The 70,860-nt window shown below is 41.7% G+C and overlaps 2 protein-coding genes across 2 annotated transcripts; one reads left to right on the forward strand and one right to left on the reverse strand.

Moving 5' to 3' along the window:
- Positions 1-2,193: 2,193 nt before the first annotated feature.
- rprma (reprimo, TP53 dependent G2 arrest mediator candidate a) lies at positions 2,194-2,730 on the reverse strand. The gene has a single exon (XM_020498842.2). It carries the CDS (start codon positions 2,610-2,612, stop codon positions 2,301-2,303), a length of 312 nt encoding a protein of 103 aa, XP_020354431.1. The 5' UTR covers positions 2,613-2,730; the 3' UTR covers positions 2,194-2,300.
- A 2,306-nt stretch (positions 2,731-5,036) lies between these two features.
- On the forward strand, positions 5,037-56,327 carry LOC109902473 (polypeptide N-acetylgalactosaminyltransferase 13-like). The gene is made up of 12 exons (XM_020498856.2): positions 5,037-5,508; positions 11,240-11,502; positions 23,965-24,133; positions 28,387-28,553; positions 28,907-29,114; positions 30,703-30,873; positions 33,524-33,641; positions 33,753-33,933; positions 37,617-37,756; positions 38,890-38,988; positions 39,795-39,929; positions 52,395-56,327. The coding sequence occupies exons 2-12, from the start codon at positions 11,361-11,363 to the stop codon at positions 52,533-52,535; spliced, it is 1,671 nt and encodes a 556-aa protein (XP_020354445.1). The 5' UTR covers positions 5,037-5,508; positions 11,240-11,360; the 3' UTR covers positions 52,536-56,327.
- The last annotated feature ends 14,533 nt before the right edge of the window (positions 56,328-70,860 follow it).

Below are 70,860 nucleotides of genomic sequence, written 5' to 3' on the forward strand. Positions count from 1 at the left end.
CACAGTTTAAGCTATATAAATACAATCATCTAGATTATTTTTCCATAGTTTAGGTAGGATCAGTTTCCACAACTCATAGGCTACCACTAACTTGTTCAGGGTAATCTAATTATCCATATCTCTATGATGGCTGACCATTTCAACTAATGGGTAACACTTCATTGGGTTAACTGAACTTCACTGAGTTCAGGTTGGTGTTGAATGTATAATCTCATTCAACCAAATTGACACTTTACGCATGAGATACTATCAAAGTTGTTATGCTTAGGATTTTATCAAGGGCAAATGGGAATATCATGAAGTACCTGTAATGGCTGCACACAAAATACTTAATGATATAGTATTAGTTTGAGAGAACATTTATCAAACAAAATGTTCTATTTGTTATGACACTCATGTCTCACTAGCATTCAAGTGTAATTATTATGTGAGATAGAGAGTGGTTTGGGACTTCGGCCGGTGACACACCCCGTAGGCTATGCTGCTGTCCATCAATCATAACACATCTTAATGGGCCTTGTCAAACGCGATTCAGTAAACTGTAAAGGGTGGGTCACCAGATTGATTTGTCCTCGACGGCAAGGCAGGCAGGAAGCGTGATTTCGGAGGAAGTGAAACGACTTTAGACGCTTTTCAGCTTTAACTCCGTTCCATTGGAGCAGGGGCACAGGTGGCTTATCAGAGTGTAGCAGTTTGTGCAGTGCAGTCCTCCTTGGTTTGATTTGACAAGACAAGTCATTTTTGAGGAGGGGCTGTTTGGTCCCCCCCCCGGGGGGCTGCATTGGGGGAAGCTGGGGGGGGGCAGGAGCAGAACAACAGATGCTTTCACTGAGGGGAGAGAAGCCACACTATGGTCTATACAGGAACAACTACATAATACAGACAGAGAAGGAGAAAATGTCACAATCTCTGACTGCAGTGCAATACATATAGTGTGTAAAATTACATGTATTTCAAACCATCTAAACCACCCCCAAAAATATGTTTATATAATGAATTGAAATCATGTGCATATGTCTAAGAGTGTTATAGAAAACAGGAGACCACCACATTAGAGAGAATGAATTGATCAAACCAAGATAAGTCCTATATAGTGGATTGTTATAACACCATGCATTTGTGAGCTAATCATGTTCAAGGTCCCCAGACAAAGAGGGGTCTAAATGTGGTGGTATACTACTACAATATCCGACACACTAAAGAATAGTTGGGTTGTTTTTTTAAACCAACCATTTAGAGTGTATATGTTTTCTGAGCATCTGATATGGTACGAACACTGTCAGGCAGGTTTCCATTAAACCCCAGACTGATCAATGGGACTAGGACGTCACACATCAATCCTGGAAAAAGCAACCTTGCTCGTCACATTGGTTTCAGTGGTTCACCATTGGGGGCTCCAAGAGTCAATCTCCAACAAGGTGCTTAATGTCACACATTTTCTCTCAATGTGCCCTGTCAATTATGACATTTCCACACTTTCAATAGAATATACTGCAAAAATAAATGTGGTGATATTAAAATAATAAACAGTACATGTTTAATATATTGATACAGTATAGAAATGTTATCATTTGAAGGGTTTTGTAATCAGAATGATCTCAAGACAACTGAAATAGTCATACTGTGGCCATGATTGTTTGAAATGAACACAGAGCAGATTGATGGAAAATCTGAATCGCTCAAACTGAAAACGTCAACATAATTACATGATGAATTTATTTCAATAAACAAAGATAAACTACTGTTGTTTTATTATATATCCACCTTTCATGCATTTAACCACTCACCATTTACAAATGTTCAATAGGAAACCCATTAGACACATTGACTAAATCATTATACTGACTTGCATATTGTATGCAAAAACACAGGTATTTTTCAAAAACATTAATTCATCCCCATTGCTTTAGCAATACGAGACAGTGTTTGAAGTAAAAAACGATTGTCACTTTGACAAATAGGCTATAACAATCTAGTGGGTCCAATTCAAATGATAGTACAATTCAATTGACATTGTTTGTTTGTCTTTAACAAAAAGTGAAAGATGATTTTGGCTATATACTTCTTGGAGATGTGTGTCCTTAAAATGTTTAGCCCTACTCCTAATTTGTCCTCTGACTGTTCAGTCACCTGCTGGATCCTACATTTTCGTCAACTAACAAGAAAAGAACAATGGAGACTGGATTTTATGTGAAAATTGAGCTCCGTCTCTGCTGTTGGTGAAAACTGGATTAATCATCTGGGCATCAGTGGTAGGACAAATCATTTTGACAAAGTCTCCAAAAGCGCTTTTTGGGCTACTAATATGCCCCAACAATGACTGTTTCTACCTCTTTGGATGGTCTTCTGTCCGTCACCAAAAAGTTGATCATTCCCTCTGACTTAATGAGAAGGTTGCAGCCCAAAAAGAATATACCGAAAACCACCGTGAGCGATAACACGCACATAACGGCAATCTGGACAACTCTCATGAGAAAGAGACTTCTCTCATCCGGAGTCGGCGCCACGAAACCATTATCAGTCACCACTGATGAAAAGTTACAACAAAAAATATCTTCAGTCTTATTGAAAAGTCCTGAGCTCTCCGTTTGATTGAAAGCGGTAGAATTCATCTCCACTTTTCAACGTTCAGTTGGCACCACAAATAACAGCCAAAAGCGCACTTTCAAGCGCAATTTCAGAAAAATTCCCCACAAGCGCAGAAAAAAATGAAGAGTGAGAACCAGGAGATTGAAATGCCACCTTTAAATCTGGTATAGGTCTTCTGGTGTGTATCAAACTGCTTTGGCATACCTTTCCAAATGTCCTCTTCCCAGCCACAGTGCATTTATGATGTTCCAGCAACCCATGGTTATTATAACCTACCTGGATGGGTGAAACCATTTCAGGACGCACAGGAGAGTGCTGTTTTCCAAGAGTGTATAGTAGTAACGCCACCATGAGCATGATCAATGAAACACGCAATGCGTAATTGGATGGCTGAAAACCCTGCACCTGCCCATTCCATCCAGTCCAATAATGGGGAAAATAAATGCAATTTGGTGATAAAGTACAATTTTGGATTCAATATCCAATATTGGTTTACATTTTTATAATGTAGCAGATTTTTGATTTTATATTGTTATTGTCAGTTAATACAGTCTCAACCTCTGTCGAATTCGCGTCATGACTTTTTAATTTCATAGGTGCGCAGAGTGTACTTGATCTAGCTCGCACGCCGGTGCCGGGTACTCAGGCTCAGAGCTTTTATTTTGGAATCATTCCATTGGTCCATATGGACGTCAAGCCTAAACTCTTTCGTCCCTGCACTCCGGGCTAGCTAAATCAAGTGTACATTATGATCAATACTGTAATGAAACAGCAGGGAGCAGGTCTCGAACCCTCGACCTTCTAGCTCGTGCGGCAGGGTCGATTTCCGCGTTTATAAACCCAGAATCGTTACAATACTTTCACTGACATCTAGTGGATGTCAAATGGTGTATCTAAAACGAATTAATTAATTTAATTGTAATTAATGTATCCTTTAGAAAATACATTCAAATATGGTTGTTTTCCAAAGTATATCCAAATGCAATCAATTCTAGTTTGCCTTTTTAATTATACTTACTATGCCCAATATTTGACCCGAACTATAGTCTTTGACCTACTGTACATGTACCCTATTGGTATAAATGCCTGACTTTTTACTGTTACGTGTTGTTGGAGCTGAAAGCTGAATGAACGTTCTATTATTGAGATAATAAAGACTTGAAAAATATGCCTACTGTAGCTCATCCCTGGTTCCAAACTAAATCATCAGCAGATGGCAGTATAGTACTTGATGTAGAAAAGTGACACCATTGTATGTAACCTCCTCTCAGAGCATTTCGTATTATTCTGTACACAAATCCGGGAATCTCCAATTAGGATGATACAGTACATTACATTTGGTATGGTTACGTTGGACACATGGTTACTTTAGGCAAAAAGAAAAGGTTTAGAGGATGGGTGGACATTTAACGTGAACGTCTACAAATCCAAAGTTTGCGAGTTCAAATCTCATCATGGACAACTTTAGCGTTTTAGCAACTTTTAAACTACTTCCTACTTTTTAGCTACTTTGCCACATCTTTAGCATGTTAGCTAACTATCCCCCTTAACCCTTTTAGATAACCCTTCGCCTAACCCGAACCTTAACCCTTTTATCTAACCCTTCCCCTAAACCTAACCATAACCCCTAGCCTAGCTAACGTTAGCCACCTAGCTAGAATTTGTAACATCATATCTTCGCAAATTGGTAACATATTGTACATTTGACTAATTCGTAACATATTGTATATTTTGCAAATGTGTAACATATAATACAAATTGTAATTCAAAAACATATCATAAGAAATGAGCGATTGGCATCCAAAAATGAATATATACAATACGAACCATACTAAATGGAGAGTCTCAGATTTACTTACAGAATAATACAAAATGCTCTGAGACCAGGTTGTGGCATGAGAACAGAGCAATGCTAACATAGTAAACCTAGGTATAGGTTACAAAACTGGAACTCAAAACATTTTCTGTTCAGTTTTGCTGTGATGATAATTAGGGCCAGATTGAGAAATGATTCATTCTTCTGGATAATATTGGTTTGTATAAGGTGCCAACTTTGCTCCTAATTTAGGTTGAATTGATTTTTGAATTGTTCATATATCAACTCAAATTTTTGAAACACCAAAAGACAATCACACAATTTGAACAAAGACTTTATAACTATCTACTGACTATTTAACGTTATAGATCCTACATATTAACTAATTATTAACTGTGTATAAACTACTTATATTTTCAGATATAGCCTACAAATAATTCATACCACGAATATATTATATTATGTATCGTAGGATATTTCAATATGTCGTGTGTAACCTATGTATTTGAGTTTTGTGCTTTAGGCTATTTCCCATATGATGCACACTGAAAGAAATACATTTACCAGACGCCCTTGATGCTCAGGATCAGCAGGACTTCCTGATCGACGTGACTTGCAACCAATTACGGATGAATAAAAAGGACTATTGCCTCTATAGTTTTCATGGTAGATTGCACCAGAACGTATCGCCTGTCCGTTACCCCGTTATACATTATTCTTTCCGAGAACAGGTGGATACAAAGACATATCATTTTGCGCTGCATAGAATGTTAGAGATTACAGGGGAACTTGTTTAGGCTACAATATATCGGTAGTCTACGCGTCGCGTCGGGGGGACTGCGGTACATCTGAAGACGGACTAGCAAAGACTGTCAAGCAAGGAAGATTGCCAACCAGCAACATCATCGGGACGTAAAATTATGCTCTTCATTCAGATACAGGTTTCCCGTCTGCGGAACATTTGGATTGATAGTTTGATTTACCATTTCAACCATTCAAAAATGATTAGTGAATTACATTAGTGCTGTTAACCCAATGCAACACGTTGCTGGCAAGCGAGACATCATTGTGCCATTAATTGATTACAATAAGGCATATTTTCTGTAAGTATTGTACAAAATGACATGTTTCTTGAATGACGTGCTTTCATCTTTCAGCATTCAGACAATGTCATAAGAGATGGCTACAGTAGAAATGTTCATTTGGAATATAGCATGTTCTAGTGTTCCGTCTATTAATTACTAGATTCTAGACTGTCAATTAGATATTGCAGGAATGTAAGGTCCTATATCAGCCTACTGCTGATATAGGACCTGTATATACAATATTTGTTGTAACAATGTCACTAAGCTTTCCAATTAGATAATCTTAGTCTTGAATGTAGGAATGAGATCGATGAGCTGTAGCCTGGATATACACCTGTCCTTCTGCAGCAGTTTGAAGTCAATACCCTACTCATCCATCTTAATGACAAGATTGTTGTGGAGGTCCGATATCAAGGATGACATTTTGCCACACGATTGTTCTAGCAATTTACCTTTAAATATAGTGCTGTGAGGCCGGGTTGGGGGTCATTCAAAAATGGGAAAATCTTTGACACAAATAGCTTCGCTTTTTTTTTTGCTTCTCTTCACTTATTGAACAGTCATTGAAAACAGATGGCCTATTGTAATTATTGAATTGGAATTTCAGTATTACTTCCTGAATTGACTGCCTTGTATTCAAATTGAACCCAACCCTGCAGTGAGACACTGGTAACAGTTGAAGTGATAGTAGCCAGTGGGTTCTCAAATAGGTCAACAAGTTAAGTCTCACTTAGCCTATTTGTTATGGACACGTTGTCTTTAGATCAGTTCAGCTGTATAAAGACAACAGATGAATCGATATGTTCCCTTTTAGACTCTATTTATCGGTCTGCTGCTGAGTGGAGGGAGTGTGCGCTTGGCTTTCCACCATATCACACCCTGTGGGTTGTCTCTCACTTCATAATGGTCTCGATGAATCGAGTGGTACGATACTTACATTACGTCCTCTTCCTGGGGATCTACCGTACTATAGGTTTTCCGGTCCAAACCTCATAAAGCATAGGCTCGTACTACCATCCTGATCTCGTGAGCTTGGGATGGATATAAGTGCACAGAATGGGCACCTGGAGGAAAATGGGAGATGGTCATGCTTTTTCAATTTCAGTCAAGGGGAGGGTTTAGTCTTTTTTTCAATGTAGTCCAGGGGAGGGTCATGTACTTTGTAAATAATGAAATGTTGATATTTGTCAGTGTTTTGGAATTTGTTGCTTATTAGGCTATATATCGATGTGTGGCCGATGCCGCCCCTTCTCCGCTGGGCGTGCGCCTATAGGCTATTTAGTGTGGTCTCAATCAAACGATCCATAGCCTTTAGGCTATTTAGTGTGGTCTCAATCAAACGATCCATAGCCTATAGGCTATTTGTGTGGTCTCAATCAAACGATCCATAGCCTATAGGCTATTTAGTGTGGTCTCAATCAAATGATCCATAGCCTATAGGCTACGAAGTGCATGCTCGGAGAAGAACAGAACAAAGTTATATTCATAAGATAGCTTCTGGGATGGTGTAAATACAACTAGGGCTGCATTACACACTGCAATGGATATTACAATCCTGAGCCCCGGCCTGCTCTGCTCTTGCTGATTCCATTTTTTGTGTGTGTGCTGCCTAACCAATGGCTGTGCTGTGTAGGTCTATGATGGCAGTTCAGGAGGAGAGTCAAAGGCTTCTTCTGAAAATAATTTATGATTAGGCCTAGTCCAAATAATGTAGTCTTGCACGCGGACTGGCCTATAGCATATGCTCTGTTCGGTTTGAGAATGAGAGTGCGAAGCTACATCCTTCTATAGCCGAGGATATTTTTTTTTTGACTTTGCTTGAAAAGTAATCCAATTCTGTCAGTATCAATTGATTAAAGATATTTACTTTCTGTACAGTAGAAGATGTTTAAACCCAGACAGCTTTTAGGGAAACACTTGTGACCCTCTCAAGTTGGGTTAAGCCATGGAAGAAGAGTAGCCAGCAGTGTCACTAGGTCTACTCTGTCTGGGTAGGTTAACTTGTGGGAGTACCATGCTCAGATTCCTAACGAAGTCTCAGATTCAATTATTTGAAAAAAAAGGGGACAGTTTCATTGCAGACAAGACACACTGATTTAGAATTGTAGAAATATGATCAGATGAACACATGGGCCTATCTCTCTGTCCATTCTTAGCCTGTAATTTCGGGAATGTGTGTGGTATTTCAAAATATTCTGCTAATATGTCAAATGATGTAGAATTGCATGAAATGTTTATAAAAGGCCATTTCTTCTTGGACCTGTAAATACGATGATCTTTCCACGTCTACTCTTGTCTACGGTGGTATGCGAACCCACAACCTTCTGGCCCACAGCCCTGTGCTCTCTCAAAGTTCATTTGTTGCCATGTTGCCTAATGCTTACAGGACAATGAACAGTTTCTAAAACTGCATATCTAAGGCTCTGGTCTGTCCAATAAGTGAAGGTAAATGGTAGACAGGTTCTCTGCTATCCATTTGATGTTTTCATTATTATTTTGGGTATAGGGGAAGGTCACTTGTTTTTTTTTCAAGCGTTCAGGGAGGGTTTAGGTCAAATATATCTTGCTGAACGGATGGCCATCCATTTTTCATTTCAGAGAGTTCGGATTTTCTCCTTGTAACTCTTATTATAACTAACGTTCACTCCCTAAGTTCACCAGATCAGGATGGTACTGTGAGGCTAACCAAAGCACACCTGTTTTTACTAATTAGCTGCTCACCCAGACCTTTAAATAGCTTAATCAGGTATGTTGGGTTACGGCTGGACTGAACCTACAGGACGGTATCTCCAGGATGAGAGTTGTGGGGCCCTGCCCAATAGATATGCCACTAAAGTATTCCCTCGTGTACTTTAGTAGCACAGCCCACTTCTTCCCTTTGTTATTGACGTCGTCACGGCACCCCATTGGATCGGAGCGACGGACGGACTTAAGAGGATCAGCCCTCTAGTCCATCCTGATAATCATTTCCTGTACCCTGAATGCCTAACGCTGGACGATTTGTGCTGATTTATCCTTTTCTGAACATTGTAAAAGATTGGGCTCAAAGTGCTCCCTGTCATAATGCTTATATCAGTGGCCCTGGAGTGTACCTAAGTGAGTTTGTATTAAGAGAAGTTCAGTCTGCTTCTTGAGTGAAGAATCATGTACTTCAGATAATTCTGCATCTGGGAATCCAGAATAAACCAGTCAGAAATGATAGAGAACATTAGCGCTGAATTGCCATTGTTTGAACTTTAGAGCAGCCTTGTTTGATGTGTAGGAGTATGGATACAGTCAAACAGTAACTGTCAGTGTCAGAGGTGCCAAAAAATGTAACACTTCTGGCCCGTGGGTTAAAGCGTCAAAGCGTCGCCACGGTCAATAAGGTTTGTGTTGTTCCGACAAGTGTTTTCAGCTGAAATGTATGCTGTAATGAGGGGAGAGACCTTGTTGTAGTGCACTGCTCAACAGACAGGAAATATTCATCCGTGCAGATGGTTGGACTAATGACCCAGCCGCTTCAGAGGGGGAACGCGAGCGTCGCCTCCAGCCTGGTTGGTGGCACCAGACCCAAACATTGCACTCGACAGTTCTAAGCAGATGGCCGCGGGAAAACACAGCAGACATGTTTCCGATTTTTTTTCTTCTTCTCTCTGCAGAAATTAGCATAGAATTCAATATGATGAAAGTAGCGTGGTTCCAGCGGTCTAGTGTTACTAGGCGTTGGTCTCTTTCATTTCAATCAGATTCATGATGTGTTTGAAATGGAGGATTTGAATACCTTATCACCGGAATCTATACATTTTTATGGTTTGCGAAAAGGCCGCAACGGATGACAACATTGCACACAAAGGAGTCTTTATTTTATTAGACTGCCATTCTTAAGGCCATTTTGGGGCTAATGTCCCACCTTAGATGTCCTGTAAATTTTGTTAAGCTTTGTAGGCCTACTTATGACAGAAAGCGGCCAATGATGAACCATTGTCAGTGTGACTGTTGTTTACAGGGCTGTGACGCTACTAATAAACATGACTGGGCGACCAGGCTTGTTTTTGGAAGCGATAACAGTTAACTCAGGACAGGCTTGTCATCTACTGTGATTGACGTATACAGGAAGCAGAGGGGGATGTTGTGAGCGCAACAACGTTCAACAACTATATCTTGTTGAACGGATGGCCATCCATTTTTCATTTCAGAGAGGTCCGATTTTCTCCATGTAGCCCTTATTACAAATAACGTTCACTCCCTAAGTTCACCAGATCAGGATGGTAGTGTGAGGCTAACCAAAGCACACCTGTTTTTACTAATTAGCTGCTCACCCAGACCTTTAAATAGCGGAATCAGGTATGTTGGGTTAGGCCTGGACTGAACCTACAGGACGGTATCTTTGTTTTTGGAAGCGATAACAGTTAACTCAGGACAGGCTTGTCATCTACTGTGATGGACGTATACAGGAAGCAGAGAGGGATGTTGTGAGCGCAAAGACTGCACTACGCTGCACCTACGCAGCAGGAGAATGATAAGGAAATGGGAGAGTCAGATTTCCTTCTGGGGATGAGTCTAGAGGGGTGTTATAAGAACCATCCATTGGCATAGGGCCTTGAGCATATTGGAGGATGATGTGGGTAAACAGAAATGCGCACACACACACACACACACACACACACACACACACACACACACACACACACACACACACACACACACACACACACACACACACACACACACACACACACACACACACACCACTTCAACATACACCAAGGGGGTTTCTGTTTTCAGTTGTATTTTTTCATGTGGTTATGTGACCGCGTTTATGGAAACTCAATGCCCCACAGAACACTCCAATACCAGAATTTGTGTGTAAGACAGAAATATTTGATAGCCTTTTATGCCATTTAATATGGTCTAATTTCCCCCCGAAACGAAAACGCAAGACTTTGGGATCATGGATAGCTCTTATTGCTTTTACAGGACATTTAAAGGGAAAGTACCACAGTGCAGACCTTTCAGTCAAAGCAACCTTCTTGTACATCATAACATTGGATCGGAGATGAACATTTGTAGGAGGAAAATAGAAAACGTGCAAAGCATGCTCTATTTCAGTTGTGATCTAATCACTATCGTAACAAAGTTGTCAGGTGGATATGAATTAATATTATGAAAAGAGTGTCCATTTTTTTAACATTGTCTATTTATTCTCTTCGGACTGCTTCTTTTAGAGCGGTCTTGTCCGGCACATCTATTGTGATTTTACACACACACACAGTTTCATACAGGGAGAATTGAATGCAGCTTGTTGCCTCTGTAAACCAGTAATTCTCCTTAGAGAAAGTCACATTACATAGCAAATTGTTTTTTTTTTTTCATGTGGAATACTAGTGAGGTATTCATTTCATTCCATTGAGATTTCTGTTCCGCACAAACATTCTCATTGGACTGAAATCTATCTGCCTGGTCTAGGCAAATCTGCCAATAAACCACAGATGATATGCAGACTCTCTGAGGAAGGAATTAGCTTTCTGCTTTTCTCTCTCAAATGGAAAAATACCAAGTCATTGTCAACAACCGTGTTCCATACGAAAATAAATGTTCAAAGGAAGTTAGCTGTTGGTGGAAGCTGTATGGTGAAATCAATGAATTCTCCTCAGTTTCATTGTCACAATGTTCACTCTTAACATTTCATCAATTAAATGTTTTCTTTTCATTTCTCAAAGTTCTCTCTCCAACCAGGTCTGTGTGTTTTTCTCTCCTCTCTCTGTAGTGGGATGACATCCCGGTGTGTCTCCCCTCCGTTACCTTGTTTAGTCTCCAGAGTTCCTGCTTTCTGTCAGGGGCCAGCCTGCTGATTCCTCTCTGCCGCCACGACACGTCACGGGGGGCCGATGCGGCGTTTCGTATACTGTAAGGTGGTGCTCACCACCTCGCTTGTCTGGGTGCTGGTGGATGTCTTCCTGCTGCTCTACTTCAGTGAATGTAACAAATGTGACGACAGGAAGGACCACTCGCTGCTGCCTGCTCTCAGAGGTGAGCCCGAAATTGAATCAACTTTATTAATCCCATGAGGTGAAATTAGGTTTCTCACCAGCAAGACACAAACAACAACACCAAAAGCATACGTCAGAGACGCATAGACAATGCACCGATGGTTGGTGAAACAAGCACAACTGATGACTTCCATATAAGTCAATGGATTTGACACTATTAGTCTTAAAACCTAATCAAACATACATTAGAGCGTTTGCTCTGTAGATGTGGGTTTGTGGCCCTGCGAAACAGTCACCATGACTCAGGCTACAGACATTTATTTGACACCGATTTGCCAGCTCGAACACGGTAGTCCAACTCAAACAAGTAATTGTCCGATGTAAACACAGGAGTCCTATACAAATGACACTATTCTCATGCTATTACTTTTGGGAAGTTTGGAGAACAAACACCAAAGTAACTTCAAAGACAAGCAATGGAGTTACTAATAAACTTGTTGAATCTCAGCCTGGGTGCACAATTAAGAGAAAAACACTTGAGAATGAGAAAAGGGTTGAGTTTCAAATGGCACCTTATTCCCTGTATACTAAACTACTTTTAGTACCAGGGAATAAGTAGTTTATAGGGCATTCATAGGGCTCTGGTTGAAGCTAGTGCACTTTATAGGGAATAGGGTACCATTTGGGATACACTATGCCTTGATCCAACTGTTGGCTTCAGTTGGATCTTCCGTATCCCTGGTTAATCAAGCTTATCCACAGGAGTGTCCTTTCCTTCTTTGGCCCAGTATTTCCCGACATGGCCTTTCCAGTAAGCAGGTTTACAAGTGGCCCGCTAAGCTGCTTTCAAGGTTGGAATTCGGGAGAAACCTCCGCCAGAATGAAGCTAAAAAGTTACGTGGCCTTCTCGATTCCAGACTCATTTCCATCACAACAAGTGCCTGAAGTTAGAGTACATACGAGTTACTTATGCTCTTAGTTGAATTGAAATGGTGTTATCCGGTTTGGCACATGCGCTCAGCATTGAGGTCATTTTCCGACTAAATATGTCAGTGTAAGCTTTTGGGGGAATTAATGGCTTAGGATTTTGGCAGTCTGTCACCCATTCTCTCTGTTGCTTTAAGAGGCTCCAATGAACATCGTAAAATGTATTTGGTTGGCCTAATGGTCTTTGATCCTTGTATTACACATGTTAATATTATTTAGTTTAGGCCTTTTTTTGACATTCTTAAAGGGATAGTTCACCAATATGTCATTATGTCATTTGGGTGAATCCCTTAAATAAAGTGCACGTACGCGGAGTATACCAAACATTAGGAACCCTCAGAACAGCCTCAATTCATCAGGGCATGGACTCTACAGGGTGTCGAAAGCGTTCCACAGGGATGCTGGCCCATGTTGACTCCATTGCTTCCCACAGCTGTGTCAAGTTGGCTGGATGTCCTTTGGATGATAGACCATTCTTGATACACACAGGAAACTGTTGAGTGATGCAGTTCTTGACACAAACCGGTGCGCCTGGCACCTACTACCATACCCTATTCAAAGGCACTTCAATCTTTTGTCTTTCCCATTCAACCTCTGAATGGCACACAAACACAAATCAAATCGTAATGGTCACATACACATGGTTAGCAGATGATAATGCGAGTGTAGCGAAATGCTTGTGCTTCTAGTTCTGACAGTGCAGTAGTAACTAACTAGCAATCTAACAATTTCCCAACAACTACCTAATACACACAAATCTAAAGGGGTAAATGAGAATATGTACATATAAATATATTGATGACCGAGCGGCATAGGCGAAGTGCAATAGATGGTATAAAATACAGTATATACACTTATGAGTAATGTAAGATATGTAAACATTATTAAAGTGGCATTATTTAAAGTGACATTGTTTAAAGTGACTAGTGATCCTTTTATTAAAGTGGCAGTGATTGGGTGTCAATGTAGGCAGCAGCCTCTGAGTTAGTGATGGCTGTTTAACAGTCTGATGGCCTTGAGATAGAAGCTGTTTTTCAGTCTCTCGGTCACAGCTTTGATGCAGCTGTACTGACCTCGCCTTCTGGATAGTAGCGGTGTGAACAGGCAGTAGCTTGGGTGGTTGTTGTCCTTGATGATATTTTTGGCCTTCCTGTGACATCGGGTGCTGTAGGTGTCATGGAGGGCAGATAGTTTGCCTTTAGTGATGCATTGTGCAGACCACACCACCCTCTGGAGAGCCTTGCGGTTGAGGGCGGTGCAGTTACCATACCAGGCTGTGATACAGCCTGATAGGATGCTCTCGATTGTGCATCTGTAAAAATTTGTCAGGGTTTTGGGTGACAAGCCAAATTTCTTCAGCCTCCTGAGGTTTAGGAGGCACTGTTGCGCCTTCTTCACCTCACTGTGTGGGTGGACCATTTCAGTTTGCCTGATGTGTACGCGGAGGAACTTAAAACGTTCCACCTTCTCCACTGCTGTCCCTTCGATGTGGATAGGGGGGTGCTCCCTCTGCTGTTTCCTGAAGTCCACGATCATTTCCTTTGTTTTGTTGACCTTAAGTGAGAGGTTATTTTCCTGACACCACACTCCGAGTGCCCCCATCCCTCAGTCTCGTCATTGTTGGCAATCAAGCACACTACTGTTGTGTCATCTGCAAACTTGATGATTGAGTTGGAGGTGTGCATGGCCACGCAATCGTGGGTGAACAGGGAGTACAGGAGGGGGCTGAGCACACACCCTTGTGGGGCCCCAGTGTTGAGGTTCAGCGAAGTGGAGATGTTGTTTCCTACCTTCACCACCTGGGGGCGGCCCGTCAGAAAGTCTAGGACCCAATTGCACAGGGCGGGGTTGAGACCCAGGACCTCCAGTTTGATGATGAGCTTGGAGGGTACTATGGTGTTGAATGCTGAGCTGTAGTCAATGAACAGCATTCTTACATACAGTTGGGCAAAAAAGTATTTAGTCAGCCACCAATTGTGCAAGTTCTCCCACTTAAAAAGATGAGAGGCCTGTAATTTTCATCATAGGTACACTTCAACTATGACAGACAAAATGAGAAAAAAAATCTAGAAAATCACATTGTAGGATTTTTTATGAATTTATTTGCAAATTATGGTGGAAAATAAGTAGAGAGGAGAATATCCCTGCCGGCGCGATGCATGGAGAAGCCCGGTGGCTGAACCGATTCCGACAACATATCCCGAGAGCTATGTTTCCGTGAAACAGAGAATGTTACAATCTCGGATGTCTCTCTGGAAGGCAACCCTTGCTCGAATTTCATCTACCTTGTTGTCAAGAGACTGGACATTGGCGAGTAGTATACTCAATCCATGTCTCAATTGTATCAAGGCTTAAAAATCCTTCTTTAACCTGTCTCCTCCCCTTAATTTACACTGATTGAAGTGACATCAATAAGGGATCACAGCATTCACCTGCATTCACCTTGTCAGTCTGTCATGGAAAAAGTGTGCTTAATGCTTTGTATACTCAGTGTATGACTACAATACATTTATATACTGCAGTTTCTGTGTAGTATTGTATAATTTGTATTTTATTGTGTAGCAAAACATGTCTTTTACACATTTTGGTTTTAGATCAGATGATTACCTATGATTTCCATTTGTGTTAATTATGCAACCAAATGTATTACATCAATTTACAAGCCTTACAATATTATACAACCATATAAGCACCACACTATGACTAAGGAATCGCAACTTATGAAGTCCTACAGTAAGCCATATGGATTGGATCACTCTCAATTGCATTATATCTCATTTGGACAAGTGGACGCCGATTCTAGCGTGTACACAATCTAGTCAATAGTGGACTTTTAAAAGAATGTTTGATTCCAGGTGAGGGTAGGTACACCTCAGCGGTGGCTCGGTCTATGTTGGGTACTGCATGAAGTTATGATTAGAGTTTTATTAGTTGTATATCCTGTCAATACGACACATGATATACACCGTCCAATGACATGCTTACTTGCAGGTTCCTTCGACATTGCAACATGAAATAAAAGATAAGAGTACCAACAGAAAGGAAACGGGTGCTGTTTGACGTTAAGCCCAACAAAAAAGTTTGACGAAAGCTGTGCAAGAGGGTAAAGCGTTTGGTCATGGGTAAGCCATTGTAGCAGACGTCAGAAGTATTCAGTAACCACTGACTTCACTAAATAGCTTATTGATTTTATTAATCAATTATGTACATGTAGTCAGCATTGTTTGTTCCCAGAAACTTGGTGTACAGTGGAACTGTACAGTAGCTCCTATAAAAGAATATCCTCTAGTTTAGACATAATTATGTTTGTCTGTTTTTGAAGCTATCAAAAATACATAAAACAATACTGACCACATTGTGTTTCAAACCTTCTATAATCTTGGAATTTAGGATATACTTACAGAAAAACGCCACTTTTCCTAGCAGTGTGTTTGTGTAAGCGTCAATTTCCTTTCAATTCGTGCCACATTAAGACCTAGATAACCAAGTGAGGGGAGTTCCTAACTAATTAATGACCTTAATTCATCAATCAAGTACAAGGGAAGAGCGCAAACCCACAGTCACTTGGCCCTCCAGGAATTGAGTTTGATACCCTTGCACTAAGCCAATTGAGTGACTTCACCAAGTGCTAGCCCTTTATAGTGCACTACCCTCAAAGGTAGTGATCTAAATAGGGAGCCATATGAGATGCATCTAGTCTCTTAACGCAGCAACCTTGTACAGGCCACAAAGTCCCCTTCCACTCTACAAAGTAAAATAAGCATAGAAATGGCTTGAGGATGTTGGAAATCAAGCTAAGATCATATAATATAATCAGAGCCGCCTGCAGATCAATGTGATATCCCACATGGCTTGAGCCTTTGCTCCCACTTGATAAGCAGGCTTCACAGCCTTTCTGGAGAGAATCAATGATTCCAATTTGAGTTTGAAAAACACATTGGGAACTGCTGATGGAAACCAAAAGAGCACGGTTCTTTTGAAATGGAAAACAAAATGTGAAATGACTTCGATTGCCATTTGAGTAATTTAGCAGATGCTTCTATCCAGAGTGACTTAGTTAATGCATTAATCTTAAGCTAGGTGCGACAACATACAGGCATAGTAAACAGCTACTTTGAGGAAAAGTATATCAGCAAAGTCAGAGCTAGAAGGGGGGGGGGTACTCCACTGGTCTAGCTTCAGGGGGAAGCTGGTTCCGCCATTGGGGTGCCATGCCAGGACAGAAGAGCTTGGACTGAGCGGGAGTTGCCCTCCCGTAGGGGTGGGAGGACCAAGAGACCAGAGGTGGCAGAACGGAGTGCTTGGGTTGGGGTATAGAGTTTGAGCATAGCCTGAAGGTAGGGAGGGGCAGTTCCTCTTGCTGCACTTTAGGCAAGTACCATGGTCTTGTAGTGGATATGAGCTTCGACTGGAAGCCAGAGGAGTGTGAGGAAGAGCGGGGTGACATGGGAGAACATGGGAAGGTTGAAAACCAGGTGGGATGCAGAGTTCTGAATAAGTTGCAAGGGTTTGATGGCACAAGCAGGGAGCTCAGCCAACAGGGAGTTGCAGTAGATGACCAGTGCCTGGATTAGGACCTGCGCTGCTTCAAGGTGAGGTAGGGTCGTACTCTATGGATTTTGTAGAGCATGGACCTGCAGGAGGGAGTCATTGCTTTGACGTTTGCAGAGAACGACCGGGTGATGTCCAGGGTCACGCCAAGGTTCTTTGCACTCTGGGAGGGTGACATTGTGGAGTTGTCAGCGTGATAAGAGTTCTTTGAGCGGGCAGGCCTTACCCGGGAGGAAGAGAAGCTCAGTCTGGTAGAGGTTGAGCTTGAGGTGGTGGGCCGACATCCAAGATGAGATATCTGCCAGGCACGAAGAGATGCGCGTCACCACCTGGGTGACAGAAGGAGGGAAGGAGAAAAGTAGTTGAGTGTCATCCGCATAGCAATGATAGAGATCATGTGAGAACATGATGTAGCCGAGTGACTTGGTGTATAGAGAGGGCCTAGAACTTATCAAGGGGTCAAGCTCATTGAGGAACTCTCCCAGGGCACCTGCTGGGCGATAGATGAAAGCAATGTTAAGCCTGAGTGGACAAGTGACAGCATATAATTAAAATGCGATGGATTTTAAAGAGGGAATGAAAGAGAAAATCTCCAGTTTTGAGAAATTAGTAGCCCTGTGCCACAACCGCAACGACCAGATGCTTTCGGACTATGAGAGAAAATGTAGTCGGATGGAGAAGCAGTGTTCTCTGGGGTTATCCATGTCTCCGTCAGGGGCCCCCTCCCCCCAAAAAACTAATCAAGGGATTGAATGGCAGCATAGACTGAGATGAACTCTGCGTTCTTGACCGCAGATCGGGCAGTTCCAAACGCTGCCAGAGACCCAAAATTGCACAGAGGTTGTGCGCGCAGGGTACACTAAATTAGAAGGGATGTAGCCAGGGTGTGGGGAGCATCTATAAAGCCTACAGGGGAGAGGAGTGTACAGGTATAGAAAACACATACGGTAGTTACCAAAAATACAAAAAAAAGCTAAATGAGATCAGGAAAATCAATAGGTAAGATGCTCTTTCCTTCCTCGAACAACTCGGCAGAACGGTCTCCGTTTCAGCGACGAGACCACCGCTAATTCGGCCACCGTTTGTAAACCAGTGGAGACTGAAGTACAAACACTCATTTCTAATTGCCTAGCAGGGGTGAAGAGCACAACCCCCCCTGTACTAATTGCTGATTGCCTCGGAGATTTGAAACCACTCCCCCTCCAGTACAGCCACTGATTACCAAACAAGTCACAAATTGCCCTGCCCCTCGATCCTGGTTGATGTGTCAACAATCATCTGCAGCATATGAGCAGTCAGCAGTTCACACAGCAAGTAGGCCTCTGGGAAGACGGGCAGCACTTCAAGTAGGTGGCCCTAGCTAGCAAAAAAGACGGTACTAGACCGCAACAGATAAAGACCAAAAATATCAGGAGTCCTCTAGCTATAGAATGGCGCACCACATAGCCACTGTTGCAGTAAGCTCTTAGCACTGTCACTTGTGGATTGCAATATTGGATACTGTATTCGTACTTATTTGTCCATTTAATAACTCAACAAAAGTTTTAAGTAGGCTAATCGATTCATCTCCATTTAAATGTCACCCCCAAAACTGTAAACAGATGTTTTACAGGAAACAGGAATGAAAGAATAGAGCACTCTTGTTTTTGCTCAACACTATTGACTGTGTCTCTACAGACCCGTTGTATGTGAGTGTGAAGACCGTGTAGCAGTAATTGCTGACAAAATCACTGGACAAGGACTAGGGCTGGAGTTACTGTTGTCGTGGTCCACGTCAGGGGGTCAGTAATGGGTTTGTTGGGCTGAAGAGCCAGAGAAAAGGGCAGATGCCACAGTCATTTTTTATTTATTTCTAAGCCTGAGGATAATATTGAGCAGTTCACTTGAACTTGTGAGGATACTGTGCATGTTTTCATATAGAAATCATTACATTGGTGGGTGTCTGGTCACCTGGAGGCTCTCTCTCTATCTCTCTCTGAAAAACACTGTAGTGAAAAGAGCACGACAATGGCTCTTCCCCCTCCGGATGCTAAAAATATTTTGCACGGGCCCTCAGATCCTCAAAAAGTTATACTGCTGCACCACTGAGAGCAACTTGACTGGCTGCATCACCGCTTGGTATGGAAAATGCTTGGCATCCGACCGCAAGGCACTACAGAGGGTAGTGCTTACTGCGCGCTACATCACTGGGACCGAGCTCCCTGACATCAAGGATCTCTATACCAGGTGGTGTCAGAGGAAGGCCCCAAAAAGGCTCAAAGACTCCAGCCACCCAAGCCACAGACTGGTCTCTCTGCTACAGCACGGCAAGCGGTACCAATGCACCAAGTCTGGAACCAACAAGACCCTGAACAGCTTCTTCCCCCAAGTCATAAGACTTCTCAACAAGACTTCTAAATAGCTAATCAAATTGTTACCTGCAAATGGTTACCTCTGTTGCACTGACTCTATGCTCAAACACTGTACTCTACCCACCGTCTCACACATACTTACACTGACACCCCAACACACACATGCACATGCGCACACACACCATATGTTTCAAGTTATTAGTTGTGTTATATACAGAATATACATGGTATACACCGTCCAACTAAATGCGTACTTGCAGGTTCCTTCTCGACAATACAATAACAATAAGAAATAATATAAGAGAATAAAACGAACATAAATTAAATGGGTGCCATTTTACGTTAAACCCAACAAAAAATGTTTCCATTACGAATTGGATTCGATGAAAGCTGTGCAAGAGAGTAAGCGTTTGGTAATGGGTAAGCCATTGTAGCAGGCGTCAGAAGTATACAATAGTTACCGAAATCATATACTCAATAAGCAAATAGCATATTGATTTTATGAATAAATTATGTATACATAGTCAGCATGTCAACATTGTTGGTTCCCAGAACATTCTGTGCCATCTCTGGGTGTACGGTAGAACTGATTAGCTCATCCTGTAAAGAATATCCTCTAGTTGAGAAAGCCTCAAAAACAGAAATAGATAATTCTATCAAAAATACATAACACAATTCTGACCACATTGTGTTTCAAACCTTCTATAATCTTGGAATTTAAGATATAGTCACTTATCAAATGGATACCCGGACTACCTGGCACTGATTATGCACACACAGTCTCACACATACTTACACTGACACACAGAAGATAGCCCTATTTGGTAAAAGACCAAGTCCATATTATGGCAAGAACAGCTCAAATAAGCAAAGAGAAATGACAGCCCATCATTACTTTAAGACATGAAGGTCAGTCAATGTGGAACATTTCAAGATCTTTGAAAGTTTCCTCAAGTGCAATCGCAGAAACCTTCAAGCGCTATGATGAAACTGGCTGTCACGAGGACCGCCACAGGAAAGGAAGACGCAGAGTTACCTCTGCTGCAGAGGATAAGTCCATTAGAGTTAACTGCACCTCAAATTGCAGCCCAAATAAATGCTTCACAGAGTTCAAGTAACAGACACATCTAAACTGTTCAGAGGAGAGTGCGTGAATCAGACCTTCATGGTTGAATTGCTGCAAAGAAACCACTACTAAAAGACAATAATAAGAAGAGACTTGATTGGGCCAAGAAACACGAACAATGGACATTAGACCAGTGGAACTCTGTCCTTTGGTCTGATGAGTCCAAATTTGAGATTTTTGGTTCCAACCGCCATTTCTTTGTGAGACGCAGAGTAGGTGAACGGATTATCTTCTCATGTGTGGTTCCCACCGTGAAGCATGGAGGAGGAGGTGGGATGGTGTGGGGGTCCTTGGCTGGTGACACTGTCTGTGATTTATTTAGAATTCAAGGCACACTTAACCAGCATGGCTACCACAGCATTCTGAAGTGATACGCCATCCCATCTGGTTTGCTCTTAGTGGGACAAAAACATTTTTTCAACAGGACAATGACCCAAAACACACCTCCAGGCTGTGTAAGGGCAATTTGACCAAGGAGAGTGATGGAGTGCTGCATCAGATGACCTGGCCTCCACAATCACCCAACCTCAACCCAAATGAGACGGTTTGGGATGAGTTGGACTGCAGAGTGAAGGAAAAGGAGCCAAAGAGTGCTCAGCATATTTGGGAACTCCTACAAGACTGTTGGAAAAGCATTCCTCAGGAAGCTGGTTGAGAGAATGCCAAGAGTGTGCAAAGCTGTCATCAAGGCAAAGGGTGGCTGTTTTGAGGAATGTCAAATTTAAAATATATTTTTATTTGTTTAGCACTTTTTTGGCTACGACATGATTCCATATGTTTTATTTTTCTACAATGTAGAAAATACTACAAATAAAGAAAAACCCTTGAATGAGTAGGTGTGTCCAAACCTTTGACTGGTACTGAATGTGTACAGTACAATTACCTTGTACCCCTGCACAACAACTCGTTGCTGGTACTCCCTATGTATATCCATGTTATTTTCTTCCCCCTATGTTTAACCATGTTATTTTCTTCTCCCTATGTTTAACCATGTTATTTTCTTCTCCCTATGTATATCCATGTTATTTTCTTCCCCCTATGTTTAACTATGTTATTTTCTTCTCCCTATGTATATCCATGTTATTTTCTTCCCCCTATGTTTAACCATGTTATTTTCTTCTCCCTATGTTTAACCATGTTATTTTCTTCTCCCCTATATATAACCATGTTATTTTCTTCTCCCTATATTTAACCATGTTATTTTCTTCTCCCCTATATATAACCATGTTATTTTCTTCTCCCCTATATATAACCATGTTATTTTCTTCTCCCTATATATAACCATGTTATTTTCTTCTCCCTATGTTTAACCATGTTATTTTCTACTCCCCTATATATAGCCATGTTATTTTCTTCTCCCTATATATAGCCATGTTATTTTCTTCTCCCTATATATAACCATGTTATTTTCTTCTCCCTATGTTTAACCATGTTATTTTCTACTCCCCTATATATAGCCATGTTATTTTCTTCTCCCTATATATAGCCATGTTATTTTCTTCTCCCTATATATAACCATGTTATTTTCTTCTCCCTATGTTTATCCATGTTATTTTCTACTCCCTATATATAGCCATGTTATTTTCTTCTCCCTATATATAGCCATGTTATTTTCTTCTCCCTATATATAGCCATGTTATGTTCTTCTCCCTATATATAGCCATGTTATTTTCTTCTCCCTATATATAGCCATGTTATTTTCTTCTCCCTATATATAGCCATGTTATTTTCTTCTCCCTATATATAGCCATGTTATTTTAACTTTTTATTTGTTATTCACTGTGTATTTTCTTCCTCGTGTCACTATTTATATTTTTGAATTAACATTTTTATCTTCAACTCTGCATTGTTGGAAAAGGACCTGTAAAGTAAACATTTCACTGTTAGTCTACCCCTGTTGTCTACGAAGCCTGTGACAAATAACATTGGATTGATTTGATGTACTGTCTCATGAGAAAGAGCGAGACTATGAACAATGTTCGGTCTCATAAGTCCCTCAGTTGAAGCTGAAATGTTTGTTACCTCCCGATAGATTTAGACCCTTTTTCAATCAGTGAGGTTACAAATATAGTATGTTTCAGACAGTATGGCCGGCCTTCAGCTCTTTGTGCACCATTTATCTAATGTAGTGTCTGTACAAATAGATTGATGGATGATCTGAGTGGCTGTGGTGGGCATGTGTTAGATGGATAGTTCATTGAATAATCCAGCTCCGCTCTCTCTGCAAGCCCATCAGGTTTAAGCCATTGTCCTAATGGAGGGTGTCACCACCGAGAAGAACCTTGATCAGATCAGAGTCTAAACCTCCACCAGCCCAGCATTGGAGCTCTAGGAGGGTTGACTGGGGATGTGTCCCAAATGCACCCTATTCCCTTCATCGTGCACTACTTTTGACCAGGGCCCGTTTGGCTCTGGTCAAAAGTAGCACACAGTAAATGGAATAGGGTGCCATTTGGAATGCGAAATGGGAATCCTCTTAACCTGGGGCCTGGAGCAAATGTGAATTGTCCCCCACGGAAATCACTCCCTCTGGTTTAAGAGATTATTGGAGTGCGGAGCATAAATCCACTGGAGATGATCTACCTTTGGATAATTGTGAAGCATTGTGGAGCGGTGTGCAGCAGAGGCAGCTTGTTTTCAAGGCTTTAGTGGATCTTCAGTAATGCTGATTGATCAGATATATGAGCTGATATTTTTAAACAGCAATGAGGGCTGCTGTTGTAACGCTCTCATTACTTCCTCAGTCATCAGTGAGAGAGAGAGAAGGGCTCACCCTAAATCTCTGGACAAATCCTGGATTTCCCCAACAGGCCCAGATGATGCTTGACTAGGAGGACATGACTGTATGGCAGATGATAAGAAGAGTAGTTAATGGATCCAGAATACTTGGTGAAGCTGCATCAGTGTCAGACTGAGCAGCATGTCATTGGCTGGTAGGGGCATTTTAATGACCTCAGCGTTCAAAGCCTGACGATGTGGCATATTTCATTTTACACTGATATGCGACCAGTCTTTCTCTGTTAGACAAATCAAATCAAACTTTGTTTGGCACATGCGCCGAATACAACAAGTGTAGACCTAACCGTGAAATGCTTACTTACAAGCCCTTAACCAACAGTACAGTTTACCAAATAAACTAAAGTAAAAAAAATAATAAAAATGTAACACAATAAAATAACAATAACGAGGCTATATACAAGGGGTACCGGTACCGAGTGATCTAAAGTCAATATTTCTCTGTTAGAAACACTCTAGTCTAGTCTACAGCATGCTTAATTTGCTCACGGTTCATTTTAAGTTCATTTGCTTGCCCACAGTTCTGTACCTTTAGTAATATATACACTATAATAGTTGTAGCTACATTTAGCAGATTTCAGTAGCTGAAGTTGAATGTTTGGTCCTCCCGCTTCCATTGAAACAACAGTGAAATATCAACATTTAACACGGAAGTGTAAAATATGCAACATGTCTCCCTATTGTTTTGCAGCAGTCATGTCGCGAGCCCACGAGGGCCCAGGGGAGATGGGGAAAGCGGTGGTTATCGCAAAGGACGAGCAGGAGAAAATGAAGGAGCTCTTTAAGATTAACCAGTTCAATCTGATGGCCAGCGACATGATTGCTCTCAACAGGAGTCTGCCGGACGTGAGACTGGACGGGTGAGTGAACTCGGCCTTTTCCCAGACACACACTGTGAATTACCCCCGCTGACCTCTTTACTCGGCACTACACACACCACCCACTATAACAACCCTGTAGCCGTCTACCGCTACACCTCAGAAGCCCTAATACCTCCACTTAGCAACATGATCCGGTTCTCAAAAAGGGCCCACATTTTGGATCTACTTTCTGCCCTTTTCACTAGAATTCAACTTCCGCTGAATTCACCGGGGAAACCACACTACGCTGACACACAACTTTGAGAATGACTACATGGCGTGTCATTTTAGGAGCAGCCGCAGCAATGCGTAGCAAAAGAGACTGTCTGCCAAATAACTAAGGTTCAACAGAACATTTTGATATCGTCTGGAATGAACCAATTTGTTAAGTTTGATTAAGACGACCCGTTGAGGCAGAATGAAAGGAGATATTACACGTTTCACACTGTGCCTCACCCCCCCTTTTTAAGTCCTCGGACTCCTCAGGATTCATTCCATGATGTAACATACTCAAATTCAGCGGTGGCTGGTGAGGGGACGAGGACTCATAGTAATGACTGGAATGGAATAAATGGAGCAGCATCTAACTCATGGAAACCGCGTGTTTGATGTTTTTCATACCATTCCGGTTATTCCGTTCCGGCGATTACAAGGAGGCCGTCATCCCATTTCAAAGTGCCACCAGACACCACTGCTCTAATTGAAGAACATTAGACTCAAAGAGATTATTTGCCCGTGTGGTATCCATCACAGTCTTCGTGTGTTTACTTCAGCCGTGACAGTCTGAATGGGAGAAGGGCTTTGTTTACTGTCGCCCAAGACCTACTAGAGCTGGATAATGAAAACCCAAAGAGCAATTTGGGTGAAATATGATCCACATTTATCTTGAGCAGCTGATCGAGAGACAGGTCTTCTCTCCGGGAGACAGCCCAGTGATTTCGTGTTTCTGTGTTCCTACAGGACATTCTTTGTCCACTGTTCTTTAGAATGTGCTCTTTGTGGGTATTGAAAATAGGAACATTGTCAATACAACAATATTTAAAAAACGATGCAGGGAATGTAAGCATATGCCAATACTGTGAACATTGTCTATATTGTTTATATATTACCCACCGCCTCGAAAATCAACTGTCCCCCCATGGGGTTTACATTGCCATAACATTTTATATGAAAAGTTATCACACAAAAAAGGAACATTTTCAATATATGTGAACACTGCACGCACTCCATTTTACACATGTACAAGGGTTGTGCTAAGTTTAATTCTTGTAGATTTAGCGAATTATGAATTCCACTTTAATGAACTAGTCCTATCGTATATTTAAGCAATAAGGCACCTCAGGGGTTTGTGGTATATGGCCAATATATAAGGGCTGTATCCAGGCACTCTGCTTTGTGTCGTGCGTAAGAACAGCAATTAGCCGTGGTATATTGGCCATATACCACAAACCCCTGAGGTGCCTTATTGCGAATGTAAACTGGTTACCAATGTAATTAGAGCAGTAAAAATACATGTTTTGTCATACCCGTAGTATACGGTTTGATATACAATGGATATCAGCCAATCAGCATTCAGGGATGTAACCACCCAGTTTATAATGAAGAATTTGTACAAAATGGAGAGCGAAAGAGCCATACATCTAGGTCTGTGGTCTGTTGATTTTATTTCACCCCAAGAGAGTGCCAAGCTGCAGAATCGTACTAATTGCATCTCAAAATCTTCCTCAAACTCGCCAGTACACCTTGGAACGTTATTAAAGAACTCAGCTTGGCTTTGCAAGACTGTGAGAGAGAGGGTTATTGTCATGGGGTGTAATAGGCAGTGGTTGAAAGAAATAAGATGATCGCTCAGTGGCTAGTAGCTAGCTACCCTGGTGCTCCCATTCTGTCAGTCTGTCCTGTCAGCCGTCGTGGGGTGAATGGGATAAACCTACTGTCCGCTCCAATCGCCTGTCACCTCCCACTTCCAACCCGGCTGCCTCCTCTCTATCTTTAATGCACCCTCCTCATACTTTATTTAACATTACAATCTACACTACATGACAGGCTTGCCCTGCCTTTGGTCTGTATCTCTGGGTGTGTGTGACTGCATCCCAAATGGCACCCTATTCCCTACAGTGCCTTCGTAAAGTATTCATATCCCTTGACTTTGTCCACATGTTGTTGTGTTACAGCCAGAAACACAGCCTACAAAACAAAACCCCAATCATGACAAAGTGAAAACATGTCATTACATTTTTTTTTTGGGGGGGGGGGAAATGAAATACAGAAATATCTAATTTTAAGCATCTTTGTCAGCGATTACAGCTGTGAGTCTTTCTGGGTAAGTCTCTAAGAGCTTTCCACATCTGCATTGTACAAGATTTTCCCATTATTCTTCAAGCTCTGTCAAATTGGTTGTTGATCTTTGCCGGACAACCAATTGAGGTCTTGCCATAGATTTTCAAGTGGATTTAAGTCAAAACTGTAACTAGGCCACTCCATTGTTGCCTTGTATTTTATGTTTTGTCCTGCTGAAAGGTGAATTCATCTCCCAGTGTCTGGTGGAAGGCAGACTGAACCAGGTTTTCATTTAGGATTTTGCCCGTGTTTTTTTTTAAATTCATGATTCAGCCACCACTATGCTCGAAAATATGGAGTGGTTCTCAGTAATGTATTGGATTTGCCCCAAATATAACACTTTGTACTCAAGACAAAAAAGTGAGTTGCTTTGCTACATGTTTTGCAATATTACTTTAATGGCTTGTTGCAGACAGGATGCAAGTTTAGGAATATGTTTTATTCTGTACAGGCTTCCTTCTTTTCCTTCTGTCAATTAGGTTAGTATTGTGGAGTAACTACAATGGTGTTGATCCATCCTCAGTTATCTCCTATCACAGCCATTCAACTCTGTAGGAGTTTTAAAGTCACCATTGGCATCATGGTGGAATCCCAGAGCGGTTTCCTTCTTTCTACCCATCTACCAATAGGTGCCCTTCTATACGAGGCTTTGGAAAACCTCCCTGGTCTTTGTGGTTGAATCTGTGTTTGAAATTCACTGCTCGACTGAGGGACCTTACAGATAATTGCATGTGTGTTGTAGAGAGATGAGGCAGTCATTCAAAAAGTCATGTTAAACTTGTATTATTGCACACAGAGTCCATGCAACTTATTATGTGACTTGTTAAGCACATTTTTTACTCCTGAACTTACTTAGGCTTGCCATGACAAAAGGGGTTGAATACTTATCGACACAAGATATTTCAGCTTTTCCTTTTTAATTCATTAGTAAGAAATTCAATAAACATAATTCCACTTTGACATTATGGGGTATTATGTGTATGCCAGTGTAATCTGTTTTAAATTCAGGCTGTAACACTACAACATGTGGGGAAAGTGAAGGGGTGTGAATACTTTCTGAAGGCAGTGTATGTGAGCCCTGGTCAGAAGTAGTGGTCTGTATAAGGAATAAGGTGCCATTTGGGACACAGCCTGTGTGTGCGGAGCAGCATGCCATTTAGCACAGCACAGTGTTCAAATCAAATCACATTTTATTGGTCACATACACATGTTTAGCAGATGTTATTGCAGGTGTAGCGAAATGCTTGTGTTTCTAGCTCCATCAGTACAGTAATATCTAACAAGTAATATCTAACAATTTCACAACAATACACACACATTTTAAGTAAACAAATGGAATTAAGAGTTTATACATATTTGGACGAGCAATGTCAGAGCGGCATGGACTAGAATACATGGAGATATAGAATAGAATACAGTATATACATATGAGATGAGTAGTGCAAAAATATGTAAACATTATTAAAGTGACTAGTGTTCTAAGTTTTAAAGTGGACAGTGATTTCAAGTCTATGTATATAGGGCAGCACTCTCTGAGATGCTATATTCATGTAATTTCTGCTGAGATGAGCTTTTAAATGATAGTCATTGAAGCAACAACTGGAAATCTATGGGAAAAGATAGCATGTCATTGTGCTAACGTCTAGAAGCGATGCACCCTTGCCACCACTGCTGAAAAAAATCCTGGGGGAAACAATGGGGCAGCATATACTAAGTCTTGTCAACTTTGGCTTTGTTTGAAAGCAGTTCATTTTGTTACAACGCTCTGAGGTAAATTTCAGCCACATATATTTTACATTCACAAGCATGTCACACAACTATGCTCACTGTTGATAGCACTCTACTGTAGACACGCATCAGGAGTAGCAGCCTATTTGACCTCTTAACCAGAGCTCTCGTTGTCCGTCCATCAGTTGCAAGACGAAGGTGTACGCGGACGATCTCCCCGACACCAGCATAGTGATCGTGTTCCACAACGAAGCGTGGAGCACCCTGCTCCGCACCGTCCACAGTGTCATCAACCGCTCGCCACGGCACCTGCTGCAGGAGATCCTGCTGGTGGACGACGCCAGTGAGAGAGGTACTGTAGCTGGGTCCAGCCTAAACCATCAACTAACTAGCTTCACTGAGTTTATAAAGGGTCACTCTGGGATTAATACATGCAGTTCTTAGTATTGTGTGATAGTATCGATGTAAAGTTTGAAAGACAATCGGCCCTTGATAATTGTGAATGAATAGAGAAAACAACACTGCACAATGAAGTTCTATGGGAGTTTGAAACATGTCTGTAACATGTCTGTAACGTTCTTTGTATTAAAGGATAATAATATACCACATTTGAAAGAAAATCGGCACTTGCCTTGATAACTGTGAATGAATTAAGTTATTTCGGCGTTTGAAACATGTCCTCTCTGATGTGTCCTCTTCTGTCAGACTTTTTGGGAAAGAAGCTGGAGAACTATGCTCGTACCCTGGAGGTTCCCGTGCGGGTCCTGCGGATGGAGCAGCGAACGGGGCTGATCCGGGCCAGGCTAAGAGGGGCAGCTGCCACACGGGGACAGGTCATCACCTTCCTGGACGCCCACTGTGAATGCACAGTGGGCTGGCTGGAGCCTCTGCTGGCCAGGATCAAAGAGGACCGGTAAGGAGCTTCACCATCACCACGCTCGATGTAAATGGAACACACGGCAATGGATAGACATGGGGGGGTGCTGAGGCTCGAAAGCAAATCATCTCTGCTCTGTTCTCTTCCTGCTGCCTCAGTGAGATGCTAACTCATTAGCCTTCCGCTTGTCTTCTGTGTCGTCTGAAAACTGATCTGACGTTAATGGTAGACACTAGCTCGACTTTATAGCAGGCAACGACACCAATGCCCCGTGACAGCTGTGTGCCCCATAGCTGAGTGGCAGCTTGTTTTGTCACAACGCTGTCTGTCGCTTCTTTATACCGTGGGAGAATACAGTAGAATGTGATTGCACTGAGTCAGTTGTTGGTGGCTATTTGTAAGTGACAGCAGGGTTTAAATCCTATTATTTGGAGTCGTGGTTATATTAATGAAGTAATGGTGTGGTTATTCTAATCCTGTTTCAGGATTGCACTTGCTTGTTCGGTGGGTGAAGGGTTCCTTCTACATGAAAGGGAGAAAGTGTAGATGGACTGGAAATGAATTTGCCCCCCCCCCCCCCCCTTATCTCTCTTATCTGGTGTCAGACATCCACCCATTTTGCCTCAGGTGCCAGGCAGAAATTAGTTTAGTATTACCGAGGAGATGATATTATGGAGCCATTACACTTTTACGACCCTGCACGTTTATTGACGTGTAAAAGTAGGTGCCGGAGCATAAAAGTGCACAAACACTGATTAGATTTAGACCAGGAAGTGAAGTGGGTGCTGAGTGAAGGGGAAGCGTTGAATGAATTCCCTGCAGCACCTAGAGGCTGGGTGAGTCCCAAGTGGCACCCTATTTCCCTACCTAGTACACTACTTTTGACCAAAGCCCAATGGGCCGGGTCGAAAGTAGTGCACTAGGGAATAGGGTGCCATTTGAGACGCAAGCCTTAAAGGTTACCTTCAGCTTTACTGTAAAACTCCTACTGAAGCAAACCGTCTGAGGCCACACATCCATACTGTATTGTCATTGTCAACATAATCAACATGCATATATTCCATTTCCTTTGTAAGTAGCTTCCCACTGAAGCAATATGTTACCTCCGGTCAGTGTTGTTCTCCTAATGGATATGTTTATAATGAGTATGGACCAGCCGATGATTTACTAATATTGAAATAAACTCATAATGAAGCTGGGGATAATGCCACCGCTGTAGAAATGCATGGTCAGCAGTTAGCTATTTGTCTCGGCGCTCACCTGAAGAATGAACAGTTATGGCACCATTAGCTTTGTAAATTATTTATTCATTTATTATTTATTTTGTGGATGAATTAATGCTGTTGGCTCTGCCAGCCAAGCAGTTTAATATAACCAGGCGTGGAATATTGTTAATGGAAATGACACAAAGTTTTGGGGTTTAAGGGAAGAAAGTGAATAAATTGAAGAGACTGCCCAGTCCTACAAAGTAACTTTCTGAAGTTGATTCCACATGTATTTCATCTAGGGCTTTCTTTCACTATTTCCTGTAAAATGAATGCTTTCGATTTCTCCGTGGTTGTTTAGGCTGTCAATGTATTTCTTGTCAAATGAATGCCTTATCTTTCTCTTCGTGGTTGTTTAGGAGATCTGTGGTATGTCCTATAATCGATGTGATCAGCGACGAGACGTTTGAATACATGGCAGGCTCAGACATGACCTACGGAGGATTCAACTGGAAGCTGAATTTCCGTTGGTACCCCGTGCCTCAGAGAGAAATGGACAGGCGCAAAGGGGACAGGACATTACCACTCAGGTACACACAGGACACATACTATATATGCCTTTATCTGTTGCCCGAGTTGAAATGAGTTTATTTGGCACCCTATTCCCTTTGTAGTGCCCTACTTTTGTAAAAGTAGGGCACTAATAAAGCAGGGGTGCTCGACTCTTACCCTATGAGGTCCGGACCCTACTGGTCTACCTGACAATTAATTGCACGCACCTGGTGTCCCAGGTCTAAATCAGTCCCTGATTTAATGGAAAATGTGGTGGAGGACAGTGACATTAATGACCAGTTTACTGAAAAGACTCGTAAAGACAACAAATATTCGCTCTCTAGCGTTATCATTTCAGGTGAGAGTAGGTTGTTTGTAGTGCTGGGAAGCCGCAGAGCTGACATCATTGGTGTGGATTTCTTTAGAAGCCCTCTTCTCCGATAGCTGTCAGAGCTGGATCGTTTGGAGATAGTATTTCACATCAATGCAATCTGACTTAGCTGCGAGGCCAATGTTTTTTTTAATATGTTTTTAGTTGTTGTTGTTATTTGATACAGGAGTTGTAGTTTCACGGTGTAGCTAGTTTCATTTTGGAATACAAGAAAAATAGATCAGTGGAGCCTGGTGCTGCAAAAATATTGACACACCTCTCCATCAATTATATTTTATTGGACAGAGCAACAACATGGTATTATGATGGTGTCCCTCAATGCTTCATAAATCTGATTTTCATTGTCTTAAAAGAAGATTGTCATCTCCAAGCCCCTAGCGGTGTCTGTTTGCTTCTTTTTAGCAGAATGAAAACGGCAGAGAGTGGATCAAACAATGAAATAGTCATTTTGCATCGAGATTGTCAGTCTAGGTCAGTTTTTTTTGTGTGTGAAATGGTAGTGTCCAAAGTGCCCATTTGTTTGATGAAGAGCTCGGCAATTAATCATGTCTTGCTGTCTTATTTCCAAAGCCCCCAGACATTTTTATTTTAATTTTTTATTTTTTACTTTATTTAACCAGGTAGGCCAGTTGAGAATAAGTTCTCATTTACAACTGCGACCTGGCCAAGATAAAGCAAAGCAATGCGACACAAACAACAACACAGAGTTACACATGGAATAAACACACATACAGTCAATAACACAATAGAAAAAGTCTATATTCAGTATGTGCAAATGTAGTAAGGGGTAAGGCAATAAATAAGCCATAGTAGTGAAGTAATTACAATTTAGCAAATTAACACTGGAGAGACAGATGTGCAGATGATGATGTGCAAGTAGAAATACTGGTGTGCAAAAGAGCAGAAAAAGTAAATAAAAACAATATGGGGATGAGATAGGTAGTTGGATCGGCTATTTACAGATGGGCTGTGTACAGCTGCAGCGATCGGTAAGCTGCTCAGATAGCTGATGCTTAAAGTAAGTGAGGGAGATATAAGCCTCCAACTTCAGCGATTTTTGCAATTCATTCCAGTCATTGGCAGCAGAGAACTGGAAGGAAAGGTGGCCAAACGAGGTGTTGGCTTTGGGGATGACCAGTGAGATATACCTGCCGGAGCGCGTGCTACGGGTAGGTGGTGTTATGGTGACCAGTGAGCTGAGATAAGGCAAAGCTTTAGCTAGCAAAGACTTAGAGATGACCTGGAGCCAGTGGGTCTGGCGACGAATATGTAGCGAGGGCCAGCCGACGAGAGCATACAGGTCGCAGTGGTGTATGGGGCTTTGGTGACAAAACAGATGGTACTGTGATAGACTGCATCCAGTTTGCTGAGTAGAGTGTGGGAGGCTATTTTGTAAATGACATCGCCAAAGTCGAGGATTGGTAGGATGGTCAGTTTTACGAGGGTATGTTTGGCAGCGTGAGTGAAGGATGCTTTGTTGCGAAATAGGAAGCCGATTCTAGATTTAATTTTGGATTAGAGATGCTTAATGTGAGTCTGGAAGGAGAGTTTACAGTCTAGCAGACACCTAGGTATTTGTAGTTGTCCACATATTCTAAGTCAGAACCATCCAAAGTAGTTTTGCTAGTGCTGGCAGCGGGCAGCGATCTCTTGAAATGCATGCATTTCATTTTACTAGCGTTTAAAAGCAGTTGGAGGCCACGGAAGGAGTGTTGTATGGCTTTGAAGCTCGTTTGGAGGTTTGTTAACACAGTGTCCAAAGAAGGGCCAGATGTATACAGAATGGTGCCGTCTGCGTAGAGGTGGATCAAGGAATCACCCACAGCAAGAGCGACATTGTTGATATGTACAGAGAAAAGAGTTTGCCCGAGAATTGAACCCTGTGGTACCCCCATAGAGACTGCCAGAGGTCCGGACCACGGGCCCTCAAATTTGACACGCTCTATCTGAGAAGTAGTTGGTGAACCAGGCGAGGCAGTCATTTGAGAAACCAAGGCTGTTGAGTCTGCCGATAAGAATACGGTGATTGACAGAGTCAAAAGCCTTGGCCAGGTCAATGAAGACGGCTGCACAGTACTGTCTTTTTATCGATGGCTGTTATGATATCATTTAGTACCTTGAGAGTGGCTGAGGTGCCCCCGTGACCAGCTGGGCATCCTGTCCATCGAGCAATATTGTTCAGCAATATTACTGTATGTTATTGATTATTCGTAAGCGGATCCATTTCTCACTTTGTAAGATAGGTGTCTCTTGTCAAATGTGTCTCTTTATCCACTCTCATTGTTTTTCTCTTGTAGAACCCCTACTATGGCTGGAGGGTTATTCTCTATTGACCGGACATATTTTGATGAAATTGGCACGTACGATCCAGGGATGGACATTTGGGGCGGAGAGAACTTGGAGATGTCTTTCAGGGTGAGTGGTTAAGCATAGAGGGCTCTGCCGGGTTATTATGACAATGATTGTGTGTGTGTGTGGGTGTGTCTGTGTGACCACGTGTGTGTGTGTGACCACTTGTATGTGCAGATCTGGCAGTGTGGCGGCTCGCTGGAGATTATAACATGTTCCCACGTGGGTCATGTGTTCCGGAAGGCCACCCCATACAGCTTCCCTGGGGGCACTGGCCAAGTCATCAACAAGAACAACAGGCGATTGGCCGAGGTGTGGATGGACGGCTTCAAAGACTTCTTCTACATCATATCACCAGGTACGCTACCACGCTTCCGTTTGAACCTGTTGTCTCTCAGCGGGTGGGAATGCATATGGGGTGGGAATGCAAACCTGGGTTCAAATACCCATTTGAACCCAGATCATTTAAAATACTTAAACTGGGATTGATGGACCCACTGGGCACAGATGTCAATTCAACGTCTATTCCATGTTGGAAACAATGTGGATTCAACCAGTGTGTGCTCAGTGGGGAGTTTCCTGACGCAATGGAACCAATATAATTATTGGAAAATGTAAAACCCCGCCCAACTGGCACTCCAGGCAGACTAAAGCAAACTAAAGTGATGTAATATATTAATATTAGTTAGTATATTAGTTAAACCCAGGTCTGATGGAGTGGCAATGCATATGGTCTGGTAAATCGCTGCGCTCCGAGCATGTACTTTAAGTGTGAAATCAGCCTCTCGCCATCATGTTGGGTATAGACTGGTTGTTTTTTTAGCAACGAAACCAATGCGTCAGCAACGAAGGGGCAAAACAGACTGGGTTGGCTCAGATTGTTGACATGTAAACTCCCAGCTAGCACATAACGTTCTGAGAACCATTTGTATCTTAGAGCTTGGCGAGAGCGTGCTTGTCCTATGGTTATTTTGCATATAACCTTCCCACAACGTTCTGGGAATTGTGCAGGATGCCCAGTTCAATGACGGCATGTCACAATAAAAAAATACATGTGTTTGGATGATTATTAATGTCTAAGCCAATGAATTTCCATGTGTCCTATCTGTGCTTGGAGTTCACAGTTAACCTAAGCTAGCGGTGTTATTATAAGTCTTACTGAAACATGTTCTCAGAACGTTATTTAAATACCTTCAAATAACCATTCATATCCCGTCTTATAATGTTAATTAAACCTCACAGGAAAACTTTCAGGGAACCATAGTAAAAAAAAATTTTTTATCCTCCCTGCAATCTAAAAATGCATTATTCCCAGAGCAGATGAAATGTTCACTTCTGTTCTCAGAACAATTCAAAAACGTTCAGTTTTGCTCGTCAGGAAACGCATGTCTTAGTTCCCAGAACCAATGGGAAACTAAAACGTACAGTACGTTCCCACAACTTCCAAGGAACCAAATGTTATAGCTGGGCTATATTTTGTCTCTAAATGTTTATTGAAAACATAAATACAGGTGCACAGTGAGCGATTGTTGTCTCATGTGCATTGTCACAGTTGTTGGTTAGCTAGCTAGAGAATTTGAGCCATATTAGCATAAACATGACATCAGTCAAAACAAGACAAGGTATCAATAACAATATACAACGAGCTGGAATGAGCCCACTACAATTCCCCATATGGCTTCTTCGTATCATTGTTGCGAGCTATTTGACCCTTCAGAATCATAACAACATCCGCCTTCCGGCCACATCAATGGGCGCGCCACCCGTCTATAAGTGGCATGTAATGTGGGTTCTGAAAATAGGCATCTCCTGTCGTTTTGCATTCACCTCGTGACTGTTATTATTCTGCTTACATGCATAGAATACATAGTATTGACCTATATTGGTTAGTGTAGCCTCCTATACCAATACTATGCATGTCAGGCACCATAACACCTTTCGCTTGTCTTAGAGGAGTATATATATATATATATATATATTTTTTTTTTTCACAGCCAATTCCTCATTACTGTATGTTTTTCAGGCCAGGGTCATTTCTCCTTTGTACTGTACTGAATGCCTTGAGCTCTGGAACTAGAGGATATGTAGCAAAATGGTTGGAAAGGGAAGCAACCTGTACTGTATCTTGTAAAAAAAAATTATATGTATATTCATTTTCTATTTTTGTTTTCTATTTCATACATATTTTTTATTTTAGGGGGGGGGGGGGGGGGGGTAGATCAGCTTTCATATTGCGGGGTAGATTGTAGCTTCCAGTACTGTATCTAGCTATATTTGACCTTCCTACTCTGGCTCACGTTGCTTCTCCTCCTGGTCTCATTGAGTCTCAAGTACAATATGTCTTCGCTCTACTGTTCTTTGCATTCTTTCGTCTTCCGGTGAGTTCCTTACGCTGCTCTTGACGTGCCAAACAAGGCAGGGCATTGTGTTACGTTCAACTGCATGTCTCCACACTTTGATCTTTTATTCATTGGAATAGTGCTATACTAAGTATCCTTCAAGATGTTCGACTGGAGATTTCCGGGAAATTGCGTTCACGTATTCAAGGGAGACGGTTGCTGTTTATGATCTCATGGGAAGCTCAGACAATGTTGTCCCCACAGCCTAGCGATGCAATACGATTGGCAAGAGATTGGCAGCTGAGTATCCAAGTAATGTTGGAGCCAAGTTATGAGATTAGATTTATGCAGTACCTTGCCAATATCTAGTTACATTTTGCATGAAAGGCACCCTTTCCAGGTTTCCAGAATGCTCTTTAGTCTGTCTTCTGAGGAGTCAATGGGGGCTCAGTACCCTAAGTGATTCCTGAAAAAGCATACTCGCAGTATCCGGTCGGCATTGAGTGTCTGCTCTTCCAGGATATAACAGGGGATGATCAGGTCAGGGCAGCTCCACTCTTAGTGCATATCCCAAATGGCACTCTATTCCCTTTATCAGGAGTGGGCAAACATTTTTTTTTTGCTTGTGGGACAGAGAAAGGACAGTTATTTGAAAATAAATATATACCGGTAGGTCCATTATCATTTCTACATAATTTCTATCTATTCTGAACAAGAAATATAAATGCAAAATGCAATTTTACTGAGTTACAGTTCGTATAAGGAAATCAGTCAATTGAAATAAATAAATTAGGTCCTAATCTATGGATTTCACATAACTGGGCAGGTTCGCAGCCATGGGTGGGCCTGGGAGGGCATAGGCCCACCCACTGGGGAGCCAGGCCCGGCCAATCAGACTGAGTTTTTCCCCATGAAAGGGCTTTATTACTTCTCAGTTTCATCAGCTGTCCGGGTGGCTGGTCTCAGATGATCCCGCCGGTGAAGAAGCCGGATGTGGAGATCCTGGGCTGGTGTGGTTACACGTGGTTTGCGGTTGTGAGGCCGGTTGGACATACTGCCAAATTCTGTAAAACTACATTGGAGGCGGCTTATGGTAGAGAAATGAACATTAAATTCTCTGCAGTCAGCATGCCAATTGCAAAACTTGAGACATCTGTGGCATTGTGTTGTGTGACAAAAAACTGTACAGTGGCCTCTTATTGACCCCAGCACAAGGTGCACCTGTGTAATGATCATGCTGTTTAATCGTCTTCTTCAAATGCCACACCTGTCAAGTGGATGGATTATTTTGGCAAATGAGAAATGCTCACTAATGTAAACAAATTTGTGCACAAAATTTGAGAGAAATAAGCTTTTTGTGCGTATGGAACATTTCTGGGATCTTTCATTTCACCTCATGAAACATGGGACTTTACACTTTACATGTTGCATTTATATTTTTGTTCAGTGTATTTTTAGATGTTCAAGTGTGGCCTGGAGTGTTTTTTTTTTAACCCATAATAACATTTAGGATTTTTTTTAAATTGAATGCGGGCTCTTCTCTCAACAATGGTTATGCTGAAAATAAAACCGATGTTAGCACAGATCAGGTCGCCTCTCTGTCCATTCATTATAATCTAAAAGTCTAAACTGGTCCTAGATCAGCACTACCAGTCTGACATGCTCGATACACATGGCTCCGTGGTCTTGGTTTGTGTTGCAGGTGTGGCCCGGGTAGACTATGGAGACGTGTCCTCTCGTAAGGCCCTGCGTGAAGCTCTGCAGTGCAAACCCTTCTCCTGGTACCTGGAGAACATCTACCCCGACTCTCAGATCCCCCGGAGATACTACTCACTTGGTGAAGTATGAAGTCTTTCAGATACTGCAGCCCAATTACACCTCTCATGACCCTGGAGAAATCCCTAATGGCACCCTATTCCCTACACGGTGTACTACTTTTAACATGGGCCCATAGGGAATAGGGTGTCATTTGCAGTGCAGGTCATCCGTTTGATATCATAAGACTGTAGTCCTACTTCTCTTTAAAGTGAGTCAGAAGACCTGGATGTTCCAAACATTGAAACTGGACGATAAATAACCTAATGCGTTTGTTTAGTTGTGGTTTCAAACCCAAGCACGGGATAGAGTTGGCGAACAACATTCTAGCCAACAGGTTAGCACCAGGCAAAGAGGGGAATGGTCTTGATAACATACAGTATGCCAATAAAAAGAAAGGCCACGATTGATAGAGAGCATGTCAAATAATGTGACCGGTTGGGAGTTTGGAGAGCTGAGGTTGTAATCCCCAAGTTGAATTCTGCTGAGGCTTGAGGATTTTACAGGCTGCATCCAATGTAGTGCAGTAAAAGCTGTCTATGGCCACGGAACAGCAGCAGCAGCAGCAGCAGCCTGTCTTCCCTTCCCCTCTCCTACCCTCCCGCCGTCTGCTCCTTGATTGACTTACTCCATAGCACACATCCCACTTTTAACATCCCCAGTCATTAGCTTTTATATCATTTCATTAGGAACAATACCATTCCTGCATAGTAAGCAGGTTATACAACACCTAGCGTATAGCCTAGGCTCTAGGAGTATATTACTTAGATATTAGATGGCTCATTAAATAATCATTTGGGGTGTGGATTTGTGGGAATACTTAAGATCACCACTGATCTGATTTATGTAGCCATTTGCGATGCTAAGCAAGGTCCTTAATTATGACTTACATCACTGGTGAAATATAGGCAATGAGTTTAGATTGCTTGTTTTATTGAACAGTAAATATTTAATTAGATTATGACATCTGGGCCACAGAGAAAAAGACACAGGTGCTTTTAATTTTGACACCTGGAAATGAAGTGCCAGTGTTTGATGAGAGGATACGCCATTTCTTCTTCCGTTATAAACGGTGGCTTTTGTTAGCTGTAAATATGCCAGGGTGGATGGAAGGATGGTAATTATGAATCCAATGTTTTTATACTCCTTTCTACCCCTAGATCAGAAATGTTGAAACAAACCAGTGTGTGGACAACATGGGCAGAAAGGAGAACGAGAAGGTTGGCTTCTTCAACTGCCATGGCATGGGTGGGAATCAGGTAAGGAGACTGCAGAAAGAAGAGCGAGAGCTATGGACCCATGGACCTTTCCCAGAGGAGAGAGCTATGGACCTAAATTCCTAGGTTTTCCAGACATCCCAATTGGAAGATTCACTGAATCCGGAGGGAATTAGCCGGAAAAATCTCAGAATTGTGGGAAGTTACCAGAATTGGTCCCTTCCAAATCGGCCATGTCAGTAATTTCTTATTGGCAGGAAGGTTATTATCCCCGCCCTAAAAGCCTACTGTTTTTGGGCAAACTCCCAGGTTCTCTGATAATACTTATCCCGTGCAAATCGTCATCCCTGTGTTTTGAGGGATATTACAGAGTTTTAACAGGTGCCGCATCCCAGTTTGGTTAAGAACATGGGGAACAAATTGATGTTTAAAACAAAGTGCTATGCACGTAGCCTACAGGCGAATGATCTGTTTTGCCACATATCAACTTTCCTAGTGCGATACCTCTCTTTTAAAAAGACGAAGCGGACGATCCGTCAGGTAAATCAAATGTCTGCATAGGTTACAGTTCATGGTTCTTGATATGCATTATTATTTAGATGTTCTCCAAACTGAAGGCCTTTCGGCCAATATTAGGCTACTCCTAGACATTTGAAAAATCTCCACGCCTAGAAGAGCCTCCAGGCTTCCGTCATAAACGGTCAATTGTGAACGAGGAAAAAAATTTATCACCACATGACGTGCTGAGGTAATAATTACATAACCGTTCTATAGTAATACTAATCCTGCGCGAACAGTGCTTCGGAGAGATACTACTAGGTGTATGACCGTCTCGTTTTCTCTGCCAGGTGTTCTCGTACACGGCTGATAAGGAGATCCGGACAGATGACCTGTGTCTGGACGTGTCTCGCCCCCATGGCCCTGTGGTCATGCTGAAGTGTCATCAAATGAAGGGGAATCAGATGTTTGCGTATGACGCAGAGGTAAGACCAAGACTCCCCCTGTATAATACTGCGTGAGTGGTGACGGGAGGGTTGTAAAACTGGGATTATGATGCTTTTTCCTGATTGTCCGGAGTCATTTATTCACTATTATTACATTGGAAGAGATGTCATATGTATAATGACACACCTGTACTAATACATCAGAAAAAGGATTTTGTCCCCCCAAAAATGTTATGATTGTTTTGAGCCACCAGATGGTGCTACATGTCAGGAGTTGGGCTTCTGTTCAACTCCTGGACAATCGCCTTCATTCTGTTGCCCTGTGCACATTGCAGTCCATAATATTCCCCATTTATTAAAAATGTTCTCCTCTCATGTAGTATGTTGGCAAGTGGGAATATGATTTCGAGGTAAGCTTGCTGACCTGGTTCTCGTGAATGTTGTCATCTAGTTGATGTAGACAAGATGTAGACAAGTGTGTATAAGTCATGTGTTTGGTAGGTAGTAGTACCTTGTGCTTAGTGGTTGTAAGGCCAGTGTTTATCTCTCGCTAGTCCGTAAAGTCCTGTGTGACGTTGTGTCAGTAGTCAGTAGGAGTGTTCATGTTAATGCTCTGGGGAATGTGACCTGTTAGCCAGACCAGGGGACTGATCACCACACTCTCCAGTTACACACCTAATGGAATGTGAGTCACACTCTGCACTTCGTTGACTCGGGCATAGTTGCAAAATTCCATTAACTTTCCCAACATTCCGTGACTTTCCAGAAATCCTGGGTTGAAGATTCCTGGAATTCTTGGGAATTTTGGGGAAAGTTACTGGAATTTTGCGACAATATGACAGTAATGTTAGACACTACTGAATGGCTCATGATATTCCAACAGATTGGTTTTCATTTCAATGGTCCAGGGCTGAATAATACAGTCCTATATATCTCCATAATATATCTAGCATGCAAATCATCTATGCTAATTCTAGTGCTATTTTTGATGCGCAGCAGACTTTGAAACAGGCACAGCGTACTATCACTGCACCAACAATAGGGCATTTTGAATTCCTAAAGGGAAACCGTAGGACACAGCGGTAACCTTAATATTAACAATTATTATCAATATATTTCTTCCACTGGGACGGACACATTCCTATGTTCTGCCTGCCTGAGTACGATGTCACCTGTCAGTGATTAAGATCTCTCATGTCACTGTCGACTTTGAAAAGCCCCCCATCTATTCCTGTCCAACCCTAGATCCAGCTATTTTCGCTTTTTTACTTTAGTTATATATATATATATATATATAATATGAAACATGAATAATTCATGCATTGAGAAATGTCCCTGACATATACGGCGCTGGGGTCTCAATGGCCTGATTATTGTTTAGCAACGTTGTGATAGGCGATACTGCTGATCCCAGCCCGTACCATTAACTATTTTCATCTGGTCATCATTTTCAAGCAGAGAGAAAAACCTGACTTTTACATTCTCCATATTCCAGGTGATCAGAGCCTGTGGACTGAAAGAGGTGTCGGTACTCACTTTGGGTACTCGTTTATATTAAGGTGCAGAAACGCTGCGATATTTTAAATCCTGTACTCAAAGCAGTAGAACATTTGACGTGCCGGTACTTAGTAACAGTGTGTACCGGACCAATTCAAGCACTGGTCAGAGCCATCTCTCTTACTCACCTCTATTCTCAATCCCTCCCTGCTCATCTTTTAGGACTGTGGAATATCAGTCCCACCGCACCACAAGTCTCGAAAATGTCTATCAAACTTGGGAATCTGGTTGAAGATTGTCTGATTGTACGCAAAGTTGGTTCCGTTCTGAGCGACACTCCAACATGGTCCAACTGTAACCTTTGTCCTCCGTTAGATAGGTTGTGTGGAATAGTTATTTTGGAAATGGAAGTATAACAGTACTGTCAATGGATCTTGTTGGTCCTGCCTGGCCTGAGTACTAGCTCTGTCCTAGCGATTCTCACTTACTCCCATCTCCTCTTGTCTGTCCATGACATGCCCATCCTCCATCCCGGATGTCCTTCCGCAGAAGCACACGTTCCTCCACATCATCACCCAGTCGTGTCTGACCATCAGCAGGCTGGAGGACGGCACTTGGGGCCCCACGGTGGAGTACTGTAATAGTAGCCCCTTGCAAGCCTGGGTCCTGAGGAACTTCACCCGGCTGGAGGTGTTTAGGAAGCTGTACTACAGCCCCACTGATTACTTTCTGTAGGGGCTGTCTTCCTGCATGGGTCACCGCAGGTCAGTATTGTACTACCAGACCTAGTGGAGGTCTTAGTGTGTAGTAGTCTAGTGCGTAGAGTGGTCTAGTGTGCCAATAAAATTAGCACGTCCTGCTATATCTCTGCTCACCAGCCATTACTGGTGTAGTTGGCTAGTGTGTAGTCGTCTAGTCTGGTGTGTAGTGTCTAGTCTGTAGAGCTGTAGTCGTGCGACTGTGGTGGAATAGGCTGTCACGTTGCTTTAGTAAGCAGCTTTTGACCTCACAGAAGGTTCGTTTTTCATTTCCTTTGCCTCAGCCTTGACATGTTCTTCTTGGAGCTTGAGCCGGGTTAGGATTCGGGTTTCTGTTCGTTAGTCAAAGTGTGCCAGTTTCAAGGGCATTTACTAGCATTTACCACTGACCTTTTGATATGAATGCTTAATGACAGGAGCACAGAGACACATAAGGTGCTGTATACATGGCGCTATCTGCAAAGACCTTTATCCAGCCTTCTTCTGCACCAAATTAGATCTCATTTGACATTTATTTTCCTACAGTATATTCATATTTTATTTTGATACAACAACAACAAAAATCATTGGCTGCGGCCCCTCATACGGTGGTGCTCATTAAATGAGAGCCGAGGAGACATGGTCGTTTTTTTTTTTAAATGTAGCTGATTACCGAGCTATTTGATGGGCAGATTGAAATGGGCTCGCCTTTGTTTACAAGTTCTTTTGAAGTGATCCCTCTTTCATGGCGCTGGCCTCGGGAACGTGGGGGCTGCCTTTTGAACACACGCCATAACAGCTGTGTTCAGCTTGCAGCATGCTCTCATTGTCTGAGGACTGCATTTCAATCACCACTCCTCATTTCCATTTGACCTATCAATATTCTAAATCTAGCCTGGACGCTCGCTGCAAGTAACTACAGTCTTCTGTTTAATATATGTACTTTCTTTCTGTTTGTCATTCCCATAACTTTAGCCTTGGATACCTCTTTCCAGTGCCTCTGTAATTCATTGGGAGTTTATTTGCCTGTTAAACAGTCTGTGTCGGCCTGGTAAAGACCATATTCATGGCAGTTTGCTTTCCTTTTCAGACTACCGCTGATTCAATTGGGTGAGTTGCGTTCAGGGTTATTGCTCTTTGTAAAAGGGACGGTGGCGGAGCAGCCTGCTGTCAGACGGCCTTATTCCCTGTTCTGCTCCTAACGGTGTTGGCCGTCCTTCAGAGTAACACTGCAAGACACTCCCTGAACAAACAATATTGCGACCACCACCTCAAATGCCATCCTATTCCGTTTTATAGTGCACTACTTTTGACCGAAGCTCTATCAGGCCCTGGTCAAAAGTAGAGCACTATAAAGGGAGTAAGATGCCATTTGGGATTCACACACCGTTTCCTATCTGATCGTCGCCTGCTCCCTCAAATGGCAAAATGCCACGAAACAAATGTCCATTAAATCTGTTGGTACGGCGTTGATTTTTTTACATGCCAGACTCTGTTTTTAAGTGTAGTTAGTGTCAGCACAAACACACATTTTAAAAGAGATCCTGCATCTGTCAGCGAGTCCGGTCGTCGACTCTTCCTTGTGAAGGACATAGCGGATAAATGTTCTTCGCCCTGGGCCGACTCCTAGAAACCATCTTCATTTAATTAGCAGGTCTCAGCTGTGCACACACACGGCACAGAGCTCATGAGCCACTCGCTGGGACTGCCTCAGCTGTAATGGGACTTTTTTATTGCCACTGAGGAGCAATTAAATAATTATGAGCAGAGGAATCATCCCCCACATTTCTAATATTTTCATTAAATATGGATTGGTTTTCCTCTGTTCTATCTTCTTCATTCTCTCTTCTCTGCACTGCGGAATGGTGGGATCTTGCAGTGATGGCAGAAATAGCACCTCTATCATTGCCCTGGCCATGTCCTTATGATTAATAAATAAGCTTTAGTGTAGTGAAGGTTCAGACCTTACCGTCAGGTACAGGACTATAATGGCAGATATTACAATTCTGGTTTGATAATGTAATAGTATTTGAACAGGTATGGTTTTTGAGAACATCAATACATGAATATGTTTTATTCATTGAAAAAAAAGCAGAACATTGTATTATTAATATATATTTGTGTAAACCTTTGACTGTTAAGTGCACCAGAACCTGCCTGAGTGGTTTTTACTGTAATGCCCGGTCCATCTCCTCTCCAGTGAAGTCATTTTTACAAAACACAGAGAGAACAAAGAGAAAGATAGTGGAGAGTGTGTGTGTGATGGTCTGTGTGTGTGATGGTGCTCTGTATGCAGGTAGAGTTTATTGAGGTTTTTATCTCACGACCCAAAAACAAACCATCTGGGTCTGTCGTACCCATTGAAAACATAAAAGGCCGAATACAGAACTGGAAACGTCCTCTATAACTTTGGAAATAATCATTGCCTGAAAGTCAAAGACAATAATTGCTGCAACGTCAATATATTCAGCTATAGTATGTGGACCGTTTGACATTTTTTTGATTCAGTGGGTTCTTAGTCATGACTAAAACCTTGCCTGATTGCAACAAAGACATTGCACCTGCGGGTTACCAGCAGGTTACCGGCAGATTTCTTTACACGCTACTAAAGGGAGATTACATAGTGCTCCGAGCTAAAAATTAACCCTGGTTGCAATGAAACGGCAGCGGAATAAAACTAGTAAACCAGCTGATCTGACGCTGTTACGGTGTCAAGCCGTCTTAATACTCGACAGCGGTAAAGGGCGTGGGAAATTGACATTTTTCCTGCCATCACTACTCCCGCCCCAATGAAGAAACCATCCTATCAGGAACAACAAAATCCAAACATATAACAGATAAATAGCAGAATGTGACATACTACAATGATTTGACTGATGATAAAGTAATTGAAGATCAGCTTTTAGCACATTGTAAATGAAAGTAATCTGGATTGCAGAAATGTGTGATAGACAGTTGAAATATCATTTTGAAACCAGTTCAAAACCAGTTCAAAACCCCTCGTAAGACATCACAGTAAAATAGAAGGATGTATTGCAAAAGGAAATAGTCAAATGGTAGTGTACTGTACTGGGAAAGATTGGTTAGTCTGTGGACATCTGAGGGTTGGAATTAAGATTGGAGTGATTGATATGCCGATACACTTGGAGTCCAGTGTGATTAGGAAATAAACTATGTATGTATGTGCATTTTTATGTTTTCTACCAGGGGAGAGGTGTGTAGGGGCATAAAAAATATATATATATATATATATATATATATATATACAGTACCAGTCAAAAGTTTGGACACACCTACTCATTCAAGGGTTTTCTTTATTTTTTACTATTTTCTACATTGTAGAATAATAATAAAGACGTCAAAACTATAAAATAACACATATGGAATCATGTAGTAACCAAAAAAGTGTTAAACAAATCCAAAACTATTTTGAATTTGACATTCTTCAAGGTTGCCACCCTTTGCCTTGATTACAGCTTTGCACACTCTTGGCATACTCTCAACCAGCTTCATGAGGAATGTTTTTGCAATAGTCTTGAAAGAGTTCCCACATATGCTGAGCACTTTTTGGCTGATTTTCCTTCACTCTGCAGTCCATCTCATCCCAAACGATCTCAATTGGGTTGAGGTCAGGTGATTGTGGAGACCAAGTCATCTCATCACTCTCCTTGGTCAAGTAGCCCTTACACAGCCTGGAGGTGTGTTTTGGGTCATTGTCCTGTTGAAAAACAAATTATTGTCCCACTAAGCCCAAACCAGATGGGTTGGCGTATTGCTGCAGAATGCTGTGGTAGACATGCTGATTAAGTGTGCCTTGAATTGTAATTAAATCCCTGACACTGTCACCAGCAAAGCACCCCCACACCTCCTGCCCCATGCTTCACGGTGGGAACCATACATGCGGAGATCATCCATTCACCTACTCTGCGTCTCACAAAGACATGGCGGTTGGAACCAAAAATCTAAAATTGTGACTCATCAGTTCAAAGGACAGATTTCTACCAGTCTAATATCCATTGCTTGTGTTTCTTGGTCCAAGCAAGTCTCTTCTTCTTATTGGTGTCCTTTAGTAGTGGTTTCTTTGCAGCAATTCGACCATGAAGGCCTGATTCATGCAGTCTCCTCTGAACAGTTGATGTTGAGATGTGTCTGTTACTTGAATCATTTATTTGGGCTGCAATCTGAGGTGCAGTTAGTGCATCTCTAATTAACTTATCCTATTCAGCAAAGGTAACTCTGGGTCTTCCTTTCCTGTGGTGGTCCTCATGAAAGCCAGTTTCATCGTAGCTCTTGATGGTTTTGCAACAGCACTTGAAGAATCTTTCAAAGTTCTTGAAATTTTCCAGATTGACTGACCTTCATGCCTTAAAGTAATGATGAACTGTTGTTTCTCTTTGCTTGTTTGCGCAGTTCTTGGACTTAGCCGTATTTGGTAAAATACTGTCCTCTGTTCACCTCCCTTACCTTGTCACAACACAACTGATTGGCTCAAATGCATTAAGAAGGAAAGAAATTCCTCAAATGAACTTTTAACATGACACACGTGTTAATTGAAATGCATTCCAGGTGACTACCTCATGAAGCTGGTTGAGAGAATGCCAAGAATGTGCAAAGCTGTCATCAAGGCAAAGGGTGGCTACTTTGAAGAATCTCAAATATAAAATAAATATATATATTTTTTAAAACTTTTTTGGGTTACTACATGATTCCATGTGTGCTATTTCATAGTTTTGATGGATTCACTATTATTCTACAACGTTTGAAAATAGTAAAAATAAAGAAAGACCCTTGAATAAATAGGTGTGTTCAAACTTTTGACTGGTACTGTATGTGTATATATGTACAGTTGAAGTCGGAAGTTTACATACACTTTAGCCAAATACATTTAAACTCAGTAAAAAGACATTTAATCCTCGTAAAAATCTCTGTCTTAGGTCAGTTAGGATCACCACTTTATTTTAAGAATGTGAAATGTCAGAATAATAGTAGAGAGAATGATTTATTTCTTTGATCACATTCCCAGTGGGTCAGAATTTTACATGCACTCAATTAGTATTTGGGTAGCATTGCCTTTAAATTGTTTAATTTGGGTCAAATGTTTCGTGTAGCCTTCCACAAGCTTCCCACAATAAGTTGGATGAACTGTTGGAGTAACTGAGTCAGGTTTGTAGGCCTCCTTGCTCGCACCCGCTTTTTCAGTTCTGCCCACACATTTTCTATAGGATTGAGGTCAGGGCTTTGTGATGGCCACTCCAATACCTCGACTTTGTTGTCCTTAAGACATTTTGCCACAACTTTGTAAGTATGCTTGGAGTCATTGTCCATTTGGAAGACTCATTAACGACCAAGCTTTAACTTGTGTCTTGAGATGTTGCTTCAAAATATCCTTTTCTTTCCTCATGAAGCCATCTATTTTGTGAAGTACACCAGTCCCTCCTGCAGCAAAGTACCCCCACAACATGATGTCCCCCCCCCCCCCGTGCTTCACGGTTGGGATGGTTTTCTTCGGCTTACAAGCCTCCCCCTTTTTCCTCCAAACATAACGATGGTCATTATGGCCAAACAGTTCTATTTTTGTTTAATCAGACCAGAGGACATATCCCTAAAAAGTACAATCTTTGTCTCTATGTGCAGTTGCAAACTGTATTCTGATTTTTTATGGCGGTTTTGGAGCAGTGGCTTCTTCCTTGCTGAGTGGCCTTTCAGGTTTTGTCGATATAGGACTTGTTTTAGTGTGGATGCAGATACTTATGTACCTGTTTCCTCCAGCATCTTCACAAGGTCCTTTGCTGTTGTTCTGGGATTGATTTGCACTTTTCGCACCAAAGTACGTTCATCTCTTGGAGACAGAGCGCGTCTCCTTCCTGAGCGGTATGATGGCTGCATGGTCCCATGGTGTTTATACTTGCGTACTATTGTTTGTACAGACGAACGTGGTACCTTCAGGCGTTTGGAAATTGTTTCCAAGGAGGAACCAGACTTGTGGAAGTCTACAAATAATTTTCTGAGGTCTTGGCTGATTTCTTCCAATTTTCCCATTGATGCCAAGCAAAGAGGCACTGCGTTTGAGACTCAAATGATGTCAATTAGCCTATCAGAAGCTTCTAAAGCCATGACATAATTTTCTGGAATTTTCCAAGCTGTTTAAAGGCACAGTCAACTTACTCTATTTAACTTCTGACGCACTGGAGTTGTGATACAGTGAATTATAAGTGAAATAATCTGTCTGTAAACAATTGTTGGAAAAAGTACTTGTGTCATGCACAAAGAGATGTCCTAACCGACTTGCCAAAACTAGTTTGTTAACAAGAAATTTGTGGAATGGTTGAAAAACAAGTTTTTATGACTCCAACTCCAAAAGTCTATGTAAACTTCCGACTTCAACTGTATGTGCCTTCAGAAAGTATTCACACCCCTTGACTTTTACAAATTATGTTGTACAGCCTGAATTAAAACGGGTTCAATTTAGATTTTTTGGGTTCACTGGCCTACAATCAAAACCCCATAATGTCAAAGTGGAATTGTGTTTTTCGATAATGTTTTTTATTTTTTTACATGAACCTTTGTTATGGCAATCCTAAATAAATACAGGTGTAAAAATGTGCTTAACAAGTCGCATAATAAATTGCATGGACTCACTCTGTGTGCAATAATACTGTTTAATGTGATTTATGAATGACTACCTCATCTCTGTACCCCACATATACAGTACAATCATCTGTAAGGTCCCTCAGTCAAACAGTGAATTTCAAACAAAGAGTCAACCACAAAGACCAGGGAGATGTTCCAATGCCTCACAAAGAATGCGTTAGGTTCTAATTCTCAAAGTAAAACACTCAACGGACCTTATGAAAGCTTAACCAAGTTTATTCTGCCCAGAGGGTCGATACAGCTGCATTTAGACAAAAACATTTTCACACAAGCACTGATATTTAACCATAGGCTGAGTCTCCTCCTACCCACCTGTACAAACATTTGTCCTTTACTGCTAGGCAGGACACTAAGTGATACGGGCATAAACTTTTATTTCTCCCTTAAGGTGATCTGACCTGACCACAACCCCCCCTGTGCATCTGATTAAAATCACCATGGGAGCATACCAGAGTTGATAAGTTGTTCTGTCCTGTACCCAATAAAGTGGATAGGCATATTTTTATATATTCTAGGGTAGGCCACATTGCCATAGAAAATATTGTGTGGTAAACAAGGAAATTAAATACATTATTTCAGTTTTACAGAATGATTATTAAATAGATAAATAGCCCTTAAGGCTCTATTCAATCCATATCATGGAAGTTCAGCGTTAAAGCGTGATTGAAATTTAAAGGCAATGTTCCTGCGTCTATGCACAATCTGTAAAGCTTCAGCGATAGATTAAATAGCGCATGGCAAGATCAAATTGTTCCGATGATTAATACCCAACAGAGGGTGAAATAGTTTTGAAAATGTTGGTTGCAACAAATATTTTCTATTATATTGACAAGATAGTCGAGTGACCGCTCTAACAATGGAAATGTATTTCCTCAAAGATGGAAGGCAGGCGGGAGGAGGTGTGATCAGGTGGGACTATTCCAGCCAATGAGAGGGCAGATACGTGAGTGAATGATAAGTACAACTCCGATATAATTTTTTTTTTTCCAAAGTTGCCGAAATGTCACATGCTATCCACTTATCATTGCATTCGTAACTACTTAACGAACCATTACGAAACTTCTATTCGATCAAATAAGCCTCACGTAGCAAATGAGCAATTCCACTTTTTGTTGACCAAATTTGACACTCATTGACTTCCATACAAAAATTCCTCGCTTTGTGGTTATTTCGTGGACCGATTTTGGGCGGTGTAAACAACTGTCCCTATTTCTCTCTGGTTGCAATCAGGACTAAAAGATAACCCTGACATCTACACTATGGAGCGGTAAATTTGAGCGACTATTGATGGTTTAACGAGAGATCAGCTGGGGACAATCAAGTGGCCAATGTTAGTTGCAATTATTCCCAATTAGGCTGCTAATGATTTCCATTTTAACTTGAGGGTAACAATGCATATGTCTCTCAGTTATCCTACAGGAAAATCAATCAATCAACTAATCAATCAAAAGATTTCACAAAGCCCTTTTAATATCAGGAGTTGTCACACAGTCCTTTACAGTTACCTGGTCTAGACCCCATAGAGCAAGCAAATCAAGAGGTGTGAACACAGTGGACAGGAAAAGCTCCCTAGAAGGAAACTCATTGCATTTCATCTAACCCATAAGCAATAGGGCTGGAGAATATGGATTCTAGCATTCTGTCAAACTATGATGCCAACGTAGTGCTTAAGTTTAAATGCTAAACCAACTTTTAGCGGACTGTTAGTTCATCCAAATACAGTTCATGAATATCACAATGAATTGATCAAGAAGTAGAAGTCATCACAAAAATATGATATTTAACACTATGGAGTTTGATAATTGGCATTAGGACTTGGATTGGAACCGGTGCAATGGTCAGGTTACGTGAAATTAGAGCTCTTTGGCCACACACACACCAGTGGTGGGTTTGGCGTTGAAAAACGAAAGCTTATGCAGAAAGATACCTCATACCTACGGTAAAATATGGTGGTGGATTTTTGATGTTACGTGGCTATTTTTGCGTGCACTTGTCCTGGGGCCATTTGTTAAGGTCAACGGCATCATGAACTTTACGAAGTACCAGGACATTTTAGCCAAAAACCTGGTTGCCTCTGCCAGGAAGCTGACATTTGGCCACAAGTGGATCTTCCAGCAAGACAATAACCCCAAGCACTAATCAAAATCCACAAAGAAATTGTTCATTGATGCAAAATTAACATTTTGCAATCTCCAGACATGAACAGCATTGAAAACCTGTGGTTTGAATTGAAGATGTCAGTCCATAAGAGCAGACAAAGGATATCAAGGATCTGGAAGGATTTGTGTATGGAGGAATCCAATCTCATTAAACATGTTAGATAAAGGCTCAGTGCTAGAGTATTTGGGGGGGGGGGGCAAAAATCTGTACATCTGATTTATTTTGTATTATTGCCACTTGTTAAAATATATATATTTCTCTCTGCGATTGCATTAGTATAATATAATGTTCCCATTTTTTTGTTGTTGGCGCATACAATATAGCCCAGTATTTGTATTATTCATTTTATACAGTGTTTTTTGATCATCTGTATCAAGGGTGCCAATAATTATGGACCTGACTATATAAAACGTTGTACTCTGAACCCCACATCCTCTATTACTTTCAACTTTCAAGCCCATCTGATTCCTCTACTGTACAGGAAGTCAGGCGGGACATGTTGCCGGTCGAGCGATGTGTCTCGTCGCCTGTTGTATGTAAAAAATGATGTACTGTACTGTACTTCTACAATGGCTCTGGGTGATGACTGGTGTCCCAACACACACACAGAGCTGTATCATATTACCTCTAACAGACCAGGGATGTGTCCCAAATGGCACCCGTGTCCATGTATAGTGCACTACTTTTGACCAGGCCTCAAACCCCAAGTGGGTTGAGCTGGAGATTCATTGCATGGATACCTGTTCTGACACAATACAGCTAACGCTATCGGTTGGAAATGTGTCATTTTATTTCCTCAGAAGTGAAACATGGCCAAATGGCAGGAAGTGGAGTCTACCCCGTCTCTGCTTTGTATGGACATTTTGACTAGAGTAGTGACTGGCGAAGGAGGTATAAAGTGGCAAAGTACAGTACCTCTGACAAAGAGAGAGCAAGTGGCCATAACTGGTTAATTAAGACCTTTTATGTTACCTCTCCTTTGCCGTTAGTCTTGGGGCTTAAGTATCGACACGAGGAAACACTCAAAAGATTATCGACACTCAAAAGATTGATTTCTACAAAACGAATCCTCTTGAGGTAAAAGAGTCCAGAGATTCATTCAAGAGCCTTGATTTTTAGCACAAAATGAATGTAGAAAGACTTATTTAGGGCAACATAAATCAGCATAATTTCAATACCCAATGATGATGTTTCTGTAAATGAAATGTTATCAACATACAACCTGCTGGAAAATATACTGCAAAATCTGTTTTAGCGGGTGGAGGACATTAATTTAGAAGTATCTCTAATCTTCCCAGTAACCATCTTTCTGGCTGCAAGGTGGAGCAGAGGCCAAGAACCCAGCCTATGTGTTCAGTGCATAATGCTCATTCACCTTGGTGTGTGTGTGTGTGTATGTGTGTGCGTGCGTGCGTGTGTGCGTGTTTCTGCCTCTGTCTGCCTGCGCCTCTCTCCCCAGCGGCTGACCCTGCTGCACGTCAACAGTAACCAGTGTCTGGACATGCCTACTGAGGAGGACAAGATGGTGCCCACCCTGAGAGACTGCACAGGCAGCCGCTCCCAGCAGTGGTTCCTCCGCAACATGACACTGACGCTCTGATCTGACGAGGAGCAGGACCTCCACCTTCACTCACCACCACCCTGGCCAGTTTCGCCCCCACCTGAACCACCGACACACTTCGCTCCCGCTGGCCACTACCTTTGCCTCGCTCCACCAGGTATTTTTTTTTTTAAATCATGCACACGCTCCTGCCTCCTTCAACACTCGCAGGTGGGGAAGAAGCAGTCAGGTAGCAGGGTTTTTTTGTGTTTTTTTTTCCCACAGGGCTTCGGAGGCTTGGCAAGGGCGTTATCTGTGATTCTAATCCCCTCATTCAATCAATATTACACACTGTGGCTGGCAAGAGGTTGGCGTGCACACTCTCAGCCAGACAATATCTGTATGGTTGACTCATATGAACGGGTCTGAGGTGACGGTAACTCACACTTTTACATATGGAGGAAGCTGGAATCAGAGTGACTATCGCACTGACGGTACCGTATATGTCAGATGGCTCTCAAACCTGGTCGTGTGTGCGTTGTACAGCAGCAGCGCCGATAGCAGGACACCATTTGTACGTCCGTGGGGTCTCGCAGACTATGTACTCTGGCTCTGAACACAAGTGTGTGTTTAAAGTGTAGCCCTGAAAAGAGATGATTCTGTTCAGACATTGTACACCTCCCCCAATTCACATCTATGTTGGAGCCACGTGTACATCTGAGGGTGAAGGGTAAGGGTTGTTGATGGGTACATATCAAGAGGCTGACAAAACGCAAAACATTAGAGGTCATATAGAACTCGTGCATGGAGGCATATAGCTGTCAAATCTAATTTACCATTATCCAATTTGCATAATGCTCAATGGCATAAAGGTTTGCACTGTCCCTTTGTATTACAGGAAATAGATATGTCATGTCATAACACTGTTTCAAAACACAACTGTATATCTGAGGCCAAAGTTACTTGGATTGATACGGTATGCCTTAAGAGAAATAGTCAATTATTGAATGGGTCAAGGAATGTAGAGAAAGGAAAAAATCTTGACACGCTTTGCCTCAAAGTCAACCGGAGTAGTTGTCACAGAATGCAGTTGTTTGTTGAAATTGTTTCTACTGCACTGTAGCACGGTCCGCTCCCCAAACATTGGATTATTGAATGTGTCGTTTATTTTGGATACGTTTGTCTACTTGAAGGTTCCCTTATTCTACTTTATACATTATGTCCATCACTTTCATTACAAGAGTTGACTTATCATTTGCACGGTTCATTATAACATATCATTTGCACGGTTCATTATAACATATCATTTGCACGGTTCATTATAACATATCATTTGCACGGTTCATTATAACATATCATTTGCACTGTTCATTATAACATATCATTTGCTCGGTTCATTATAACATATCATTTGCCCGGTTCATTATAACATATCATTTGCCCGGTTCATTATAACATATCATTTGCACGGTTCATTATAACATATCATTTGCACGGTTCATTATAACATATCATTTGCACGGTTCATTATAACATATCATTTGCACGGTTCATTATAACATATCATTTGCACGGTTCATTATAACATATCATTTGCACGGTTCATTATAACATATCATTTGCACGGTTCATTATAACATATCATTTGCACGGTTCATTATAACATATCATTTGCACGGTTCATTATAACATATCATTTGCACGGTTCATTATAACATATCATTTGCCCGATCTAAACATAAAGCAAAAATGATCTGTCGACATAAAAAGGTTGCGAGTGCATTTACAATGTCGGTTTGAATATCAAGTTTCTTGTTTATTTAATTAAGCTATTGTGAAGTCTAAAAGCTCCCCGAAACATCTCAGCATTAGTGAATCGATCAATATGAACAAAGGCAACAGTATAATGAGACTAAACAAAACTCATTGTGTTTTACCACTTTACTGTGCCATTTTGATCGTCAGTCAAACGATGCGTCCTGAATCGTACCCTGTTGTACTATTTTTGAGCAGGTCTCATAGTAGGCTCTGGTCTAAAAGTAGTGCTCTATGTAGGTAATAGGGGACCATTTGGGATGCATGAAAACATTTCTTGATATGATCAACATTTTTAGAAAACGGATCAACTATGTTTTTCAATGGATTGTCAAACCGGACCCGCTGACATCCGGTGGTGTAAATAAATAACGGCCATCATCATGTTTTCGTCGTCACAGTGACTGTACATACAGAACCAATTATTTTTCTAAGACTCTGTGAAACTTGAAAGCCCCGTTGAAATGTAGAGCGTGGCATGGTTATGTAATTGAATCCATTGCCTGTGCGCTGTTCAGAAATACCAATGGAACTCTGTTAATGCTTTCTAGGGGTTTTATGAAATGTGCAATGTGTTTTAGAGGTTCATCAGCAAAAACCCACAAACTACCTAATGGACATTACTGTACTAAAACAGATTCAAACTATCTCAATGCTTGAACACTGTCATATCTATGCCTACTGTTTGTTTGGCATTCAGACTCAAATGAAATGAACTCTGTTTTACGTTCATATATATTTCTCGTTTAGTTTCACCTAGATTATCTTTAGGTGTAGGGTGAAGTTGCCCCTAGACTCATATCCCCCCACTAATAGTTAAGGTTGGGATTGGGGAAGAGGAAGCTGATCCTAGATCTGTTCCGACAGTAGGGGAAACTTCACCCCGTAGCTTATCTTGACATGCATGGTACTACAATAGGAATGTACTATAGATTGTGTTTTGAATTTTGAACTGTTACCCTGTACATGTATTGGTCTAAGCTGATGTATGTTACCTGTTTGTAAATTTTTGTAAAAACCACCCCAAAAAAAAGAAGAAGAAATGAAAAACAGTTATCTTGATGGAATCTGCCATGTGTCTGATTACTGGGGGATGATACGAACCAATGAAACGGTGAACGACAAAATCGAATAAATCTGTTGTTGATTAAACGTTTCTGTTGAAGCTTTTAGGGCCCCTCCCCCGTGTCTCCCGTCTCCTCCTTAGCTCTAGGGATGCGTCCCAAATGGCATCCTGTTTTCTATATGCTGCACTACTTTTGACCAGGGCCCATCGGACTCTAGGTCCCTGGTCAGAAGTAGTGCTCTATAGAGGGAATAGGGTGCCATTTGGGACTCAGCCTTAGTATCTACTAGGAGCCTGGTGGGCGCTTTAACCATGGCTCAATAATACGCTCATTATAGTTGCTAGGTCAGGTCTAGAGTTAGCCTATGGAGAAGGTCCAGTATAAACTGGGGCCGGGTTTCAATCTGATTGCCCTTTGTCGACAATTCGTCCTTTAAAGGCAATGTTCCCGCTTTCGCGGAGACCACATTCACGGTAAACGCTGCATAAAAAAAATATATATATGTATTTTCCTTCTAGCACTGACTTTGATAGTAACTACTTTATTGAGGGAAAATGTACTTGCTATGGCTGTGTATATGTGGTTGTCTCACCCAGCTATCTTGAGATGAATGCACTAATTGTAAGTTCGCTGTGGATAAGAGTGTCTGATAAATGACTCTAATGTAAATATGTCGGCGCAATCTGAAACGGCCTTTTAAATGGCGCGTTGTCAACAAACCGCGATCAGATTGAATCTCAGTTGAAAATGGCTTCCAATAAAGACTCGGTCTAAGGTTGAGGTCTTGACGACAAACGATTTCACACTAATTTGGTTTATGGAGGCCTTACATTGCTGGATAACTGTCTCAAAGCGTATTTGCATAATATTACATGTAATGGCATAACTTAATTGCTTCACTGTATATTTCCCTTTTCCCCACCCACATCAGAGAATGGAAGTTTTTTTTAAATAAATATTTGTAAACCTCTCCAAGGCAACCACTCCAGTGTAATTAATGACTCCTCATGGGGCCCAATCTGAGTTTGGCTACACAACACTTCAGCACCTCTGCACAGCGGCAGGCAGCAAGGCACTCCGAGGCAGGCAGGGAGGCAGGCACCCTAAGCCAGCATCAATCAGCCTGGCTCACACCTGCGGGCTGCTGTGGGGCCTAGACAGACAAATCAGGACACATGGGGATAAATAAGACAGCCACACAGGGGCTGCCAGTCTATTACAGGGATGAGATGGTCTAAAATAAGAGCATAATGGAAGCCTTATCTGACTGGGCTCGCTGTGGCGCTAAGAGGTACTGCATGATTAGTGCCCCTCACCATGGAGACAGCCGGGGATTTAACGCTTTCATGTCTGTGTTCGTCTCCTGTAGCAGCAGAGACTTACTGTAACACACAGAAAAAAGGGATTGCAATTCCGACACGCCTGCTATGAAAAGCCTCAGCACTCACACGATTTATGGGCCATTATACACCAGCGTCCTCGGTCGTGATTATAGAGACGTTTCACATCCAGTATCCTGTAGAAACGGCAGTGCATTAGCTACTACAGCACTTGACTACTACATTCACCGTCCCCTTAAATGTGTTCCGCTATTCACCCGATTTCAATTCGTTTCCTTCCCAACAACAACACCCTCACGGTTAAATGCAAGGGAGGAAGGCCACGGTCCTAGACTGGGTTGGTCCTCTCTTTCTCCTCGTGTCTGATATGTACATGATCACGTGTGTCTGCCAGCCTCTCTCTCCCCTGCTAGTGCGCTTGATATATGGGATTTTATTCAGCCGGAGAAGTGAATCCAATAATGGGGAGAGAGGAGGGGAGAATCAGCAGCCTGGATGGCCCCTTTCTTCTCACACAGGATCAGAGGTCCAGATGAGTAAGCCTGCCCTTGATTGTTGTGGGGACCTGCACTTCCACTGTGCCCAGAATGAAACATAGCTTTAATTAGAGATGGTTTGAGGCAAGACTGTGTGGGAGACTGGGGAGACTGATCCATTGCCATGGGAGAGCTGTCTGTCTTGTAGTAGTGCATCTCAAATGTACAGATCTTGACAGCGACCCAAATGGCATCCTATTCCCTAGACGGCGCACCATTTTTTTTTTGATGCACCTCTCTGGTCAACAGTAGTGCACTATATAGGGAACAAGGGTTCCATTTTGGAGGCGGACCCTAGACAATCTGCAGCGACTGATGCAGAAGCCACTGACGTGGATGGCGGTTGTGCAATCCCTGGCGCAATCTGGATATTGACATGTTTAAGGGAAGTGATTGTAAAAAAACAAAAAAACGACTTCTATGTGGTAATAGCCATTTAGACAGTAAGGCAGTGATTAGAAGGAGGAACCCTTCTGCTAACCACAGTAATTGTGTGCTAACCAATGTTCAATCACCAGGAGCTGGTGCATTAGCAACAAGCCCTGTTGTGCTGCTATTCTAGACAATGAAAACATCCATATAGGACTCGCTGTTTCCTGTGTTTATGAAAAGGATGTCTACTAAAAGTACTGTATAATAAAGTATGAATTCCATTTGTGTAGTTACTCATTCAGGGGTGTTTATGCCTTGCAATACAGTATCTTATATGAGTGAAATGGTTTGCCAGTGTGTATTAACTCTGACCCACAACCCTTTATAATAATTATACACTATATATATATATATATATATGGTTAAAGAAAAGCTGATCTACTGTATGGAAGACAATCATCTCAGATCTTGGACAGATGTAATATCGTTTGATCACCACAAGATGTTGACAGTTTATTGTGTGCCTCAGTGGCTCTGTCTATTTGACCCCGCTATGTTGGAATCACTCAGGTATTTTAGATGAGCCTTTCGTGGACAGAGGATTGCTGATCAACCTTGAGCTGCGTTTGGAAATCAACATAGTCACAATAAAACAAGGTCGTATAGTATTTCAAATAGAGGACAACAGCATTGGTGAGAAATAGGGTGCCGAATCAACCAACCTAATATGTGACCAGAAGCATGGCCCCGTGCAGTATCCCTGATCAGAAGGATTATGGAGTGAGATGGGAAGGGAAATGAGAGAAGATCTTGTCAAGTGATTGGCTGTTCTTCCCAGCAAATGACCTCAAGTGCCATCTCTGCTGATACAGAGTGCACGATAAATGCATGTCCCCTACGTCTCTCTGATTAGATTAATAAATCAATCCCGGCCGTCCTATCAGGTCTTGCCCAGGCTATTTTTATGAAATGGGTTACACAAGAATGTCAAACTTTCTTCCTTTAAGCTCTTGATGAGAGACAGTATATTGGCTAAAAATATATATTGATTAGCAGAGTAGGCCTATAACATTTCCTTACACAAGATTTGGCGATGATGGCAATCCGAAATACCATTCACTTGAAATGGAATAGAAAACCTGATATCATCCTTTTACATGTGCGATCATAACTAGGGAGTGTTTTATTCTGTACTCTTTGCAATTACAGATCCCCGAACCCCCTTCTAGGATAATCCCCCCCCCCCCCCCCCAATGTTGCATAACTCAACAGCCTTCCAGTGTGTGAACTGTGAAGAGACTCAGATCAACCTCTAACCCAAATCCTCTATGTACTTTTGAGTGACACATGCAGTATGAAACTGAAAATGTAAAATGAATTGCGTGTGAGTGTGTGGGTTAAAGGCATTGCTCACAATTAAAGGGATTGTTCCGACAGCATTTTCGAAGGGTCCCTTGTGACTGACTGACCCAGCCGGGAGCAGCCATAAATAGCCGCGCAATAGCAGACTCCCTTGCACCATATGTCAATGCTAGCTGGGTAATTTACTTGCTTTGATTCTGACGCCTGCGCGGTAAGAGTGAATCCACATGGAAACAAGTAGCTGTTTAAAAGGCTAATGATTTTCAGAATAGCCAAACACGGTCTGAAATGGACAAAAAGCAATAGAACAGGAGGGTAACACTTCACCGTCTTCTTACGATGATGAGCAGCTTACTGTTGACCTCTTCTTGTACCGTGTAAATGTCGTCGCTTGGCATGCTGTATTATGACTGATTGCACAGTAATAAGAACACAACAGGGTAACATAGTGACTTCGACACACATGGACACTAAAGTTATCCAGTTAGGCCTAAGTAGCATATCTACTAAAAGTGCAGACAGACACATTGTCAAGTGTTGTGACAGGGTATGGATGCCTGGCAAAAGTTTAGCTGTATGTGTCTGGAAACGTAGCAATTAAAAAAGCTCGAGCTCACAGCACAAGAGTAGACCTTTGTCCAGCCAAAGCTAATGGCTTCATCGTTGCACAGGAATCAGTATCTGAGTAGCCTCTTCCTCTTAACGGGGGAAGTACACATGTAAAAGGTGACCTGTGTCACCCCACACTCATTATAAAATGACTGAATGCTGCAGTTCGTTTGTGTTCTTCTTCGTCTACCTGGTATAATGAAGGCCTCGGTGACTGCTGCCTGGTTAAAAAAAAAAATTGTGTTCCCTTCCCTCTTTCCCTCGAGAGACTTGAATTATTGCTTCAGACACACGCTGCTATTGGGTGCACATTCAACGTGTTAGCTGTTACACAATCCTTCGTTTGGCGAGTGTTCCATTGGTTTTAGCCAGCCACAGACTTTGTGCTGTTTTTAGAATGTGATCATTTGTACTGCACAGACGTGTACAGACTTGAGGTGAGATAACAGCAAATGGATGAAGACGAGCGCTAATGAGATGCTGGCTGCAAATAAACAGCCTCAACACTCATATTGATCTTGAAGAACCAGGTGGGATACCAACGCACGTCAAATTGGTTGGAAAATGATCGAGTGAGTGTTTGAAGTTGCTCACAGTAGCTGAATACACTCGACGAAAGTGGGGAAAAGTGTAGTGTATTTCTATATCTATGTATCTGTTAATATACAGTACCAGTCTGTATTTCTATATCTATGTATCTGTTAATATACAGTACCAGTCTGTATTTCTATATCTATGTATCTGTTAATATACAGTACCAGTCTGCTTGAACACATGTACTCATTCAAAGGTTTTTCAATATTTTTACTATTTTCTACATTGTAGAATAATAGTGAGGACAGAACAACTATGAAATAACACATATGGAATTATGTAGTTACCAAAAAAAGTGTTAAACAAATCAAATTATATTTTATATCTGAGAAGAAGCCACCCTTGGAAAGTACCCTTTGCCTTGATGACAGCTTTCCACGAGAAACACGAATGGACATTAGACGGGGGAAATCTGTCCTTCGGTCTGATGAGTCCAAATGTGAGATTGTGGCTCCCACTTTACAGCCTTATTCTAAAATGTATATATATATATATATTTTTTTTTACTGAAATATTACATTTACATAAGTGATCAGACCCTTTATTTTGTTGAAGCACCTTTGGCAGTGATTACTGTCACGATCGTCATAAGCATACTCGGACCAAAGCGCAGTGTGATATCGGTTCAACATCTTTTTATTTAAGGGAACCGAACAAAAAAGCAATGAAGAATACACGACACGTGAAGCTCATGCAGTGCTCACAGGTAGCTACTCAAAAACAAGATCCCACAAAACACAGTGGGGAAATGGCTGCCTAAATATGATCCCCAATCAGAGACTATGATAAACAGCTGCCTCTGATTGGGAACCATACCAGGCCAACATAGAAACAAAACACCTAGATGGGAACACCACCCCTAGTCACACCCCGACCTAACCAAAATAGAGAATAAAAAGTCTCTCTTTGGTCAGGGTGTGACAATTACAGCCTACATTTTTATTGGGTATGACGTTACAAGCTTGGCACACCTGTATTTGGGGAGTTTCTCCCATTCTTCTCTTCAGATCCTCTCAAGTGCTGTCAGGTTGGATGAAGAGCTTCACTGCACAGATATTTTCAGGTCTTTCCAGAGATGTTCAATCGGGTTCAAGTCCGGGCTCTGGCTGGGCCACTCAAGGACATTGAGACTTGTCCTGAAGTTGTCTGCGTTGTCTTGGCTGTGTGCTTAGGGTCGTTGTTCTGTTGGAAGGTGATCCTTCGCACCAGTCTGAGGTCCTGAGCACTTTGGAGCAGATTTTCATAAAGGATCTCTCTGTACTTTGCTCCGTTCATCTTCCCCTCAATCCTGACTAGTCTCCCAGTCCCTGCCGCTGAAAAACATCCCCACAGCATGATGCTGCCACCACCATGCTTCACTGTAGGGATGGTGCCAGGTTTCCTCCAGACTTGACGCTTGCCATTCAGGCCAAAGAGTTCAATCTTGGTTTCATCAAACCAGATAATCTTTTTTCTCATGGTCTGAGAGTCTTTAGGTGCCTTTTGGCAAACTGCAAGTGGGCTGTCATGTGCCTTTTTCTGAGAAGTGGCTTCCATCTGCCCACTCTAGCATAAAGGCCTGATTGGTAGAGTGCTGCAGAGATGGTTGTCCTTCTGGAAGGTTCTCCCATTTCCACAGAGGAACTCTGAAGCTCTGTCAGAGTGACCATCGGGTTCTTGGTCACCTCCCTGACAAAGGCCCTTCTCCCCCAATTGCTCCGTAAGAGTCTTTGTGGTTCTAAACTTCTTCCATTTAAGAATGATGGAGGCTACTGTGTTCTTGGGGAGCTTCAATGCTGCAGAAATGTTTCAGTACCCTTCCCCAGATCTATACCTCGAAACAATCCTGTCTCAGAGCTCTATGGACAGTTCCTTTGACCTCATGGCTTGGTTTTTGCTCTGACATGCACTGTCAGGTGTGGGACCTTATATAGAGAGGTGTGTGCCTTTCCAAATCATGTCCAATCAATTGACTGTATGACAGGTGGACTCCAATCAAGTTGATCAATGGAAACAGGTCAATGGAAACAAGATGCACCTGAGTTCAATGTCGAGTCTCAAAGCAAAGGGTCTGAATACTTATGTAAATAAGGTATTTGTTTTTTTTGTGCAAAAAAATAATTAAGGTGTATTGTGTGTAGATTGATGAGGGAAAAATGTATTTAATCAATTTTAGGATAAGGCTGTAACGTAACAAAACAAAGTCAAGGGGTCTGAATACTTTCCACATGCACTTTATATAGCCAAATTATCGTTACTCGTGTATTATTCCTTGTGCTACTATTTTTCAATTTTTCTATTGTTTATCTTTTTTCTCTCTGCATTTTTGAGAAGGGCTGTAAGGTAAATATTTTACTGTTAGTGTATACCTGCTGATTACGAAGCGTTTTCAAATGTATTTTTCTCTTCCGAACGATTGAATGCGGTCAGGGACCTGCACACAATTTTGGCATTTTGTCTCTCTGTGTGTAGTGGTGCCTGAGAAGTGGGTATACTATACTATTTCCAAAACGGCCGACATGGTGAAGGAAAGGCACCCTGTGTGAAAAATTGTATGAGAAACAGTGACATACACTCTGAATGACCTAATATTATAAACCCCATATTGGTCTTTCACAGTCAGGACAACCCAAGCTGTGCTGTGCAAGTAGGCTAATAGTAGGCCTACTATTGAAACAGATAAATGAGTCTGTGAACTGAGTCAGAAATTCACAGGTTTCTGATTTTCCCCATTTAAAAAAAAAGTTTTTGCTCTCAAAGTCACACTTTTTTAATAGAAAAATAACAGCATTTGATATTGTAAGTCCTTAACAATGCTTACACCACATCACAAGACCACTTTTGAGGTCTGGGAAAAAAATCTAAGATTTTGTTGTTGTTGTTGTTGTGTAGTTACCCTTTAGTTCAAGTGCACAGGCACCTAGCACTGTTGTTATGATAGTGGTATTTCTGTAGCACATGCAAAACAAATGGCCACTGGATTGATGCAAATAAGCATGAAATCATTCTGCCAGGTAGGCATAGGCTACTTTGTAACTAGCTAACATTTCTTTGTGAAGGTTATTGGGAAAGCCTTTCCATCTACCAGAGTACGGTTAGGCCTATCACTATATTTCTCCTGTTACTTCACTGTTTGAAACCTGGATGTTTTACTTCATATCAGGAGGCATGTCTTACCTTGCTTCAAAGTAACCTATAGCCAAAATCCCACCATAGAAACGTGGAGGCAATTCTTTTATATTGACTTCTTTATGTGCTTTCTCCTGTTCTATTCGTTTTCGTTCTTTCATTGTCTAGCAGCCAAAGGCATTATCCTAGTTATATTAGCAGCCCATGATAGTTGTTGCATCTTTAGATCTCCCCTCTTTCTAAATTTCGAACAGATATTTCCATCTCCGTCCATGAAACGACTCACATGTGCGTTTTGGAACATTCGCTCATAGATCTACCACCGTGTGCCTAAAATGTGAAGAAATATTAGTTTGTTAACATTTTAAGCTAAACATTCTGATCTGTTCCATCAGCCTTAATCTTTGATATGGCATATACCTCCACTACCTTGATACACATCGTGTGGATTAAGACGTGAGAATACACAATGCTCACTGAAAAATAAGTGGGTATACGGCATTGTGGAATACTTGTTTCTGTTTAGCTTGAAGGGTATTCTAGAGCATGCATTATTTCCCTATAAAGCACACTATTTTTGCATAGTAGAATTCAATGGCCATAGTTCATTCTTGCTTGTTCTATGTTTGAGATGCCTTTGAAAGCAAAAGTCGATTTGAAACATTGGCATTGTTGAATTCCATTTTCATGATGGAAAACTAGGACAGATGGTTTGGTTAGCTAAACTAACCAGTTTGTTTGGTTACCATGAGAACTGCTTTCGCTTTTTTTTTTTACATTGGATAGTAGAGACTCAGAGCTACAAAATGGTATATCATACACAGCATTTTTTAGGAACAATGGGAAAGTCATTCTGCTTTGAAAGTTGATACACTGAGAAAATGGCCTTTGAATGTTTTGTTACCTACTGGAGAGCTCTCCTTTGTCTACACCCATTCAGCATTGTTCATACCGTCTTAAGCCAGCTCCACCCATCTCCTTAAGGATTCACATGAGGTCGGGTGCTAAACAGTGAGTAGTGTAGTAAAGATTAAGACTAAAAGTGGTAGTAGCCTTCAATAAGGAAAAAATCCAGGTAAATAGAAAGTGTCCAGATAAAAAGATATTGTACAAATATTACATGACGCTTACCCAGACACACGTGTCTAAATTGATGGGTCATGTGAAATAAATGCTATAACCCCCAGCCATGTTCAGGGGTGGAAAAATAACTAAATTGTCATACTTGAGTAAATAATTTCAAATTCTTTATATTAAACCAGACAGCACAATTTTTTTCTCTTCGACGGATAGCCAGGGGCACAATCCAACACTCAGAAATAATTTACAAACGAAGGATTTGTGTTTAGTGAGTCTACCAGATGAGATGCAGTAGGGATGTTCTCTTGATAAGTGTGTGAATTGGACAATTTCCCTGTCAAAATGTAAGGAGTACTTTCGGGTGTCTGGGAAAATGGATGGTGTAAAAAGTACATTTTCTTTTGGAATGTAGTGCAGTAAAAGTAAAAGTTGCCAAAAATATAAACAGTAAAGTAATGTACAGATACCCCCCAAAATACTTAAGTAGTACTTTGAAGTATTTTTACTTAAGTGCTTTGAACACTGCCCAAATGCCTTCACACCATACATTAGCATACTTTATATACTGTTACACACGCACTGATCACATAGTATTCCATACATAAGTTAAGGCCATGCAACCTGAGTTGAAACCTCACTGAGGTGCACATGTACAGTACATAAACAGATGCATGCGCCATATATTTATGTGGATGCGCCATATATTTATGTGGATGCGCCATGTATTTTTTGTGGTGGACATTTGATACGGTCACATGATATTGTTGTGGTATGTCACAAAATCATGTTATGACCACACATATCAATATTCACGTTATATATCAATATTATGTTAAGTCTTGCTAAGTGGATGGGTCTCTACAGAAGGTGTGAACAGCCAAATGGTTACTTGCATAGTAGCAATATCAGAAATAGATGGTGCCAATGTAAATAAAAGACACAGTATGTACAAGAACAATATCAATAATGATGAGTGATAGACAAGGTAGTTATACGAATACAATCAGGGGTAAAGTTGCTGAGCAGCAGGATAAAAAATGTAAAAGCAGCAACATATGGCGTGATGTCACAAGACATTACAACCCTGCACAACATCAATTCACCTCCCAAGTTTAGATAAGAAGAATAACCTCATGCAATGCAATGAAAATGATTTTCACCTGAAGTGCTGGTACTGCTTGATCTCTGGCAACAGCCTGAAGTACAGAGTCAGGTGTTGTTGCCAGCCATAGCTTTCCTCCAGCACCGTACCATCCTCCAGTCCAACCAGCTGTGGGATGTTGACCCCTGTCACAGTGCTGTCCTTCACAACACCAGCAATCTCAGACAAAGTGTTCACTCTGGTCTTTCTGCTTGATGAGGCCGAAGCACCAGTCGGGGGGCAAACTTGGCGTGGCCTGTGATCAGGAAGTGAAGGTCCAGACCGTGGTGGAGCTTGTGCACGGTCCGCCAGGCACAATACCAGAGCACAGACTTGTTCTTGTTATGGTATTGGTATTGTTCTTGTTATCACAATTCAGGTCCACACATGTTTTCCAAACTCTGTAGTTGTTTAAGAAATGGTGCATGTAGTTGATGACTCCACTGCTGCCTTTGCTGGGCCAGCTCTCTTTTTGATGGGAGGCATTAGGCCATTCTCCCTGTATGACTGGTAGAGGAGAGTCCGGCGAGTTCTACTGATGCTGGAAGACAAATTCCACATACAAACATTTTTGCATTATTATACAATAGATGTCATCTCAGAATGCCATTTCACATCACCACACATACAGTGGGGCAAAAAAGTATTTAGTCAGCCACCAATTGTGCAAGTTCTCCCACGTAAAAAGAGAGGCCTGTAATTTTCATCATAGGTACACTTCAACTATGACAGACAAAATGAGAAAAAACAATCCAGAAAATCACATTGTAAGATTTTTTATGAATTTATTTGCAAATTACAGACCTCTCATCTTTTTAAGTGGGAGAACTTGCACAATTGGTGCCTGACTAAATACTTTTTTGCCCCACTGTACTTCATACACGTAATGGTAGCTAGCTAACTAGCAACACAAACCGATTGTCATAGCTACATAAAGTTAACCAAACAGGTTCAATGTTAGCTAGCTAACATTAGGCTATAACTAGCAATGCGAAATGGCATTCTGAGAAAACATCACTAAAGTTACACACAATTCATACACGTAAATTAATTAACAGCAAGCGTTAACGTTAGCTAGCTTAAAAATGAACTATAATCCCAATCCATAGAGTAGCGTTACTAGCAATACAAACTGACTGTCATAGCTCAAATTAAACAAATAAATTAGGTTCAATATTAACGTTAGCTAGCAAGCCAGCCATCAAACTCCTCCTGCTGGCACTTAACTTCGAATGAAAATAACTTTCTGACAAAATTAGAAATGTATAATATCTGAAAATGTAGCTAGATTCTTACCTGTAAACATGGATGAAAGCTTCACTGCAGACTACAAACCCTTTCATTAAATAAGACATCCTGTGTCATTTCAGTTTAGTTTGCACAGCTTGTTTTCTCTTTGTGCTCCACTGATTTCAAAACTCGGTCAACTTCTTCCGTGACAACAACACTGTTGATTGCGGTTTCTTCCTCATCACCATCATCAGAAGACTCTACAATGAAAATGTTTTTACCTAAATCAGGGATTTCCTCATCGTCTGATTCAGAGTCAGAGAGAGTCAGCATGGCACGATCGTCCTCCAGAAAGTAGTCCATCACAAATTTTCCCTGCTGACCTTTGTTGATAGGGCCTGATAAATTCAGGGCAGCAATGTTATTGAGAGCAGTAGCAACATATTTGCAGTTCTCTGTGGCTACTGCAGTAGAAAGGATTATCTATGCATAACGAGCAGCTCATTTTATAGACACAAGATGCTACACCGCAGAATAATCGGAAATTCATCTCTTGGCATGTCCAGCCCACTCATTATCTCAAGCCAATTATGGCTAGGTGAAGGTTCCTATCTTTTTCTTTGGCTAAACCAACTAGGCTCTTAATTTAACAACTTTATTCGTATTTACAGATTGCATAAAAGTTTGTTATTAAGGCACATGAAAATTCACATGTTCAAGAAAGGTATGTCTGCCAAAAAACACATTGTCACACCCTGACCTTAGAGATCCTTTTTATGTCTCTATTTTGGTTTGGTCAGGGCGTGAATTGGTTTGGGCATTCTATGTTTTCTATTTCTGTGTGTTTGGCCGAGTGTGGTTCTCAATCAGAGGCAGCTGTCCATCGTTGTCTCTGATTGAGAACCATACTTAGGTAGCCTTTTCCCACCTGTGTTTTGTGGGTAGTTGTTTTCTGTTTTTGTGTCTTCAACAGACAGAACTGTTTCGTGTTGTTACATTTTGTTATTTTGTCTCAGTGTTCACTTTTTTTTAATAAAGAATCATGAACACGTACCACGCTGCGCTTTGGTCCACACCTTCTTCATACGACGACCGTTACACACAAAACATTTTTTACGTTCAAACTGCTCTCCTGTGAAGTCGTGAATTGCGACATACGCCTAGTTTCCTGAATCGGGTCACATTTTGTCTTGTTTCTACTGAAGTAATCCATATGAAAACAACCCAAGCTGCCAATTTCAGTACCTATCATTAGCCATACAGAAAACAAGCTAACATGCCACGAAATTGAGATTAGAGTAACTTGTGTTTATTTGTGGAACTTAGGTTATTGTTTGCTAGCTCAAATGATATTGAGTTAGTGATATTTATTTCATATAGCCAAGTTGCTTTTTTTTATATAACAAGTTGCTTGTTTCTGCCAGTGCTATTCATTTGGAAACTCTCCCAGCTTCGTAACGAATAAGAACATTATCTAACTCAGTAGTTATAAGAAAATTAGAGTGGAGTGGAGGCAGCAACACTGTGCTTTGCTCGGGAAGCTGACACTCCCCTGATCGTCTCACTTCCACTCTACAAAGACAACCAGCTAACTAATTAATCTGACCATGGGTCTTGAAGTATGTGTACCATATACAGCCTCTACGGTTATAAATCGAACCCTGCTGGTCACCTATGCACATATTTATGAACGTCTTTTCGTGTGCTCTATCCTGCCTGATTACCCATCAGTCTGACAAAACTATAAACACATAATGATCTTAGAAACAATCTGGCCACTAAGGGCTTTATAAAAAAAATCATTGTGAATGATGATTGAATGCAAGTGCTGTATAGCTTTATGATGATACTGTATATGTGTGGGGGTGTTTGTGTGTAATGGGATTTAAATGATTTATTGAATGGAAGTGCTGTATAGCATCATGACTTTGTTTAGTTTATTAGGATCCCCATTAGCTATTGCAGATGCAGCAGCAACTCTTCCAGGGGTACCACGTGATTATACTGTGTGTGTGATTGTGTCTAGGGAAATTCTCCCTTGTGGAGACATTTCCCACGTCCCCATGAGGACAAAGGCTATTTTGGGATTAGGGTTAGACTTACGGTAAGAGTAATAGGTTAGGTTTAGTGTTAGGAGTTGGTTTAGGGTTTGGGTTACGGTTAAGGTTAGGGTTATGGTTAGGGTTATTTTATAATGGAATGATTATTAGAGAGTATCTGTATGGCTGTGGAAAAGAGAGGAAGGGAGAGAGTGTGTGCATATGTCTGAAAGAGAGGGAGAGATTATGATCCTGACCACCATTGTATCTTATTTGTTCCCCTCTCTCTCTCTCTCTCTCTCTCCCTCTGTTACTCTAGGTCAGTGAGCGAGGGAAGCGGTGGAGAGTCAGGGCTCAGCAGCAGAAGGCAGGGGGGGGGGGGGAGTTAGAGATGACTGGAGGCATAGAGCTGTGGAGCGAGGAGGAAGAGAAGGGAGGAGTGGAGCAAGAGGAGAGGAGGGTGAGGGGAAAGAGGAGAAGGAACAGGAGGGAGAAGAATATGTAGAGGAAGTGGAACATTGAGAGGAGGAGGAAGAGGGAGAGCACACTGCAGAGGGGAGCCTACGTTTCCATGGAGTGCATCTACCCTAAGTCTCATCATTCACCCATGTACCACACAGCTTACTTTGTGAAATTTGTAGGTCTCGTTTGTTGAATTTGGATCCAAAAAGTGCATGTACCTACATAGCTGCTCAAAGTGATTGCATGACATGTTTCTTCCTATGTGTGGTACCCTGAGGGCGGCGACAGTAGACCAGTGTGGGGGAACCTGCAAAGGCATCTTCCAAGAAACCGCAGGTGCTGGTCTCTGAAGGCATTCAAAATGCAGCTGGTGCATTCACTTTGTGATATGGCTACTGTGGATGAAAGCGGGGAGACAAGAATGTTTCACCAAGAGTGGTTACTCCTAATTTGAAAAGCAGGCCACTCCCTGGTGAAGTTTGAAGGGCGCAAGAGAGGGTGTGTGGTGTGCATCCGGAGTGGACGCAGGGCAAATAGTGGGAGATGTGTAGGAACCTCCTTTGGGTGCTCTACGTGTTCTGTGCCACTTTGCAGGATGGGGCCGTGCTTCCCGAAGTTGTATGACATGTTGTAGGCTAAATGTAAACATTAAAGTGACAGTGTGAAATATGTATTTGTCCTACATGTCTTCTGGGGAAATTGGGTACTTTAAAAAAAAAATCATGTTTTGAAACTTCTCGCAGTATCTGTCTGCAGTCACTGAATTCAAAGTAGGCTACTGTCAAAGTAGGCTCATATCTCTACATTTGTTAATAGTCTCTGAATAGTTGTTTGCATTTTTACATTGTTACAGAAGTAAGAGTCTTTGTCAGTCCAATAAGCCTACTTTGTGTGGGTGCATTTGGAGTTTTGCTGTAAATCTTTCTCTACAATTGAAGTCAGAAGTTTGCATACATCTTAGCCAAATACATTTAAACTCAGTTTTTCACAATTCCTGACATTTAATCTGAGTAAAAATTCCCTGTTTAGGTCAGTTAGGATCACCACTTTATTTTAATAATGTGAAATGTCAGAATAATAGTAGAGAGAATGATTTATTTCAGCTTTTCTTTCTTTCATCACATTCCCAGTGGGTCAGAAGTGTACATACACTCAATTAGTATTTGGTAGCATTGCCTTTAAATTGTTTAATTTGGGTTAATCGTTTTGGGTAGCCTTCTACAAGCTTCCCACAATAAGTTGGGTGAATTTTGGCCCATTCCTCCTGACAGAGCTGGTGTAATTGAGTCAGGTTTGTAGGCCTCCTTGCTCACACACGCTTTTTCAGTTCTGCGCACACATTTTCTATAGGATTGAGGTCAGGGCTTTGTGATGGCTACTCCAATACCTTGACTTTGTTGTCCTTAAGCCATTTTGCCACAACTTTGGAAGTATGCTTGGGGTCATTGTCCATTTGGAAGACCCATTTGCGACCAAGCTTTAACTTCCTGACTGATGTCTTGAGATGTTGTTTCAATATATCCATGTCATTTTCCTGCCTCATGATGCCATCTATTTTGTGAAGTGCACCAGCCCCTACTACAGCAAAGCACCCCACAACATGATGATGCCATCCCGGTGCTTCACGGTT

This window comes from Oncorhynchus kisutch, linkage group LG2 (genome assembly GCF_002021735.2).
Source record: "Oncorhynchus kisutch isolate 150728-3 linkage group LG2, Okis_V2, whole genome shotgun sequence".
Lineage (NCBI taxonomy): Eukaryota > Metazoa > Chordata > Actinopteri > Salmoniformes > Salmonidae > Oncorhynchus > Oncorhynchus kisutch.

Bases quoted from the DNA above. Each gene is read 5' to 3' on its own strand.
- rprma (XM_020498842.2), bottom strand. From the start codon at position 2,612: ATGAATTCTACCGCTTTCAATCAAACGGAGAGCTCAGGACTTTTCAAT.
- LOC109902473 (XM_020498856.2), top strand. From the start codon at position 11,361: ATGCGGCGTTTCGTATACTGTAAGGTGGTGCTCACCACCTCGCTTGTC. The intron at 11,503-23,964 runs GTGAGCCCGAAA...ATTGTTTTGCAG, and splicing joins GCTGCTGCCTGCTCTCAGAG to CAGTCATGTCGCGAGCCCAC. The intron at 29,115-30,702 runs GTAAGGAGCTTC...GTGGTTGTTTAG, and splicing joins GCCAGGATCAAAGAGGACCG to GAGATCTGTGGTATGTCCTA.